Raw genomic sequence first — 71,839 nt, 5'->3', positions numbered from 1 at the left:
ATATGATTGCATAAACTTAAAGTAGAATCCCAATAGGATTGGAGATCAAATTCTCATAGAATTTGTACTACTTGTAAGGCCAGGAGGTAAACATACAATTCGCATAACCTGAGCCCTTGTTTCTCCCTCTACTGTCTCCTCTCTCTCACCCATTAATTAAATTCACAACAGGTTACAAATTTTAATTAAAATGTTTAAAAACGTTACTGTAGAATTAAATTATAATTCCTTCCAAATTTATGCTCTTTTTTTTTTTTTTACTTTATTTATCATTATCAATGCGTTTAATTTCCCATATTAAATTGTACAATGGTCTTGAACTATACAACTAGTTTAATTTTTGTTCCTGAATTTTAATAATAGTTGCTCTAGACCTCAAATTATGTCATGTGTTGCACCAATGACCTTTTTCGTTGACGCCACCAAGTTTTTCACTAAGTTGAGAGATAAAGAAGGAATTTCAATAAAAAAAAAAATTGAGATAAAATTGAATAAATTAGAATTCCCCACACAACTGTCAAATTGTAGGAAAATGTTTGATTAAATTTAAAGCACAACAATGAATAAAAGAAAATTTGAGAAGTCTATCTCTCATCTGACATCTTGGTGTAGTCCTACGTCTCATACCCTATCTTACCACAACAAGAAAAAGATTGTAGGTAGACCTTCATATTTGAAGCGCTTTCAGAATGCATTGCTTCCTTCACCACCGCGGAACTACAGCTCTTGTTTAATTTGGATTGGGAACCCAAGAGATGAGACATAAGAGAATTTGAGTTATCATTCCTATGTTATGGGGGGCTAGATACAGGAGATGTAAAGGCTTCCCAACTAAAGCTTCATTCGCTTCTCCAGCAAAAGAGTACTATCCCTCATCCCGAAGAATAAAAATAGAGGTCTGCCTTGGCATTTGACTTCCCAATGTAAGTAGGGGAACAACTTTATGCTTTCTATTTAGAAGAAATTCCAATGGCTCCCCGAGAGCTTTAAACAGTAATTCAAATTGTGATAGTGATCGTTGTGGTGCTAGTGTTGGTGATGGTGATGATGATGTTGGTGAGGGGATAGTGATGGTGGAGAAGATGGTGGTTGCAATGGTGGTCGCAGTGGTGAAGAAGTTGGTGGTGCAATAGATGGCAGTGGCAATTATGATGGGGGACACTATTGGTGGTGGCATTGACTTCGTAGGTGGTGGTGGAGGAGTCGGAAAAGGTAGATGATGTCATTTAGAAAAAAATCAATGAGTTTATCATATGAAATAAAAATATTTGTTAAAGTTTATACTATGCTTCTACTAAAACAGCTTTAAAAAGTAATTTAAATGCTGTTTTTTAACATGTGGTCAAATATCTTAATGGATAGGGTAATGAGTTTTCACTCATGCATCCCGATTCAAAACTCTCCCTCCTCTAAATTATTGTAATAATTTTAAATCCTCTCATCTCCTTTTAATAATAAAAGTTACTATCTTATTAAGCATCATATGTGAGATATTAGGGATGACAATGCAAACCGTTAAACCCAATAACTGTGGATAACTGTCCAAATAAGACGGATTTGGAGATGAAAATTATGGTATATTTTGGATAGGGGAAAACCCAAAAATATTATTCGGTTATGGTATTAACTATGGTTATATGAGTCTCCGATTTATATCTGTTCCCGAATCCGATATATAACAACTCATATATAATATAATATAGTATTGTGTTATAATATATATATATATATATATATATATATATATATATATATATATATATATATATATATATATTCTCTAAACTCATTACCTAGAGAATTACAAAAGTTGCATTTTGTGGAAAGTTTACAAGTTTTGAATCAAAACCAATGTGAATTCAATAGTGCTTATAGGAGAGATCAAAAAGATCATCCAACATCATCAGTGTCTTAAATTCAATGCTCTAATTTTGTTGTCACAAGTTTTAGAATTATTTCACAATTTGTCTTGTCTCTTTTTTTTTAGTGATTGTTGTTTTTGCTTTTATCATTCTTTTCTTTTTTTCATTGGACCACATTTGGCTTATCATCAACAATTCCCACATTTGGACCCATTTACCACATTTGGCTTATCATCAACAATTACAAAAGAACGTTGTTATGTTTTTTTATGATTGGACATAGATATTTAATGATCAAATTAGTATCTATTATATTATAATGCGTCAATTGAACGAATATATTATAGGTATTGGTGAAAATGGATATAACGGTTAATCGATGAATAATCCATTACCCGGTAAATGGTTATAAATAACCCTCGATGGTTAATTTCGCTGAGATATAATTAATTTTCATAATTTTAAAGATGAATATATCATTTTCGTTTTTAAACTGAACCGTCGCTATGAGATACCATCTCAAATGCCACGGATACTTCGAAAAAAAAGTTTATCGGGCAGAACAGAGAAAGCGTCATCCTTATACAAAAATAATAGTTAAGAAAATGCTGGCAACAAAACAAATCACGGATAGAGCTCCAAACGCGTCTGACTCCCATCAACTCTGCTCGCGGCTTAGGGTCGCCGATGGCGGCAGTAGCAGCCGCAGCTTCACCGTGCATCTTCTGCCAGATCGCCGGAAAATCCACCTCGACCACTCTCTTCCACACTGTCTGCTCTCTCTCTCTCTCTCTCTCCGCCCATTTATTTTTCCTTTCCACTTTAGTTTGGTTGCTCAGAAAGTTGACCTTTCAATTGGGTTTTATCCCCTTCCCATTTTCTCAGCAACCAAACGCTGCTTGTCGTAATTATCTTGATGCTGTAGTTCAGTAATTGGTCTACTGGTTTTTCCTGCAGGATGAAAAGGTCGTTGCTTTTCAAGACATCAACCCTGCTGCTGTAAGGTACTGATAGAATGTAATTTCCCAATTTTTATGCATGAATTTTACCATGTTAATTGAATTTTAAGTCGAATTCCAATCTAATCCTGTGTAGGCATTACTTGGTTATTCCTGTGGATCACATTCCAACTGTTAAGGATCTTCAGAGGAGACCTGAAGACTACTCTTTGGGTAATCTAATCTGAATTTGTTGGTATCTTTAGATCAAAATCATATCTGATTGAACCAATGTGTGACTTTTCTTGCTATTTCTTAATTTTTCGCCTTTTGTTGTTGATATGTTTCGTGCTTATGTTCTCCATTTTTTTCATTGTTATACAGTAAGTCACATGTTAGAAGTGGGGAAAACGCTAATACAACGAGATGCACCGCAATGCCATCAGTACAGGTATTGCCTTGCGATTTAAGTTTTTTCTTAGTATTATTTTCGGGTTTGTATTTGCGTGCACAAACAGATTGATCTTGAGAAGCTACTTCATGTAAATCTGTGCTAAGATTTGCTTCACGTCATTATGCTATCCCCAAAGAATTCAGAACAATCGGTTGGTTTAATAAAATCTTTATATGCTGTCTTAAACAGATTGCTTAATGCATAAATGAGCTGGTGAAGAATGTGACTTTTAATTAATTCTGTAATTTGGTGTATCCCTGACCAACTAGGCCGCTTTACGCCTTCTTTGGAAGAGGGTCTTTCTGTAAATGAGTTTGTGAGATTGCTTATGAATCCTTAAATGAATATACAACAATTAGACATTTAAACTTGAATTAGACCGGGCATGCACGCATCATTAATTGGAAATGATTGGATCAAAATAATAGGATTTCATGATTCAAACGATTTCAAATATGAAAGAGTTTTGATTATGATTTTAGACTTTCCTTTTGACAGATTTGGATTTCATCAGCCTCCATTCAACTCCGTTAACCATCTTCACCTACATTGTTTTGCACTACCCTACACACCCAGGCAAGCTATTTGGGGTTTTCATACTTGTTTTGTACCTCGGGGATTTCTCTTACATGATTATATCCTGCTAGTTCGTTGAACTGACATACCTAATAATACTTGAACAGATGGAAGTGTATAAAGTATTTGTCTGTGGGATCAATTGGATTTGTTGAAGCTGAAAAGCTGTTGGGCAAGATCAAGCCTTTGCCACCAGTTATTTCAAAAGTTTGATGCGTGTTGTGATTAGTAGTTGAAACTTGAACACGACTGCATTGGCTTTCCGTAATAAGCAAGTCAACTTTTTAACACAACTGAACAAAGGTATAGATTATCTTTCAGCATTCTGATGAATTATGTATTGTCGGTTGTTGTTATTCTTATAGTCTGCATTTCCTCAGTGATGCTTTTGTTTCAATTTTTGGGTGCTTTGTACAAATTACTCTACATGCTCATAAGAAATACTAAGATTTAGAAAGATCCAGCAGCAGCAATTTCTGGTGTATAAGCTTAGTTGGTAGTCTCCTTAGCAAACATCATACTGCATTTGCTTATCGGTTTTTAAGAGATAGGTCTTTGAGCGATAAGATCTCTACTTGGTGGGATAAACGAGCTCGTGAAGTTGAACATGGGCAGGGTTTGCCTGCATTTTTAGCTTAAAAACGCCGTTTTCGAAGCATTTCGTCAGACGCATTTCTTCAAACAGAACGTGTGAAAGCATAAGAGGAAAATCAAGACGTACAAGTTACAACCCTTCTCATATATTAACTAATAATTAAGAGAATCATTTGCAACTAATGCTCTCAAAGAAGTAGGCTACTTGAATGGATGAAAAACCTCTGTGTTGATTTGTAAATCTCAATTTTCTTTTTAGAGTTACAATGTGTGTTCTTCACAATGTGAAAATTTTAAGACTTATACTACTTTTAATTTCAATGGAAATTATTCGGAAATTAAATTCAGTAAGTATGGAACTACCCACCCTTTTGGTGTAATTTTAAATTGGTCCTAATAACCCTTTAAAACTTTTGAAATAACTAGCTAACGTTTTGAAAAATGGAAATTTGCTAATTCACCAATGTTAAGTGATGGCGTTAGCGTTAAGTAACGATTTCACTAACATTAAATTATAATGTGGAAAAATAATGAAACTGGTTATCACTAACATGTCATTTATGGAGTTCTGTATCCTCAAATAGATCCTTTTATCCAAGTTAAACTCTAAATTTGCTTTAGTTGAAAGCGGTTGGTTTAGGGATTAGAGCTTGATATATGATCTGAGAGTGAAAACCCATCGATCCTACTTCATGTCATAACTGACACTTGGTGACTAATCTAATTTATAAAAAGTAGGTAATTGTTTGGAATTTGAAAGGTTCAAGCGATCGTTTAGAATCATCCCTTTCCAAAGAAGGCAATTCCTTTAGCTTTCGACTCACTCATAAGTCTTGCTTATGATACCATGCTTTAAATTGCAGCACACCTAGAATCATTATCGGATCATCACCATGGCGTTGGCAGTCTCTTAAAACTCCCTTTTGCTTCTCGTTGCCCTCTTTATTTTATGGTACTCCTCTTAGGCATCATGACTACTGATTGTGGAGACGTTACTCGACCACGGGCCGTTAGATTATGACACAAATTCATCTTTTAGCTAGTCATATACTCATCTTAAGTTTTAGTTTTCAAATTAAATAAATCAAGCGTAATCGACAAACAAGATTTAACGGTGTGTGTCAAAGTTAAAAATGGTGTGTATTTGTCATTTACCATTTTCCACCTTGAACTTGAACATAATTTAAAAGTCAACCTCCGTTTCCTTTTTTTACAGTTTAAACTTTAAATTTAGTGAGTTATCTAATCTAATTCAATACCAGGCATCAAACATGGAGTTCACATCTTCTACATGTGGTTTTTCTGCATCTTTATCTCATTTGTTGACACTTAATCGTTCATTTAAACCTCATTTAATAGTGTTAACTCTTCAACTTATCTTCTCAATAAAAAAAAATTAAAAAAAACCAAAAATAAATTAGGGAACTTTAACGAAAAGCACCCGGTACTGTTCACTTTAACGAAAAATCACATTTTTACACTAAAAAGTCAATCCTGGTACTATTCATTTTACCCTTTATTTTGTCCTTATCATTAAAACTCAAAGTTTTCAAGCCTTTTTCATTAGTTTTCCTAATAAATTAAGCTAGAAAGACACGTGTCACTCAAATAAATAAAACACATAGAGATCACACAGGGTTTTTAGTGCAAAAAATTTAATCTCTCAAACGTGACCCAAATGTAGTCTTCATATAAGATAGGAACTCACAAGTCACAATTCAGTTTGGTAATGGTAATGTTAACGTTTTTATTCTAAGCATGAGTTTCTGTGCATTGACCATGACTTAGCATTGAATAACTAGTAAAAGCTTAATTAGCTGCCCTACTGGTTTGAAATCAAAAGAGTTTAATTAATTAATAAATTAATAAAGATGTTAAAGCAAAATAAGGAGGATGGATGGATGGAAAATAAAGCCGGCAGCCCATGAGCCAGCTTCTTCTCCTGAGAATTATATGCCTTTTGGGTCAAAGCCAATGCACGAAAATAAGGGCAGCCTAGAGCCACATGACAAATGCTGCCGACATTGTTCAATCTGTATCTCACCACAATTACCCACTATTTGCAAGTAGTCATTTACTAAAGTAGTAAAAAGGTATTGAGTCATTGCATGATGACATAAGTTCAAATCCCGTGATTAATTTAACATCTAATCTAATAAAATTTATCGTTTAACCAAAAAAAAAAAAAAAACAAACCCAATAGTTCTTTCTTTTGGTCACATTTTCCTTTCCATTGTATGGGAGAGTTTTCACTTTCTCTTCCAAAATATATTTTTGTTTGACAAAGAAAATTGGTTTCAATACATTTATTTTTTCAATCAAAAAGCAAACAATAAATAAGTGTGTAGAAAGACATGATCCATAACTTCCTATGTATATATTATTATTCAAAATTTCACCAAACTTCAATGTTCAAAAATTAATACACTTACCCCAACATCAATGAGTGCATTTTTGCTCACCACCATTTAGTGTGATGTATGCTCACCATCATATTTATCATCGTTAGATGAGTTTGAATTTTGAGATTTGTTCTTATCCATTACACGAATCTCGAAATTTAAATTCATCTAACGATGATAAATAGGGTGATGAGCATACACCATACTAAATGATGGTGAGCGTACACCATACTAAATGATGGTGAGTAAAAATGCTCACAAATCAATAGCTTCAAATTCCATAAAATTAAATCCAACATTCTTATCTTAGTTATTAGCCAATAAGAATATTAAACATTTAACATAAAACAATACAAAAATGAATATATGAGTGGTCAAAGTGGTGAATCTAGAAATCATACCTCATGGCTCATGTGGTTCTAGTATAGAAGTTAAAAACTTTTTTAAAACATAGACACGTGAGAAGGGAGCAAAAAGTTTCGAGTTCTACCAAAAAAAAGTTTTTAGAGTTAAATTGTTTCTATTGAGTTTTGTCAATGAGAGCATTTTGTCGAGCACTTGATAGACTTGTCGACATCTGTCGAGTGATGCTGCCAAAGCCTGTTGAACTTATTGAGACATGTTAAGTATAACCTAGCGACATTTGTAGAACAGTCATTACATTGAACGCTTAAACTTGGTGGTCACTATGAGGTCTTGTCCCATATTGCCATAGGGTACCCATAGGACCTCCCAAGCTATTTTCTCGTCTTCCGTAGAATTCAGGGACACAATTGGTCCCTTAAGGGTGCGTTTGGTACGTGGGACGGGACGGGACGGAACGGGACGAGGCGTTCCGTCCCGCGTTTGGTGCGCCAAAAATGGGTGGAACGGGCTGTTCCATGGGACATATTTTAGGTGTTTTTGCGTCCCACCTCCACCCCCTGGAACGAGTTTGTTCCACGTCTGTGGAACACAATGTTTTACCATTTAAAGACAAATATACCCCATGCATTTTTCAAAAATTACACCTTCGTTCCGTCCCGTCCCGTCCCGTCCCGTTCCGTCCCGTCTGCGTACCAAACGCACCCTAATGGATCCACCCCTAAGTGATCGGTACAATTAAGTCGTTTTACAAAAGCTCAAAACAAAATTGAACAAAATTATACAGTTGGGTCCATTTTGAACCGTTGGGCATTTTTGTTAATAAAAAATCAAATCATACTTTACCACTACGATTCGGATCAACAGATTTGGTCAGTTTGATTCACAGCCCTAGTCGTGACCTACCAGTGCGTCCACAATTACTTTACTTTTTAAAATCACAGGCATAATTTGAGTAGATCGTTTTTAGTCAACCTTTAACAAGTTGATCATATGAAGCATGAAAAAATCACACATGCATAAAAGGACCCTACGCGGGGGAAGCCGGGACCTTATAATATAACAACCTAATACAGACGACATTCTACTGTTACAAGAGCGGAGCTAGAAATTTTTTGTCAATCTTTATGAACAAAAACACTTTATAACGTATTTTTCACAATATCAATTAGCTTATGAAAATTTTCACAAGGCGAACCAAGAATTTTTCCCTACTAAACAAGTACATGTTAAAATTCAAACAAATAAAAAAAACTTGAAATATGTATGTACAAGAAGCGACGAGAAAAGTGATGTAAGGAAAAGAGATTGTGTAAATTGTATTATATAATTTTGTACAACTTTTTTTTAGCACCTTGATAGTTTTAGACTAAGTTGAGAGAGATGTCGGTCAAGCCACACAGTGAGCAACCTAATTTAGTATCAATTTTTCTATTTACGAGATTCGAACCTAAGACATCTCACTTACAAGTAAAGAAGAATATCACTAGTCCGTAGTATTTAGTGGCATAATTTTATATAATTAAACTAAAAGAATTATAATTAATTATATGGTGGATTACATTCAAAAATTATAAAAGTTAATGTAAAATTTTATGTTTCAACGAATTTAACACAAGTTGAAACTGAGAATTTTCACATAAATATCAAGTAAATAAAAACACTTCTAGATTGTAATATAAATTCTTATTTTTGTGCATTTTAAAAAGCGTATAAAAGCATCCATGGTACGAAGATTTAAACAAGTTCTAGTGTTCTGACTGATTCTTCGATAAGAATAGTAAGCATGGCAGCAGATGGCTGGCACCTCCCGCGCCCGGATACTTCGTTCGTTTCAAGGCAGATATTATTTTATTTTTAATTAAATTCACAAATTGAAAAAAGGGATTTTGGGATCTTCTCCAGTCACAATCAAACACATCCCCATCAGAAATGAGAAAAAAAAAATGTCATTAGGTTCTTCTTTCAAGGCTATTTTGGTCATTTGGAAAAAAAGTCTGCAGGTTGTTGGTTCAGAGAGCTCAGAAATCATTTGATCCTATGCTTCAAGCTAAAACAACCAGTTGAGAGAGAGAGAGGGAGCAAATGGGACAAACAAAACAATCAAACAAAGAATATCAACTTTTTAAATTTTATTTTTATTTTATATTTTATTAGATGGGACAATTTGCAAGAATTACTGGAAAACTGGACCTCAAGCAGAAGCAGCATAGCACATTGACAACCCAAGAACAACTAGAACAAAAGATTCGATCGTTCACGAGATTCTGCAATTTTACAGCAAGTATCGCATTTCGTTACGTCCTTCTCAAGTGCACTGGGGTAATACCTAAATACTTGAATTTTAGTATATAATAAAAGAAAAAAAGAACAATTCTAGTTTCTGTATTCTAGTCAACAACAATACATAGAACAAGTTGTTACTGCAGTTGGAACTTGACCAAACAGTTGTTGAACTTGAAAGTGCATAAACAAAAATGAATACGGTCAGAAATGAACAATACCAGTACCTAAAAAAAGAGCGAATCGATTGATCTACGAGTGAAAGTATTGAAAAAGTGTTTCAATCTTCACCATTTGATCTCAATGTTGCTCAAAATAATCGAATTTCTTTTACCTTTGGATCCGAGTTTTGATGGAAAAGTCTCTTACTTTTTACAGTTTTAGGCATCCGATAGCACGCTGAAATCATCATCTTCTTCCGGAGCAGGAAGGTTGAGATCTATGAAACCCTCTCTAACCTCAGTTTTTGCAGCCACTGATACAACCATTGATCTGGAAGAACCCGAAAGGTGAGATCTTTTGTGGCCGCCAAGAGCTTGACCGGAACCAAATATTTTGTAACAAAACGGGCACTCAAACAGCTTCTCACCACCTGCATTGTTGATTGCTTCCTCCTCGTTGCGAAAACAAATCTTTTTGTGTCCGCACATTGCTTGAAAAGATCGAAACAGTTTGTTGCATTTCTCACACCGGTTCTTCCCTCGAAGTTTCTTCAATTTGATCCCGTCCAACTTCTCAGCTACTTCTTGTTTACCCTGTTGTTCTTGAGCTTGAACCGATTGATCTGCTCGCTGATGATCATTTAATCTTACCATCCACACATCTCTTGACAGCATCATAAGGCACATAGCAACATCTTCTTCCGGAGAAGTATCGGAGACCGAGCTCACCGGTTCTGGCTCAGCCGCCGGAGGAGGAGACTCGGCCAAACGCGGCGGTGTTGAGATTGTCAACGTGGTTTTTTTCTTCATCTCCAAATTCTGGCTCTGCAGATTCTCTGTAACAACAACGAATGATCTCCGGTTCCGCTTGGATCGTCTTCGAGTTGGGTTTCTTGACTCGGTCTCACTCTCCCTGTCTTGAATCACCGACCCAGCATCAACAAAAGAAAACTCAGGATCTGCAAGCCGGAAACTCCTCTTTGGGTTCTCTCTCAGCCCATAAATCAAACCCTTTTCCTCTCCTTCTTCTTCTTGTAAATGCTGCTCTTCTTCTTCTGGTTCTTCGCCGGAGGAGGAAGACGAAGACGAGTCGGACTCAGTGAGTTGGTGGGTTTTGGGTGGAAGAGGAAAAGTTGCGAGGTGAGCCTTCATGTGACCACCCAATGCTCTGCCATTAGCAAACGCCCTAGAGCAAAGCTTGCATCTGTGCCTCTCCATTGGCACAGTACACAGCAGAGCAGAGCAAAGATCAGAGCTTTAAGGCCCTCCTCTCTCTCTCTCTTTCTCTCTCTATTTTCTCTCTCTAAAGCTATGGCCTTTGGAGAATGCTACTAGTATTCGAGAGAGATTGGGAACTTAAAAGGAGTAGGTGACAAGCATTCCTTCACCAAAAGACACACACAACCCAAAATTTTATACCATTTTTTTTTTAAACACATAACAAGGTATGAAAAAACAGTTGTGAAAATGTTAAAATAATCACAACAAATAATGATAATAATCTCATTAGTTTTTTAAGTGTGCCAAAAAACTTATAAAGTGTGATCATGAATGGAGAAAGGGGGACAAGTAACATGCAATCCTTACCCATTTCACTAGTAAACTTTTCTTTTTACCACTTTTTGGATTAGGCAATTAAACTCCTCCCATGCTTTTTTTCAAGGGTTTTATTTTTTCAAATTTTTTCTGTATCTATACATACATACATGCATATCTATAGCCTTTATCCAAAGAGATTTCCATTTGTTTTAAATGGGGACTAGTTGTGGACTCACTCCATATCGAACTTTAACGATCTGAACTGTCTATTTTTAAGTCTTCATTCATATATTATCCTTGCAAAAAAAATCAATTCAATCAGAACTATTTGTCCATGTGATAATCATGATGAAATTTAATGTCTTTTAAAACATAGTGTTCATCAAATTTTTAAACTCAATCAGATACCTCAAACATTTCCGATTTTGGCTAATATTTTGCAAAGATGATTTATGAAATAAAACTTGAAAAATAAACGATTTTGGATCGTTTAAGTATGATGTGAAGTGATTCCCACAACTAGTCCTCATTTTTATAAAAAAAAAATAGAGATCCTTTGTATAAAAGGATATATATATATATGTATGTATGTATGTATGTATGTGTATGTATGTACACATCTTGGAAGTGTGAGTGTTGTACTCATTGCAAGGCCATTATGGATTTGTTAGTTTCAAGACCAAATTGATTGTGTAACATGGTTTTAATTTAAAATTTATGGGCGGCCATTTTTGGTCATTTGCAATCTTTCTGGAAGCCACATTGCATGACTTAATCTGAACAATTCAATTTTATGGTATACCAAGTTTTCCTTTACTTGAAGACTTGAAATTTCCTTTTTGTCCATTCCTTTGTTCCTCTCCTGCTTCCTTTCTTTTCCATTTCTTAATGATTCCCACTTTTCTTTTTTCCTTTATTCTTCGAAGAGAAAAAAGATTTTATCTTTAAATTGTTTTATCACCGATAATCTATTTACACTAATCCAAAACGGAGTGAGGAAAGTTCAAACTCAGATGCATAACAAGAACACTGCTTTAACCAATGTGTTTGCAATTTAATTTGCTTGTTGATCATTGGTACATTTGCTTAACCCATATAATTCAAGCTTACCTTTCTTAGCATGTTATTGAGTTTATGCTGGATTGAACTTTTCTCACACATTTTACACAATTAGGACCGACAAGGGTGAGATTTAAGAGGCATAATAAGGGATCCTAAAGTGATGGCTTACCTTAATAAAGTTAAACAACAACAAAATAAAAAATAAAAAATAAAAAAAACAGTTGGGTTTGTTGGAACAATAGGCTCCAAGTGATAGGGATCATGTGCTACCAAGTTAAGAACAAGAATTTCTTCCTCTTTTGTATCTTATTAAGTAATTTGTCTTCATCGAATATGATCAACAACAACAAAATTGTCATGGTGGGAAATCGTTCATTTTTCGTCTTTTTTGGATAAATTCTAGTGTGGCCAGAAAAAAAAAATGGTAATTTACTTAAGCGATGAAAGGGAAAAATTGAACGTGATGTAGATCTTATGAAGGAGTGCGTTGAGAATTAGAATAAAATTGGAGCAGTGCATCAAGAATTAGAAGAAAAGACATAAATATGGCAACAAAGTCCAGGCATTATAAATTTGTGCTTTAGTGTTCGATTTGTGCTCAATGACCTGCCGTTTGGAATAGAACGCTATCAAGAATAGGAAGTAGTATTTGCCTTGATATATAGCGAGATTCTAATGTTCACTAAGCCCAAAACGAAACAAGTTTTGAGAATATTTTTGGTATTTTGCTAATATTTTGTATAATATTAAAATTTCTCGTGAGCTTATATAGTTGTGGAGAGTATAGATTCGTCATTTATGATGTTACACTTATTAACTTTTATTTATTCAATAAAGAACTTAGATTTTCTCATATTCTCCGGCGGTATCAATTTTCTTATGTTTCAAAGTTATTGCTTTATTTTATTTTATTTCTTTTTGTCACGCTGCTACAAAACATCTGACATCAAATAAAGAGATAAATACGTATAAAACCCTGAAAGCCATGGTCATTAATTTTAGATAGCACCATTGGGGCTATATGTACTTTTACTGGTATTTACTACGTTGTGACACTTATAGAAAAAATGGTAGTAAATTAATATCCATATTTAAGTGAGCACCAGCCAGCTCGAGCTTCTGTTACTTTTACCGGGGTAATCAGCGTCAACTGTTACATTACAAAACGCTTTAGCATGCCGTCCGGTGCTTTCTATGGTGGGTTACATCCACGCACCTGCCGCTTTGGTGCTTTTTTATTTTATTTTTTGGACCATAAGTTCATAACTATGGTGTATGTTAATTGAAAGAACACATGATAGATAATTAAGTGTATAATGAGCATACAGTAAAATTTAAGCTAGTGAGCAAAAACGGTCCCTATTTTTTTAATCATTTCTAATTTTTTTTCCTCAACGCATGTTTTTTTTTTTATTACAGTAATTAGATTGAATAAATTACAGAAAATTAAGAAACAAAATTTAAAAAGTGTGCAAAAGGGTAACACGTCAATAATTTGGAAACTTTAATTTTACTAACTTCAAGTGTTAATCAGAGTGCTAAAAATCGATGTTTCCATTTTCTTTAGGTATTTTATTAAAAAAAAGTAAAAAATTTAAGTTAAGTAAATAAAAATACCACTAAACTATAATATTTGTTAATGTTCGAATTTAAATTTTATACATGTGCGTTGTGCATGCAAACAGTTCATCGTAGAGGAAAAAAAAGGTTTCATATGCTTTTTTTTTTTGTTAATTAAAACTCTATTCAAATTTTAATAAATTCGAAGAAGATCATAAATTATTTCTAAGCACAAACTTCATTCACACGCCAATATGACTAAATACTCCAAGCCTTGACCTTTTCTTTGCCTTACTAATTAAATGGGAACGACTTTGGTCATGACTAGCCTCCAAATAATGGGCTATACTTTTCCACGGCAAGACCCATTGGGAGAATCGCACGTCATGAAAGTAACACGATGTTATTGCAAATCTTATTTAATTGTCAATTACTTTTACGTTGGATGTTCTAATTCTATTAGGTTACGGCGATGTTAAAAATTGTCACCAAGGAAAATAAGAATATTAGGATGCTAAGAAACACGGCTCTGATCACTTTGGTATGTTTTTATTTTACTATTGGGATATATTAGACTAAGAGATATATGAATTTCAATACTTTTTAATTAGGAAAAACTAATTGTGATTATTAACTGGATGATACTTTGATTGTGATCTTTCACATGTTTCTTTCTTCCTCTTCTTCTTGGCTGTTTAGCCTCCATAATATTATTTTATTCCTCTTCTGACTTCTATTGTATGTCACACAATCTCGTAGTTCAATGGCAAGAAATTTTATACCAAGCTATCCGAACTTTTTAATCCTTAAGTTCTGTGCTTTTGTTTTTTTACTAAAATTTAACGGTTAAAAAATTCCAAGTATCTAAAACCTGGAATACCATAAAAAATCCCAATCTATGCAAGCAGTTAAATATAAATAATACTACTAATAGAAAGTGAAAAACTGAGTACAAACAATAATAGTTTGCTTTTTGTTGTTGCAAGGTAGATCAGTTTATGGCACCAAACATGATGTGACTCGGGTTGGTTGATGAAGCAGTTTTTTATTGGGAGTTTTAACGAAAAGTTTGCGGTACTGTTCATTTTAACTAAAAACCATATTTTTACACTAAAAAGTCAATTCTGATACTATTCACTTTACCCTTTATTTTGTCCTTATCGTTAAAACTCATAGTTTTCAAACTCTTTTTATTAGTTTTTCTTTTTTTATTTGTATTTTGGTAGAAAATGGAAAAAATTATGACACACCACAATTTGTCTTGACATTTAATCCATCTTTATTCTAAGAGTAAATTGTAGCTATGGTCCCTGAACTTTACTCAAATTGGAGCAATGGTCCTTCAACTAAAAATCCATTACCATTGGTCCTTCAACTCATTAAAACGTGTAGCTATGGTCCCTCAACTAAAAATCCATTACCTTTGGTCCCTCAATTTTAATTCAACTGGAGAAATGATCCCTTAACTTTATCCAAATTGTAGCTATGGTCCTTCAAACATAACTCGTTTTGACAAAAAAATTTACGTAGTTGACAAAAATGACCATAATTACACACTTTGATGAGTTGAGGAACCCTAATTAAATAAATGGTTATTCCAACATAACATATTTTGACAAAATTTTGAAGAAATTAATGAAAAGGACTATAGCTACACATTTTGATAAGTTGAGGGACCAATGGTAATGGATTTTTAGTTGAGGGACCATTGCTCCAATTTGAGTAAAGTTCAGGGACCATTGCTACAATTTACTCTTATTCTAATGAGCAATCAAATTATAGCATGCAATTGACAAGTGTAGCTTGTCAAAGCCTATATGCGGGTAAGTTAGCGAGATTAAATTAGTAAACAAAATTTTGAAAACTAAATGATATAAAAGTTGATGATTGGATTATTACTTAAGCGTTGATAAACATGCTTATTTTCTATTGGTGACACATCGTTTAGTTTGCAAATTTTGTTTACAAATTTAGTATCCCTAGCATTACCCAAAACGTAAACTAAATGACATGGAAGTTGATGATTGAACTATTACTCACCGTTGATAAACATACTCATTTCCTATTAGGGACACATCATTTAATTTGTAAATTTTGTTTACGAATTTAGTCTTCCTAACATTGTCTAAAGCTTAAAAGGAATTGGACCGAGTCATTGTGATTGTCTATATGTTGTGGCCATTTCCACCAATTGCAGAATGAGCCAAAGCTACACACATAAAACACTATAATATTTCTATGGTGCTCTAAGTATATTCTCTTAACTTTTTAGTTGTTAGATCTTGAGTTTTATGTTTTGGATACGAAAGAATAGTGTTGTATTGATAATCAAGCATTATAATCCTTCAAACGAACACCGCGAATGAGATCCAGAAGTTCTTCAAAGCAAATGAATTCAAGTTCAAAGTACAAAGTCAACTTGACAAATCTATATGCCGCGACATTGACAAAGCTTTGGGCATGTGTAATGCGAAAAGTTGAAAGAGAACTCAAGTAAAATTTGGTGTCGTCCATTAATGGGCTTAGGATAGAACCATCTTGGTGGCTGCTGCTAACGGCTTGGACTTCTTGCAGAGAGTCACATTCAAGGAGAACTTGTTGGCTTGAAGCTCCACGGCTCCACAAGCACCTTCTCTAGCAGCCAGAAACTCGATCAAAGCTGGAGAGGGGATGTGATGTTGACGACAGATTAAATTACCAACAAGGTCCCCGTTACTATTTGGAATGACACCACCAACACATTTAGAATATCCGGTGAATAAAAATTCTAACTGTGTTGGTGGTGTCATTTGAGGCTAGTGGTTTTGACATGCATAACATAGCATTTTGGGGGACTTCGGATCCCTTTCCATCAAATCCACCTAGTCCTTCGGGCCGTTGGAATTTGATTCAACGGCTACAGTTATTATAACTTTTAAAGGGACCCTTATTTGTAGCAATTGGATCAAATTTCAACGGCTCATATCCTGAATTAGGTAGAAAGAGATCTAGAGAGGATCCCTTTCCCATTTTGGGTATTTTCTTTGGTAACTTCATGACAAGACTAGTGATTTTGACATTTATTTTTCAGACTAGAATTCTCTCCTCCCCTCTTTCTATCTCCTCCTCTCACATTCTCTATTTTGTCTTTCTCTTTCTATAAAAAAAATTAATATAAGATATTGACATGGCTTAACCATGACCGTTCAAATAGGAGGGGAGGGAAGAGGAGGGAAAAAAAGAGAAGAGAGAATCCTACTCCTTGTTTTCGCTCATGCAATTTAAAAAAAAGTATTAAAAAATAAAAATTCAATCTAGAACAAAAATGACCAGAAAATGAGTGCCAAAATCGTCAACCCAATCGCAAGAGGCTCAATCATAAAAATCAATCTTGTATTTTATTTTTCTTGTTATTGTGAAGGAGATTTTCAATAAATTAGAAGCTCAAACTGTGGTTAATCGGTTTTGAAATTTTAAAATATTCTGGACCTTGTGTCAACAAGTGATTCTTTCAATTTACTCCAAGAAGAACTGCTTCAAATGTGATTTAGAATATAGTTATAAGGAGCTTGAGTTGCATTACGACTGACTTGTCACTCTGTAAGTGGATATTCTCCCTCTTAGCTGCTTTGCGAGATTAGTGCCTAAAAGCATTCTTGGAATACTGAGAGTTTTTGTATGAATTAAGCCGCGCAATTCGTCCCATCCCCACCTTAGTCAGGCCGAATAGATTGACGGCCAAGAATACCTGCAAGTGTCAGCGAAGATATCGCAAGTCTTCCAAGGAGAAGGGAAACTCTTTATCGTCTATGTCAACAGATGGTTCGACCTTGAACCTTATACTTTGGCTTCTCGAATGTGTTGGATTATGGCTAGGATTACTAGATCTGAATTAATTCCCTTGGATCATTGCATCCAGTGGCGGATCCAGGAAATAATATTATGAGGGTCAGAAAGAATAGCGCGCAAATTTTTTTTACCATAAATAGCACGCATATCGCCATTTATTCGAGTCTTAGTAGGTCTAAAGTAATTTGGAAATACATATTGCACACATGTTAATGTATGCAAGGGGCAACGTATCTATGGACATTCACCAAGTCTTGGTAGGCCTGAAGTCAGTTGGAGGGCATGTATGAAGCCAACTCTAATCTTCAAAATGGCAGAATCCAAGGTATCCATGAACATTCACCGAAGTTTGGAAAGTCAGAACCCAAGGTATCCATGGACGTTCACTGAAGTTCAGCGGGTCAGCTGACCCCCCCCCCACCGGGGCGCCTCACCCCCTGCCCTCAATGTATCCACCATTGATTGCATCCTCGGCCGCATGACTGGTCAGAGCCAAATTGATACAGTCTTGACATTTTTAGGTAAACCATGAAGATCAACAACAACAACAACAACAAAGCCTTTTCCCACTAAGTGGGGTCGGCTATATGAATCCTAGAACGTCATTGCGCTCGGTTTTGTGTCATGTCCTCCGTTAGATCCAAGTACTCTAAGTCTTTTCTTAGAGTCTCTTCCAAAGTTTTCCTAGGTCTTCCTCTACCCCTTCGGCCCTGAACCTCTGTCCCGTAGTCACATCTTCGAACCGGAGCGTCAGTCGGCCTTCTTTGCACATGTCCAAATCACCGGAGCTGATTTTCTCTCATCTTTCCTACAATTTCGGCTACTCCTACTTTACCTCGGATATCCTCATTCCCAATCTTATCCTTTCTCGTGTGCCCACACATCCCACGAAGCATCCTCATCTCCGCTACACCCATTTTGTGTACGTGTTGATGCTTCACCGCCCAACATTCTGTGCCATACAACATCGCTGGCCTTATTGCCGTCCTATAAAATTTTCCCTTGAGCTTCAGTGGCCTACGACGGTCACACAACACGCCGGATGCACTCTTACACTTCATCCATCCAGCTCGTATTCTATGGTTGAGATCTCCATCTAATTCTCCGTTCTCTTGCAAGATAGATCCTAGGTAGCGAAAACGGTCGCTTTTTGTGATCTTCGCTAGATTGCTCCGGTCATTAGTGTGGATAAGTATATAAATGGATAGAGATAGGAAAGCAAACACAAGATGTACGTGGTTCACCCAGATTGGCTACGTCCACGGAATAGAAGAGTTCTCATTAATTGTGAAGGGTTTACACAAGTACATAGGTTCAAGCTCTCCTTTAGTGAGTACAAGTGAATGATTTAGTACAAATGACATTAGGAAATATTGTGGGAGAATGATCTCGTAATCACGAAACTTCTAAATATCGGAGTGTGGTGTCGTCTTGACTTGCCTTATCTGTCTCATAGGTAGATGTGGCATCTTCTCTGGAAGTACTCTTCCTCCATCCAGGGGTGGTATCTTTAACTGGTGGAGATGCACAAGGTAATGTATCAATTTCACTTGAAGCTTACTTGTAGTTTCAGGCTTGGTCAAGCGCGATACAAACCATGTAGTAGGAGTCCCCCAAGTTGCCGAGCTAGGGGGTCTGCTGAAAGAGGTGACAGACAAGGTAAGCAATCAGAGCTCCGACTGATTGTTCACCTTCTCCCCATCTTGCAGCAGCATGAAGGATAAAGAGAAGAAAAATAAGAAGAGATGATATGAGATACTTTTGCTTTTGAAGAAGTAACTTTCCACAGGCTTATTCTTGAACTGAGCTGGAGGGTTTTCTGGTTTCCTCCAGAATATAAGGCCGACTGAAGAATTTGAGGGTCAAAACAAGTCCATCAAATCTAGAGTACGTTCCACCCTGCTGATATGGGATACTTTTGCTTTTGACAGAGTAATGGATGTATCGGCACGTGTGCTGTTACGCTTGTCTCCACATGCTTCCTTGTATCCTTCGCACTTGCCCTATCTGTTCCTCAAGCAGATGTGGAATCTTCCCTGGAAACATAAGATGTTGAAGATGAGTACTCAAGAGCAATGTCATGTAAGTAATCAGGTAAGGGGTTCCAGGCAGTCAGTTCCTGGCTGGAAGCTTGATTCCAAGTGCTGACTGATTGCTCTCTTTCTCCTTGTCTTGCAGGTAAAAACAAGGCTAAAGGAAAAGACAGGGAAAAAGCATGATATGGGATACTCTTGCTTTTAACCCTGATGATATGAGATATTCTTGCTCTAGTATAGCTTGTTTGCAGAGGTATTATCGGGGGGAAAGAAAGCTGAATATTTCGAAAGGCTTCGTTGGGAGTGCCCTCTCAGATATGATGAAGGGTTGAGCATTTTTGCAGGTCTGCCTGTCCGTTGGGGATGGAGGTCGACATATATAGGAGTCTCCCTAACAAGTAGTAATGCTATTCCTTTACCCTGCTTGGTCATAGCACGGTAGTGGGAGCTGCTAGTTTCACATGTTTTAACTCTGTCAGAGCACTTTGAAAAAGTGGTCTGTGGTATCTGGCTCTCGAGATTCGGAGAACGATGCCTCTTCGATTTTTGAGAAAGCAATCATGTTGGGGGTCTGGCTCTCGAAGATTCGGGGAGCAGTGTCTCTTCGATTTTTGAGAAAGTAATCATGTTGGGAGTCTGGCTCTCGAGATTCGGAGGGCGGCGCCTCTTCGATTTTGGAGCAAGCAATCTTGTTGGGAGTGTTTTCTCGAATGTGAGTAAAGGTTGGGCATGTTTGCTAGTCTACCTTGCCATGAAGCACAGAGGTTGACACATAGGGACTTTCCAATTATCCAGCAATGGTACTGTTCCTTTACCCTCTCTTCGATTTTTAAGAAAGTAGTCATGTTGGGAGTCTGGCTCTCGAGATTTGGAGGACGGTGCCTCTTCGATTTTGGAGCAAGCAATCTTATTGGGAGTGTTTTCTCGAATGTGAGTAAAGGTTGGGCATGTTTGCTAGTCTACCTTGCCACGAAGCACAGAGGTTGACACATAGGGACTTTCCAATTATCCAGCAATGGTACTGTTCCTTTACCCTCTCTTCGATTTTTAAGAAAGTAGTCATGTTGGAAGTCTGGCTCTCGAGATTCGGAGGACGGTGCCTCTTCGATTTTGGAGCAAGCAATCTTATTGGGAGTGTTTTCTCGAATGTGAGTAAAGGTTGGGCATGTTTGCTAGTCTACCTTGCCACGAAGCACAGAGGTTAACACACAGGGACTTTCCAATTATCCAGCAGTGGTACTGTTCCTTTACCCTTGTGGGTAATAATATGGTAGCTAGACCTTCAAAATTTATGGGTCTAAACTTTGTTAATGCTGTTTCTTTGCTATTCTTTTACCCTTCTTGGTCAGAGCGATGTAGTGGGAGCTGCAAGCTTCACGTGCTCAACTTTGGCAGAGAACTTTGGCAAAGTTATATGTGGTACCCATGAGCTATTGTTGCGTGTGGGAAGTGGGTGATTGAACAGTAAGATTCATGTGTTTTCTACTTCCCCAGAAGTCTTCGACAGAATGCCCATAATTTCCGCAAAGCTGAGTGTGCGTGTGACAAGTGCTGACAAGGCTGGAAAAGTAGGTGCCTCTTCGATTTCTGAGATCGGCCCTCGTGGTCTCTAGGGAGCCCAGCTTTTGAGAAAGCGAGCGCCTCTTCGATTTCTGAGATCGGCCTTCTTGGTCTTTGAGCAGCCCAACTTTTGAGAAAGCAAACGCCTCTTCGATTTCTAAGATCAACCCTCGTGATCTCTAAACAGCCCAGCTTTTGAGAAAGCAAACGCCTCTTCGATTTCTGAGCAGGCGCCTCTTCGATTTCTGAAGCTCCGTCGAGTGCAGATTTTTATAGGGGCTGGCATTAAGTTCCAAAGCACACTTGAATCTCCACCAGTAGAAGCTTCATTCTTGCACTTCTAAGATCTTGATTTGTCCGACCTCTTCTCTCTTCAACACCTTTGAAAATGTCTGGCCCCTCCGACCGTCGTTTTGACTTGAACCTTGTTGAAGAGGCAGCCCCGCCTTCTCCAGACAACATATGGCGCCCATCCTTCGTCTCCCCTACTAGTCCTCTTACCGTTGGGGATTCCGTGATGAAGAATGATATGACCGCTGCGGTGGTGGCCAGGAACCTTCTCACTCCCAAAGATAACAGACTACTTTCCAAACGGTCTGATGAGTTAGCTGTTAAGGATTCGCTGGCTCTCAGTGTTCAGTGTGCAGGTTCTGTGTCTAATATGGCCCAACGCCTATTTGCGCGAACCCGCCAAGTTGAATCATTGGCGGCTGAAGTGATGAGTCTCAAACAGGAGATTAGAGGGCTCAAGCATGAGAATAAACAGTTGCACCGGCTCGCACATGACTATGCTACAAACATGAAGAGGAAGCTTGACCAGATGAAGGAAACTGATGGTCAGGTTTTACTTGATCATCAGAGATTTGTGGGTTTGTTCCAAAGGCATTTATTGCCTTCGTCTTCTGGGGCTGTACCGCGTAATGAAGCTCCGAATGATCAACCTCTGATGCCTCCTCCTTCTAGGGTTCTGTCCAGTACTGAGGCTCCAAATGATCCCCCTCCGGTGCCTTCTCTTTCTGGGGCTGTACCGACTGCTGAGACTTCTCCTAAGCAACCTTTGTGAAGGCTCCCTCTTGTGTGTTTATTTTGACTCATGTATATGTACATATTTGTAGCTTATCGGGGATATCAATAAATAAGCTTTCCTTCATTTCAACGAATTGTGTTAAATACACCAAAGCCTTCTTCGCTAAGTTCTTTGAATTTTCTTTTGTTGAAGCTTGTATGTTGAAGCTTTCTGAGTGGAGCATGTAGGTTGGGGTAGTGTTCCCTTAATTTCCCGAGTGAGGAAAACTTCTCGGTTGGAGACTTGGAAAATCCAAGTCACTGAGTGGGATCGGCTATATGAATCTTAGAACGCCATTGTGCTCGATCCTGTGTCATGTCCTTCGTTAGATCCAAGTACTCTAAGTCTTTTCTTAGAGTCTCTTCCAAAGTTTTCCTAGGTCTTCCTCTACCCCTTCGGCCCTGAACCTCTGTCCCATAGTCGCATCTTCTAATCAGAGCGTCAGTAGGCCTTCTTTGCACATGTCCAAACCACCGTAACCGATTTTCTCTCATCTTTCCTTCAATTTCGGCTACTCCTACTTTACCCCGGATATCCTCATTCCTAATCTTATCCTTTCTCGTGTGCCCACACATCCAACGAAGCATCCTCATCTCCGCTACACCCATTTTGTGTACGTGTTGATGTTTCACCGCCCAACATTCTGTGCCATACAGCATCGCCGGCCTTATTGCCGTCCTATAAAATTTTCCCTTGAGCTTCAGTGGCATACGGCGGTCACACAACACGCCGGATGCACTCTTCCACTTCATCCATCCAGCTTGTATTCTATGGTTGAGATCTCCATCTAATTCTCCGTTCTTTTGCAAGATAGATCCTAGGTAACGAAAACGGTCGCTCTTTGGTATTTCTTGATCTCCGATCCTCACCCCTAACTCGTTTTGGCCTCCATTTGCACTGAACTTGCACTCCATATATTCTGTCTTTGATCGGCTTAGGCGAAGACCTTTAGATTCCAACACTTCTCTCCAAAGGTTAAGCTTTGCATTTACCCCTTCCTGAGTTTCATCTATCAACACTATATCGTCTGCGAAAAGCATACACCAAGGAATATCATCTTGAATATGTCCTGTTAACTCATCCATTACCAACGCAAAAAGGTAAGGACTTAAGGATGAGCCTTGATGTAATCCTACAGTTATGGGAAAGCTTTCGGTTTGTCCTTCATGAGTTCTTACGGCAGTCTTTGCTCCTTCATACATATCCTTTATAGCTTGGATATATGCTACTCGTACTCCTTTCTTCTCTAAAATCATCCAAAGAATGTCTCTTGGGACCCTATCATACGCTTTTTCCAAATCTATAAAGACCATGTGTAAATCCTTTTTCCCATCTCTATATCTTTCCATCAATCTTCGTAAGAGATAGATTGCCTCCATGGTTGAGCGCCCTGGCATGAACCCAAATTGGTTGTCCGAAACCCGTGTCTCTTGCCTCAATCTATGCTCAATGACTCTCTCCCACAGCTTCATTGTATGACTCATTAGCTTAATACCCCTATAGTTCATGCAATTTTGTACGTCGCCCTTATTCTTGTAGATAGGCACCAAAGTGCTCGTTCGCCACTCATTTGGCATCTTCTTCGTTTTCAAAATCCTATTGAAAAGGTCAGTGAGCCATGTTATACCTGTCTCTCCCAAAAGTTTCCACACTTCGATTGGTATATTGTCTGGGCCTATTGCTTTTTTATGCTTCATCTTCTTCAAAGCTACAACCACTTCTTCCTTCCGGATTCGACGATAAAAAGAGTAGTTTCTACACTCTTCTGAGTTACTCAACTCCCCTAAAGAAGCACTCATTTCATGTCCTTCATTGAAAAGATTATGAAAATAACCTCTCCATCTGTCTTTAACCGCGTTCTCTGTAGCAAGAACTTTTCCATCCTCATCCTTGATGCACCTCACTTGGTTTAGGTCCCTTGTCTTCTTTTCCCTTGCTCTAGATAGTTTATAGATATCCAACTCTCCTTCTTTGGTATCTAGTCGTTTATACATATCGTCGTAAGCCGCTAACTTAGCTTCTCTGACAGCTTTCTTCGCCTCTTGCTTCGCTTTTCTATACCTTTCACCATTTTCATCGGTCCTCTCCTTGTATAAGGCTTTACAACATTCCTTCTTAGCCTTCACCTTTGTTTGTACCTCCTCATTCCACCACCAAGATTCCTTTTGGTGTGGGGCAAAGCCCTTGGACTCTCCTAATACCTCTTTTGCTACTTTTCGGATACAACTAGCCATGGAATCCCACATTTGGCTAGCTTCCCCCTCTCTATCCCACACACATTGGGTGATTACCTTCTCTTTGAAAATGACTTGTTTTTCTTCTTTTAGATTCCACCATCTAGTCCTTGGGCACTTCCAAGTCTTGTTCTTTTGTCTTACTCTTTTGATATGTACATCCATCACCAACAAGCGATGTTGATTAGCCACGCTCTCTCCTGGTATAACTTTGCAATCCTTACAAGTTATACGATCCCCTTTCCTCATTTGAAGAAAATCTATTTGTGTTTTTGACGACCCACTCTTGTAGGTGATCACATGTTCTTCTCTCTTCTTAAAGAAGGTGTTGGCTAAGAAGAGATCATATGCCATTGCAAAATCCAAGATAGCTTCCCCATCCTCGTTTCTCTCCCCAAAACCATGGCCACCATGAAAACCTCCATAGTTGCCTGTCTCCCTGCCCACGTGTCCATTTAAATCTCCTCCTATAAATAACTTCTCCGTCTGAGCAATTCCTTGCACCAAGTCTCCAAGATCTTCCCAAAATTTCTCCTTCGAACTCGTATCCAACCCTACTTGAGGTGCGTACGCACTAATCACATTGATAAGTTCTTGTCCTATTACAATCTTGATTGCCATGATTCTATCTCCTACCCTCTTGACATCTACAACATCTTGTACCAAGGTCTTGTCCACGATGATGCCAACACCGTTTCTCGTTCTATTTGTGCCCGAATACCAAAGTTTAAACCCTGAGTTTTCTAGATCCTTTGCCTTACTACCAACCCACTTAGTTTCTTGTAGGCACATAATATTTATCCTTCTCCTCACCATAACTTCCACTACTTCCATAGATTTTCCCGTTAAGGTTCCTATATTCCACGTTCCTAAACGCATTTTGATCTCTTGAACTCTACCCTTCTGTCCTAGCTTCTTCACCCTCCCCCGTCTAATAGGATCAAAGTACTTCTTTTGTGTGTCCCGGGTAAAGTTGATAGGAGCATATGCTCCCAAACAACTTTGAGTGGAGTCGTTCGAAAAGAAGTTTCTATGGCCCCCTTGCTCATTTAACACTGCATCCGGGTGCCGATGGAGATACAGCGACCCTTGCTCACTTATCACTGTGCTCGGGCCACACAGCGCGCCACTTACGGGTGACGCCCTAGCTTTAGCGCGATTTTGTTCTGGATTCATTTTCATAAGGATTCGACGTGATCATCATAAAACCCATGACTTTCAAAGCCTAGTATATGGTGAACCAATAAACTCTTTAACAACATTAAAGAGTAGTAAAGATTTAGAGTTTCTTTACCCTTGAAGCTCATCCTTGTTTACACAAGGGATTCACTCAAGTGGAGGGCCTTCAAGTCACCTCCTAGCTCCTTGGATATTGCTTGTGATTTCCTTCTCCTTTTGTGCTCCTTTGGACTTTGAGAATGTAAGGAAATGATCTCCAAAAACACCAAAGATTTGGTGTCTCTAAGTCTCCACACCAAGGGTTAAGTGTGAAGATGAAATGGATGACTTAGGGAAGAAGAGATTGCTAGATTAATCTCCCTAAGTGGCCGGCCTCTTTAGAGAAATAGAGAGAAAGTGTTTCACCTCATTTCACCAAGAAAAACCCTAATGAGAAATAAAGCTATAAAGTTCCTTTTATACTTCATTTCAAGTGAGTGGCAAACTTGTAATTAATCCAAGCTTGCCCATTCACCTTAATGGCCGGCCATATTAATGTTATTGGGCTATTTGCCCATTTTGTTTTAGTTGTCATACAACTTAAACATAATGGGCCTTTTGGACCAAAACGCTTTTGGGCCCCGAAACCCAAAACCAACATATAAGCCCAATACGAACCTTTCGTAAAATTAATTAACTAATTAATTAATCTTGACCATTCTTCAATTAAACCATTTAATTGCATATCTATTTCATTTAATTTCTTCACTATCACCCTTACTCGGTGTACGATCCATTAGGTTCCAATTAGCGAGGTAGTGGGTGATTGTTACTCTTAACGATCGATTGTGAATTGAAACCACATTTCAATTCTCCCTTTTATGATTAGTGTTGCCTAATCATTAGGGCTTCCACAAACCATGAATGACACCTAGCAGTATGTCATGGTTACCCAAGCTAAGTAGAATTGGTTGGAGAACCTATCCAGTTACAACTACAATGCAATACGGTCATTCTCTAATACAATACTCTTAATCACATTGTTTGAATGATAGTTTGTTTCATGTCTACTATCCAATGCGATACTTCTCTGTATGATTCCTTTGAATATGATTTGGAACAAACTTCCTAAGTCATATTCATTTGCTTTGGCCAAAGACTTTAGAATCATATCTTAGAGTATTCTCCTTCCACCATGGAAGGTTAGAGATCCCTTGTTGTGCATTCATATGCCTACACGACTAGATAGCTTGACCCCAACAATGCCGTGGACACTCCGATGGAATGCCGTTGACATGATCAAAGATCAAGGACCTAACCATTAGACATCTATGATGCCTCAGGTCAAATGACTACTTTGCATATTGCAACTTTCGAGTTCTTACATGCCATGTATGTTCGAACTCTCTTTTGATCGTTGTTCAATGTACTCGATTACTCTTTCGAGCACCTATGTGTTTGTCTTAGTGTCCAACACCAAATGACTTGAGACTAGTCATACTCATGCTTGAGTCAACATAACACATACTAGCCTTAGCGGATTGTCAATGCCCAATCGGCAATCCTATGGCTAGGAACGTTTTAGGAATGAACATAAGAGAATGGTCTCGATAATCTAACTCACTTAGATCACTTGTCTCTTAGATCAAATACATCCCTAGGATTCCCTTATTGCTTAAACACATGATACAATAAATAGTGATTAACAATAAGCTTTGCCCTTCATTAAACATATAAAAGTTTAATACATTAAGTATTCCAAAAAGCTATTACATCAAATGAGTGGCTTTGTGGGCATACTTCTAACAAAAACTACTTCATGTATTACAGTGTTTCACCAATAAATGAAGGGTGCTTGTTACACTGAACTTTGATCAAGGGCTCCTATAGGGTAGGGAAAGTGGAGGAAGAGCCTTTCAAGCGTCCTTGGTGAAACGTTCGATCTGTGCTTTCATTTAGCCTGATTGAAGCAGTAACATTATCTGTTTCTCAGATTCCTCTACCTCGGTCTCTCTAGTCAAAGTTGAAGTCTTCTTCCCTTCGGCTATCTCGGGAAGAATTGTAGGGACTTGTTCCACCAAATCTAATTCCATATTGTCTTTCGGCTGCCAAACTTGAGATACATTTCTTTAAGCATTGGCTACCTTATTGCAAAGGTGATCCATGAGTCCATTACGTTGTTACCGGCGTTTTTGTGACTTGGACCTTGCAATGTATGCACCGACAAGAACATTGTATTCATACCTTCATGTATCTTCGGTGGCTTGAATGTCCTCTATGGAGTTGATGCGCTCGTGTCCTAGGGGTGGAAAAAAAAAACCTCGAAAATCCCGAACCGTCCCGAAATTGAATTGAAAAACGTCCGAATCGAACATCTCGACACGTTCGGTACCTGAAATCGAAACAATCCCAAAATGTTAGGTATGGGATTCTCTCTCCTCTTTGTAATAATTCATGAATCCCAATCCAAATTGATATTTTATATATATTTCTTTATGGTTTTTTATATTAGCACCCCATAAAATGTTGAATGTACCCCACATTAAAATTTAATATTAATGACTAATTTACTCTACTATGTAATGACAATTTTGACCTTATTAGGTTTAAAAAATAATAAAAAATTTATAAATACACCCCAAAATAATAAAAAAATTATAAATACACCCCAAATCACTTTTAACATATTATTTATCTATTTCAACTATCAAAACCCCTCCCATTCTCCATTGTTGAATAAAACCCTAAGCAATGAAACTACAAACATGTTGATTGAGAAAAATAATTTTTGACGAATGGAACACGAAATCGGTGTTTCGAAAGCTTTGAAATCAGTATTATTGTTATTGAAAAATGTTCAAATGAACCTAAACATTTTTTGAAATCATTCGGCAAACTAACGTTCAGATAGTTTGAAATCATTCGGCAAAATAAAAAATGAGTGTTATAAGATTTGAGAAATGTGGGGGTGTGTAGAAAATATAAGGTGTATATTAAGAATGTGGGGTGTGAGGGTATTATGGGGAAGGAAGTGAGGTGTATTAAGATAATTTTTAATTGAAAAAGTAAATGTGGGGTATATTAAGTATGTGGGGTTTATTCAACAATTTGTGGGGTGCTAATATAATAAGCCTTCTTTATTTCTTTTTAATTTTTAATTTACCAATTACTTGGACCGTTGGATGCTTGGATTGGTTGAGATATAATCTTAACCATCCATTGCAAATTAGGTTGGAGCCCAGACATCCTCCTCTCTCATTCACTCTCTATCTCTCTAGGCTTTAACACTCCGCGACACTCTCCTCAAATCCGCTCATCTCTCTTGAATCCTCCTTCATCCACTTTGATTCGACTCCAGCCAACCATTGAGCCACAAGAAAACCACACACATTCAAACACACACTAAAGGTAAATATTTTGTAGGGTATTCTTTCTTTTTTGGGAGTTTTAATGGAAAGCCCGCGATACTGTTCACTTTAACAAAAAACCACATTTTTACACTAAAAATCAAACCTAATACTATTCACTTTACCTTTTATTTTGTCCTTATCATTAAAACTCAAAATTTTCAGCCATTTTCATTAGTTTTTCTTTGTTTTTTTTGGAAAACGTGATTTAGGATTTTCCTAAAACGAATGGGCTGGAGGTTTTCTGGGTTTCTGGGTTTGGGCATGTTTGCTTACATTCAAAAAACCTAGTGAGGGTTTGAAGAGTGGAGAGAGAAGACTCTGTTTTTCTTGCAGTTTGGAGATTCAAGTTGCAAAGAATTGCAGTTATAGAAGGGATGTTTTTTGTGGCGCCACCAGTAGCACCGTCACAATTGGTTATGATTCTTGGGGCTAAAAAATAGGGTCTTGGGTTACAGAAGCTTGGAGATTAAATGACTAATGAGGCTAATTAATTTGGACATCATGAAACTTAAAAATTGTAATGTGTAGTTGTAATCTAAGCTATCACAAACAGGTGGGCATCTTTTATTCTTTCCAAAATCCAAAAAAAATAAAAAAGCCCAACAATTTGAGCTTCAACTGCAAAAAAGAATAAAATAAAATAAAATTGGGCCTCAATCCCGAACCGGCCCAAAATCCCTAAAAACTTTTGGGCATCCCGAAATTGAGGAATCCCAAAAAATTGGATCGGTTTTCGGGTTGTTGAATTCCATCCCAAAAATTATTAGTTTGGAATTTGGGCTTTGGGTTTCAGTTCGGGATACCGACCCGAACCAGCCCTACGTGTCACCCCCTTGGAATTCAACGAAATATTCATCATAAAATCCCTTGTCAAAGTCAAGCCGTCTGATCTTCAAGCGGCGACCCTAATTTGCAAAATAGTAAACACTCCTGACGGGCTTTGCGCTAAACCTTGATTAGACGGCTCAGATGTTTTGAGATTCTAAGATGACCTGGAAGAATGAGACAAACTAGATGAGCGATTAGCTTTCAGCTTTGTGAGGTTAACTTCTGACTTACATCGACTACACAATACTACCAGTTCAAGTAGGAGGTAACAGAAATCCTTACAACCAAACCAACCAACCATTAGTGTGAAATATTCAATCAAAATTAACAAGAAAACGCAATTTTAGAACAAGTTCACAAAACCCCTTTTGCATGGATCACAACGAGATGAGAGAGAAATGTTGTCTCTCTCTCACCATTCAACGACGCTGGAAACGTTAAGGCCCATGTGGAGGAATATGACTATCATAGTATCCTAGTATTAAGTGGCAAAAGAAAATAATCGAAGAAAAAAAACATAAGGCAAAGGGCTACAGGGTGTGTTTTAGCCGTTAAGGTTTGATTATTCTAACTGTTTAGATTTTCTTTTAGTTTCAACCGTTTATTCCATATACCACTCATGAAGTCATGATAAGTATTATTGAAGAAAGATTGCTAAAGTGTACGTAAATTGTATTTTTTTATAATATATATAATGACATATTTACACTAAGGAATAAGAGAATAAAGTTGTTACGAGTTTGTTATTTCTGAATAGGAACCTAAGATCTCTTAATTATAAGTAAAAATAAGTACACTAAATCGTAGTATTAAGTGACATTTATATCTATATTAAAGTGTGTAACTATTTGGGCTCATTCCCCATTTTTTCTATTGTCAATTTCTTGTTTTATATTTGGTTATGGCAATCACATTTCTTTATCTGAACCGAGTAAGATGGAGTTTTATTTTTTCAAGAGGAGTTTTGAATAAAATGATATATATATATATATATATATATATGTAATTTGGTTCAAATTCATCATTTAAGAGAATCAAATTTAAAACCTCTCACTTAATATTACTAGTCTATATTGCTAAGTGGTAGCAATGAAACTAAGTTATGGATTAAGACAAATAAAGATGAAGTACTCGTTATGTGCTAAGCGATTAGTTATTAATCCTATCTTTAATTCTTTTGAAGTCTTTTGAAGTTTTTCCTTGCCATGAGTAAAAGAACATGAAAAAGTTGTAGTCAGCAGCTCAGGTCTTCTCGAGGGTTGAATTACACGTGGAATGAAAGTGGGCATCGCCAATATCATGAGGGCACTTTATCTCTCTTTTGTGAATTATTTCTCAATTTCTTAATAATCCTTATGGAAATACTAGTAATGTTCCTACCATTGATGATAGAGTTGTGCCTCACGGTGACAAATTTTCAAATATAATTAAAAAATTATAATTATGTTTATTTTTTAGTTTAAAATTCAAATTCACATTTTACAAAAAGTAATGCTAGGTAGACCAATTTTTTAGACCAAATTTGCAAATCATATCCATATGATGTGTTACCAACAGAAAATAAGCACATTAATCTACACTTAAGTAATAATTCAATCACCGGATTATATGGTTTTCCAAACTTGGTCTCCCTAGTATTACCAACAACTTTTTTTTATGATTTTATAGGACTTACTTGATTTTTAATTACATCTTGGAGAATGATTGATTTCAATGGGTTAGTAGGTTGGTTTTGTTATTGGAATTGCAGGTCTCAATACGTATTTTGTTCGTATATCGTATCCTCATAGTCCTTTCGAAATATTTATACGAGGCACTCACAACAGGACTAACCATTCGAGATTGGATCAAATGAGCAGAGGATATGACACATGTCACTTATATGGTAGTGAGATGGGCTTGCGCCATATGTGGGCATCATGCCTTGCCTCCCAAGGCATTGCTGAGATGGCAAATAACAGAAAACGAACTAACTGTATTACTATCTTAACCAACCTCACCCAATCCTAATCACCAAAATCGCCTCACGACAGAATGTTGATGATTCTGCTAATTAACGAAGTCTAGGGGCAAAAGTTGAAACTTCTCTTACTATATAAGTAAATAAAAGCAGAGCAGTACACACCCACACATTCTCATGCATCGTCGTCTTCCTCCCAAAGCCTCAACCTTTCACAAGAATTAGTATTGCAGAAACCCTACATTCATCAACTCCATCAAACCCCATTTCCCCGAAATCCAAGTAACCCACTTTCGTTCTTCAAGATTTCATCTTTGTTGTCTCCAATGGCGACTTCTTCGACTTCTTCCTCCCACCAAGATAACCCACAAAAGGTCCAATTCCCGTTGGACTCCGCCGCGTACAAAGACCTCCAAGAAATCGGCTCTGGCGACAAGGCCGTCGTCGTCTACAAGGCCGTCTGCGTCCCCATGAACTCTGCAATCGTCGCAATCAAGTCCGTTGACCTCAATCAATCCACGGCCGATTTCGAAAGCAAGCTACGCGATACCAAGACTCTGTCTCTTTCCCACCACAACATTCTCAGCGACCATTGCTCCTTCACCACCGCCGACCGCCGTCTCTGGGTGGTTATGCCGTTCATGGCCTTCGGCTCTCTAATCTCCTCCTCTGCTTTCCCGGAAGGATTACCAGAGCCCTGCGTTGCTGCTGTCCTGGAAGAGACGCTAAACGCCATGTCCTATCTCCATAGTCAGGAACAAGTCCACGGCGACATCAAACCCGGAAACATCTTGGTTGACTCTGATGGGTCTGTTAAGCTCGCCAATTTCGGGGTCTCTGCTTCTTTCTACGGCGCCGATCATTCAACTGGGACAAACGACACTTCTGCAACGCCGTATTGGGTGGCGCCCAACGGAGGTGGATGCAAGGCGGATATCTGGGCATTTGGGATCACGGCTCTGGAATTGGCTCTCGGCGGCCCTCCCGTGTCTGACCTGCCGCCGTTTTTAGAGTCTCAGATTCTGAAGGTCAAGAACAGGTTCCCGTTTTCCGATTACAAAAACATCATCAAAGATTTCAAGAACAAGAAGTACTCAGCGGATTTCAAGGACATGGTGCGTTCTTGCCTTGATCTGGACCCGGAAAAGAGGCCGGCGGCGGAGACGCTGCTGAAGCACTCGTTTTTCCACAACTACAGTGGCAAGGATTTTCTGGTGGGGACTGTGCTTCCGCATTTGGAGAGCGTTGAGGAGAGGTTCAAGAAAAGAAACAGGGGTTTGGGTGACTTGTTGGGCAAGGAAAAATATGAACTAAGGGCTGAGAATATGGGGTTTAGCGGATGGAATTTCAATGAGGACGACTTTGTTTTCAACCCGGTTTTTTCCACTGAGTCGTCTTCTACTTCCAGCTCTGAGTCTTCTGGCGGCGGCAAATCCCCGCTGTCAATATTTGCAACGAGGTTGGCAAAGCATTTAGAGATTGTGGTGATGATTATTGATCTGTTGAAGGGAGCAGTTGAGGTGAGCACACAGGATCAAGTAGAGATTCAGAGGCTGAAGGGTGAGTTGGAGATCAAGAAGGAAGATATTTTGCAGTTCCAGGATAACTTGGAGAGGTTTGTTTTGGACCTGGCTATTCCAGCTGCGTCGTCTTCTACTTCCAGCCTTCCGGCTGAGTCTTCCAACCGCGGCAATGCACGGCTGGTGGAATTGCAGGAAATTGCAAGAAATTTGGACCAGCAGATGGAGAATGTGCAGAGCATTATTGGTCAGTTGGGACAATCAGAAGAGGTTCAGCTGCTGAAGAGTGAGTTGGAGTCTGAGTACGACAGATGTGTGAACTTTCAGGTAGAGTTGGAGGTGATCATGCAAAAGTTGTACACTGATGAAAGTGATTAGTAAGATTTTTACAGGAAACTGCATTTGCAAGAGAGTTTGCTTTTTGAAAAAAATGGTGAACCTTTGGGATACTTTTTCATGGTTAGGAGAGAGAACTGAGTTTTAGAGCATTAATATTCAAGTGTTCAGATTCTGATTACATAATTTGGGATTTGTCATTTGTAAAGAAGCGAAGAATTAATGATCATTTGATGTTGGATTGATGGTTACTGTAATTTTCTTCCCATACTCTTTTGCTAACATTGAGAGAGAGAGAGAGATTGATTTTATTCAGAATGTGGAAACTCATAATGATTACACTAGGAATAATATACAAAATGAGTTGATACAAATTTTAGCGCTTCAGAAGGGGTGGGCGGGTGTAACCAACTAGTTAAGAGCATGTACCTCTAGAACAAAAGTCTTAAGTTCAATTTATTCCCTCCCCTACGATCGTTTGTATAAAATGAAAAACTCTGATAGTACAAAATCATTGAAACTTGTCATATATGGTTCTCCATACGATTTGATAAAAAAAGCTCCCCATATGCAAGCCATCAAGAATCATAGAGCCAACTTCCGAAATTTGAGACGTGCTTTGTCATAGTTTTTTCTTTTTGGTCCAAACCATGACGAGGGAGAAGCCCATCAAAGACATGATCAGAGTCTGCAGATCACAGTAAAAATAGTGAAGATTAAGTGACATGATTTAATTGGTATAAAAAGAAAACAAAATTGGTATATAAGCCCAGATATTGACTCACAGATATTGCCGGTGGCACTCCAGCAAGCGGATCTTGGAAAAATCTATTTGCAACGGCAAGGGCCAGAAGACTGCTTTGCATTCCTGCAATGAGTTAGTTCAAAATTGGACATAATACTCCCACCATCCATACAGGTTAGTTTTGTTGCTTTGGAAACAAGTAATAATTTTGAGCCTCTACCAATTTAAGTGCTTCTGTTCAGTAACAATATGGGCAGTAATATATACATTTATGAATTTTTGCAAAAATTCAATCGATACTAAAAGAGAAAAACGCCTTAAAACACTGCTTGATTTGTTTAATTTCACTTGTGCCATGTTTCACACGTGTTGGTCATCTTGCTCCCTTCTTTTTGTTTTCACTCTTCCGGACCCTTCTGGTTTATTTTAACCCAGAAATCGATTGGCGATTTCAATTCCGCTTCGTGAGATCTGTTCGATCTTTGCTTCCTCATCTGTTCAATCTCCTCGCCGGGCCATCGTGCTCCCAATTTAGCCTTTGACAGGTAATTAAATCTCACTTCTTCTCAACTACCCAAAAGCCAAATATTTGAATTTTTTTTGTTTTTGTTTTTGTTTTTTTTTGTTTTTTTGTGCTTTGTAACTTCTTTGTTGAAATTTGGTGGTGAATTCGGTGGTTCATGTAATCATCTTTAATAATTTCTAATCAGATTACAGAAAATTAAAACACACCTGTAAATTTGGGGAAGACAGGAGTGAAACAACTGGAATTTTGGGAAGCACTGTGCTTCTGGTTTTCATCGGGCAGAAGGAAGACGAAGTGGGAGAGGAAGAGAGGGAAAATATTTAAGTTTTTTTTTTTTAAAAATTTTGTTATTGTTTTTTTAGAGGAAATTTAGAGAGTCCGGAGGCCATTGCATATCCCAATTCCCATAAACCTGCAGAACCAGAAAAAATAATGCATGGGCGTGAAAGTTCTTTAGTCATAGAAACGAGGGAGGAGAGAAAGCTTTAAGCGGAAGCAGCACTTTGTAATCTGAATGAATGTCTTAATCCAAAATAGGAATAGAGGTGTTGTTTGTTCATTACCGTGCATTATATGAAAAAAAGGCCTTAATCCAAAATTGACAGATTTGTAGTCACTCATTACTCCATGTTTATGCAGTATACTGCATCTTTTCAAAGGCTTGATGGACATCACCTTTGTTACATATTCAAGGGGCTATTTTGGCATTATCAACCCCATTCAATGTTGATCAGAGATGTTTTGTAACCCGCGGCATCGCGCGGGTTTAGCTGCTTGTTTTACCTAAATTAGTAGAGGTGTGTGCCATTGTCACAGTGTTTTTTTCCGCAATGTCATATCTAACTGCGCATATAAGCCACTTAGGAAGAAGGAATTACAATAACAATAGGTAAAAAGCTCAAGGAGCTACAACGTTAAAGCACTTATCCTCCCACACCTAAAGTAAACCACATTCTTAAATGGTTACTGGATTTAGTTCCTTTAAATAGACACTTTGTTGGCCAACAGAAGATAGAAAAAGTAGACACCTTCCTTGACAATTCACTTCGTGACAATCAGTCTCATTTTCGAACAGAGGTCTTGATGATGATCAACATCTAACAATGTTTAAAATCACGATGACTGCTAGCATTAATCGCTCACCCATACAAGCTAACATAATTGTGGAACCAACGAGTTCTAACTGGATTCTGCTTCTTGTTCATGTATCTTCTTTTGGTGAGCTGTTTTTCAAAGTACCTAGTTTTAAGAATCACACAAACCTGACAAGTAGGCCTTGGAACCAAAACTTGGTATGTAAGCCAACTTGATAAAAGGTCGTACCCAGTGCACAAGGCTTCCGCTTTACGCAGGGTCTGGGAGAGGTGAATGTCAGCTAGCCTTACCTCCAACTTGATCAAGCCAAATAATTCAGCACTCATTTCCTCAACTGGTTCGGTTAGGAGAACACCAAGCAAAGTTCTGACAGGAATTATATTTCAGCTAGAGTGTAATTTTACTTACAATGCTCAATTTAACATTCATTGTCGATCATATTTATCGTGTCGCATATCCATCTAATTAATAATAATTAACAAGCCATGTAATCGTATTTTGAACATTGCATATTGTGACTAACGGTAATTCTGCACAACGATTGTTTGTCATGAGCACGGTCGTATTCTAGAAAGTTCTTTGGCAAACGTGATTTAGGGTTTTCCTAAAACGAATGGGCTGGGGGTTTTCTGGGTTTCTGGGTTTGGGAATGTTTGCTTACATTCAAAAAACCCAGTGAGGATTTGAAGAGTGGAGAGAGAAGACTCTGTTTTTCTTGCAGTTTGGAGATTCAAGTTGCAAAGAATTGCAGTTATAGAAGGGATGTTTTTTGTGGCGCCACCAGTAGCACCGTCACAATTGGTTATGATTCTTGGGGCTAAAAAATAGGGTCTTGGGTTACAGAAGCTTGGAGATTAAATGACTAATGAGGCTAATTAATTTGGACTTCATGAAACTTAAAAATTGTAATGTGTAGTTGTAATCTAAGCTATCACAAACAGGTGGGCATCTTTTATTCTTTCCAAAATCCAAAAAAATAAAAAAGCCCAACAATTTGAGCTTCAACTGCAAAAAAGAATAAAATAAAATAAAATTGGGCCTCAATCCCGAACCGGCCCAAAATCCCTAAAAACTTTCGGGCATCCCGAAATTGAGGAATCCCAAAAAATTGGATCGGTTTTTGGGTTGTTGAATTCCATCCCAAAAATTATTAGTTTGGAATTTGGGCTTTGGGTTTCAGTCCGGGATACCGACCCGAACCAGCCGTACGTGTCACCCACTTGGAATTCAACGAAATATTCATCATAAAATCCCTTGTCAAAGTCAAGCCGTCTGATCTTCAAGCGGCGACCCTAATTTGCAAAACAGTAAACACTCCTGACGGTCTTTGTGCTAAACCTTGATTAGACGGCTTAGATGTTTTGAGATTTTAAGATGACCTGGAAGAATGAGACAGACTAGATGAGCGATTAGCTTTCAGCTTTGTGAGGTTAACTTCTGACTTACATCGACTGCAAAATACTACCAGTTCAAGTAGGAGGTAACAGAAATCCTTACAACCAAACCAACCAACCATTAGTGTGAAATATTCAATCAAAATTAACAAGAAAACGCAATTTTAGAACAAGTTCACAAAACCCCATTTGCATGGATCACAACGAGATGAGAGAGAAATGTTGTCTCTCTCTCACCATTCAACGACGCTGGAAACGTTAAGGCCCATGTGGAGGAATATGACTATCATAGTATCCTAGTATTAAGTGGCAAAAGAAAATAATCGAAGAAAAAAAACACAAGGCAAAGGGCTACAGGGTGTGTTTTAGCCGTTAAGGTTTGATTATTCTAACTGTTAAGATTTTCTTTTAGTTTCAACCGTTTATTCCATATACCACTCATGAAGTCATGATAAGTATTATTGAAGAAAGATTGCTAAAGTGTACGTAAATTGTATTTTTTTATAATATATATAATGACATATTTACACTAAGGAATAACAGAATAAAGTTGTTACGAGTTTGTTATTTTTGAATAGGAACCTAAGATCTCTTAATTATAAGTAAAAATAAGTACACTAAATCGTAGTATTAAGTGGCATTTATATCTATATTAAAGTGTGTAACTATTTGGGCTCATTCCCCATTTTTTCTATTGTCAATTTCTTGTTTTATATTTGGTTATGGCAATCACATTTCTTTATCTGAACCGAGTAAGATGGAGTTTTATTTTTTCAAGAGGAGTTTTGAATAAAATGATATATATATATATATATGTATGTAATTTGGTTCAAATTCATCATTTAAGAGAATCAAATTTAAGACCTCTCACTTAATATTACTAGTCTATATTGCTACGTGGTAGCAATGAAACTAAGTTATGGATTAAGACAAATAAAGATGAAGTACTCGTTATGTGCTAAGCGATTAGTTATTAATCCTATCTTTAATTCTTTTGAAGTTTTTCCTTGCCATGAGTAAAAGAGCATGAAAAAGTTGTAGTCAGCAGCTCAGGTCTACTCGAGGGTTGAATTGCACGTGGAATGAAAGTGGGCCTCGCCAATATCATGAGGGCACTTTATCTCTCTTTTGTGAATTATTTCTCAATTTCTTAATAATCCTTATGGAAATACTAGTAATGTTCCTACCATTGATGATAGAGTTGTGCCTCACAGTGACAAATTTTCAAATATAATTAAAAAATTATAATTATGTTTATTTTTCAGTTTAAAATTCAAATTCACATTTTACAAAAAGTAATACTAGGTAGACCAATTTTTTAGACCAAATTTGCAAATCATATCCATATGATGTGTTACCAACAGAAAATAAGCACGTTAATCTGCACTTAAGTAATAATTCAATCACCGCATTATATGGTTTTCCAAACTTGGTCTCCCTAGTATTACCAACAACTTTTTTTTATGATTTTATAGGACTTACTTGATTTTTAATTACATCTTGGAGAATGATTGATTTCAATGGGTTAGTAGGTTGGTTTTGTTATTGGAATTGCAGGTCTCAATACGTATTTTGTTCGTATATCGTATCCTCATAGTCCTTTCGAAATATTTATACGAGGCACTCACAACAGGACTAACCATTCGAGATTGGATCAAATGAGCAGAGGATATGACACATGTCACTTATATGGTAGTGAGATGGGCTTGCGCCATATGTGGGCATCATGCCTTGCCTCCCAAGGCATTGCTGAGATGGCAAATAACTGAAAACGAACTAACTGTATTACTATCTTAACCAACCTCACCCAATCCTAATCACCAAAATCGCCTAACGACAGAATGTTGATGATTCTGCTAATTAACGACGTCTAGGGGCAAAAGTTGAAACTTCTCTTACTATATAAGTAAATAAAAGCAGAGCAGTACACACCCACACATTCTCATGCATCGTCGTCTTCCTCCCAAAGCCTCAACCTTTCACAAGAATTAGTATTGCAGAAACCCTAGATTCATCAACTCCATCAAACCCCATTTCCCCGAAATCCAAGTAACCCACTTTCGTTCTTCAAGATTTCATCTTTGTTGTCTCCAATGGCGACTTCTTCGACTTCTTCCTCCCACCAAGATAACCCACAAAAGGTCCAATTCCCGTTGGACTCCGCCGCGTACAAAGACCTCCAAGAAATCGGCTCTGGCGACAAGGCCGTCGTCGTCTACAAGGCCGTCTGCGTCCCCATGAACTCTGCAATCGTCGCAATCAAGTCCGTTGACCTCAATCAATCCGCGGCCGATTTCGAAAGCAAGCTACGCGATACCAAGACTCTGTCTCTTTCCCACCACAACATTCTCAGCGACCATTGCTCCTTCACCACCGCCGACCGCCGTCTCTGGGTGGTTATGCCGTTCATGGCCTTCGGCTCTCTAATCTCCTCCTCTGCTTTCCCGGAAGGATTACCAGAGCCCTGCGTTGCTGCTGTCCTGGAAGAGACGCTAAACGCCATGTCCTATCTCCATAGTCAGGAACAAGTCCACGGCAACATCAAACCCGGAAACATCTTGGTTGACTCTGATGGGTCTGTTAAGCTCGCCAATTTCGGGGTCTCTGCTTCTTTCTACGGCGCCGATCATTCAACTGGGACAAACGACACTTCTGCAACGCCGTATTGGGTGGCGCCCAACGGAGGTGGATGCAAGGCGGATATCTGGGCATTTGGGATCACGGCTCTGGAATTGGCTCTCGGCGGCCCTCCCGTGTCTGACCTGCCGCCGTTTTTAGAGTCTCAGATTCTGAAGGTCAAGAACAGGTTCCCGTTTTCCGATTACAAAAACATCATCAAAGATTTCAAGAACAAGAAGTACTCAGCGGATTTCAAGGACTTGGTGCGTTCTTGCCTTGATCGGGACCCGGAAAAGAGGCCTGCGGCGGAGACGCTGCTGAAGCACTCGTTTTTCCACAACTACAGTGGCAAGGATTTTCTGGTGGGGACTGTGCTTCCGCATTTGGAGAGCGTTGAGGAGAGGTTCAAGAAAAGAAACAGGGGTTTGGGTGACTTGTTGGGCAAGGAAAAATATGAACTAAGGGCTGAGAATATGGGGTTTAGCGGATGGAATTTCAATGAGAACGACTTTGTTTTCAACCCGGTTTTTTCCACTGAGTCGTCTTCTACTTCCAGCTCCGAGTCTTCTGGCGGAGGCAAATCCCCGCTGTCAATATTTGCAACGAGGTTGGCAAAGCATTTAGAGATTGTGGTGATGATTATTGATCTGTTGAAGGGAGCAGTTGAGGTGAGCACACAGGATCAAGTAGAGATTCAGAGGCTGAAGGGTGAGTTGGAGATCAAGAAGGAAGATATTTTGCAGTTTCAGGATAACTTGGAGAGGTTTGTTTTGGACCTGGTTATTCCAGCTTCCTCGTCTTCTACTTCCAGCTTTCCGGCTGAGTCTTCCAACCGCGGCAATGCACGGCTGGTGGAATTGCAGGAAATTGCAAGAAATTTGGCCGAGCAGATGGAGAATGTGCAGAGCATTATTGGTCAGTTGGGACAAGCAGAAGAGATTCAGCTGCTGAAGAGTGAGTTGGAGTCTGAGTACGACAGATGTGTGAACTTTCAGGTAGAGTTGGAGGTGATCATGCAAAAGTTGTACACTGATGAAAGTGATTAGAAAGATTTTTCCAGGAAACTGCATTTGCAGAGAGTTTGCTGTTTGAAAAAATGGTGAACCTTTGGGATACTTTTTCATGGTTAGGAGAAAGAACTGAGTTTTACAGCATTAATATTCAAGTGTTCAGATTCTGATTACATAATTTGGGATTTGTCATTTGTAAAGAAGCGAACAATTAATGATCATTTGATTTTGGATTGATGGTTGCTGTAATTTTCTTCCCATACGCTTTTACTAACATTGAGAGAGAGAGAGAGAGAGAGAGAGGGAGATTGATTTTATTCAGAATGTGGAAACTCATAATGATTACACTAGGAATAATATACAAAATGAGTTGATACAAATTTTAGCGCTTCAGAAGGGGTGGGCGGGTGTAATCAACTAGTTAAGAGCATTTACCTCTAGAACAAAAGTCCTAAGTTCAATTTATTCCCTCCCCTACGATCGTTTGTATAAAATGAAAAACTCTGATAGTACAAAATCATTGAAACTTGTCATATATGTTTCTCCATAAGATTTGATAAAAAAAGCTACCCATATGCAAGCCATCAAGAATCATAGAGCCAACTTCCGAAATTTGAGACGTGCTTTGTCATAGTCCTTTCTTTTTGGTCCAAACCATGACGAGGGAGAAGCCCATCAAAGACATGATCAGAGTCTGCAGATCACAGTTAAAATAGTGAAGATTAAGTGACATGATTTAATTGGTATAAAAAGAAAACACAATTGGTATATAAGCCCAGATATTGACTCACAGATATTGCCGGTGGCACTCCAACAAGCGGATCTTGGAAAAATCTATTTGCGGCAAGGGCCAGAAGACTGCTTTGCATTCCTGCAATGAGCAACAAAACGGTTAGTTCAAAATTGGACATAATACTCCCACCATCCATACAGGTTAGTTTTGTTGCTTTCGAAACAAGTAATAATTTTGAGCCTCTACCAATTTAAGTGCTTCTGATCAGTAACAATATGGGCAGTAATATATACATTTATGAATTTTTGCAAAAGTTTTACCTAAATTAGTAGAGGTGTGTGCCATTGTCACATTTTTTTTCCGCAATGTCATATCTAACTGCGCATATAAGCCAGTTCGGAAGAATGAATTACAATAACAATAGGTAAAAGCTCAAGGAGCTACAACGTTAAAGCACTTATCCTCCCACACCTAAAGTAAACCACATTCTTAAATGGTTACTGGATTTAGTTCCTTTAAATAGACACTTTGTTGGCCAACAGAAGATAGAAAAAGTAGACACCTTCCTTGACAATTCACTTCGTGACAATCAGTCTCATTTTCGAACAGAGGTCATGATGATGATCAACATCTAACAATGTTTAAAATCACGATGACTGCTAGCATTAATCGCTCACCCATACAAGCTAACATAATTGTAGAACCGATAAGTTCTAATTGGATTCTGCTTCTTGTTCATGTATCTTCTTTTGGTGAGCTGTTTTTCCAAGTACCTAGTTTTAAGAATCACAAAAACCTGACAAGTAGGCCTTGGAACCAAAACTTGGTATGTAAGCCAACTTGATCAAGCCAAATAATTCAGCACTCATTTCCTCAACTGGTTAGGTTAGGAGAACACCAAGCAAAGTTCTCACTGGAATTATATTTCAGCTAGAGTGTAATTTTACTTACAATGCTCAATTTAACATTCATTGTCGATCATATTTATCGTGTCGCATATCCATCTAATTAATAATAATTAACAAGCCATGTAATCGTATTTTGAACCTTGCATATTGTGACTAACGGTAATTCTGCACAACGATTGTTTGTCACGAGCGCGGTCGTATTCTAGAAAGTTCTTTGGCAAAGAAAGCACATCAAAAATATTTTAAAGAAGAATTGTAGTAGTTAATATGAATTATAATATATATGGTTTTACAACATCATATACAATATTGATCCCTCCATAGCAGCCTAGACTTGGTTTTGTGTATAATGTTTTACCACATCTAAACACCCCAAACCCAAAGTAGTTTTTTGGTTAAGTATATTAGACCCAATAACTCAAAAATGATTTAACAGTGTGGTCGAAGTGTTAATTAGAAACTCCTCCAAGAAGAATGTCTGCCAAATGAGTCCTTTTTGGGTTCAACTTGTAGTTAGAAATTTTATGAGCCTTCCCAAATATATAAGAAAAAGAAAGCCCTAGGAATTAAAACTCTCAGTTGCCCAAATCCTTACTCTTCCCAAGCGCCATCTCTATAAAGTAAAATATCACAAGTGGTATTTGTAGCCCCTTCATCATTCTGCAAAAACAGTTAAAAATGCAGGGAACACTTACTGTTCAATGTTGAGCATTAACTATTAAGCAAATTTATAACAATTTTACTGAATTTTTCGGTCACGCATAGCTTGTTCCATCACGTTGTGTTGTCACATTAACACTAGTACTATGCATCAAAATCATTCACATTACTTACAGGCGATTAGTCTGTAGCCCGTAGAACGATGCCTTCAAATTCTGTTTATCCCTATCTGTCTAAACTGAAACCAAAACCTATCTATACACAAACAAATGATATCAACTTAACAGAGGCTTCTCTGCATCAAACTCACTTTCTAAGTCACCCACATCTAAGTAGCCTTCCTTCCCCTTTGCCCATAGGAAGAAGTAGAGCCCAGTAAACATGAGGCACATACCGGCAAAGCTGCATTATTGAGACCAAAGCAACAAATTAATACAAAAAGAGAAAAAAGAGAAAAAGAGAAAAACTATTTCAGTACTAGATAACTAAAGTACCTTCCAACGCTAATGGCATCTCCCAATGTGATAACTGAGAGAACAACCGAGCAAACCGTTCCGATGGGGCTAAACATGGAAACCAAAACCGGCCCTCTTTTCTTCATTGCCCATCCGTTGAAGCTCACAGATGCTCCGCTTACTACACCTCCCTGTGTATATTTGATTAAAAGAGCGGTGTCATATATACTAAGCCCTTGGGACTAGCCCGAGTGATGGTGGGTGGAGAAAGTGACTAGGGTTATGATTGATTATACGTTCAACGCATACCAAAGTATCGAGAGAGAGAGAGGCGTACTTACCAGTAGAGAGAAGCCAATCAATTGTTTTGCACTCACAAGTGGCCAACCAGTTTCTATTTTATGATCTTGAATAATTTGTACAGCCGCAGTTAGAAACGCCCCTATCAAAGATGTTATGGCGCACAAGGACATAGGTGCAGGAAAATCACCCAATGTTGTAGCCTGTCAAACATCATAAAAAATGCTAATCCATAAAAAACAAAAGAAAAATATATTAAACAATGATAATCTTCTGTTCTTGGCAAATGTTTATGTTGTCCGATCTCACGTATCATCGAATTCAGATTCACAGTCAGATAACAATTAAAGTTAACAATTATATTAATACTAGTTGTATGTTCACCTGCAAGACAATATTGCTGGACAAAACAAACACAGCAGCAAGGAGATACAAGCAACCAATAATCTTTTGCTTATCAAAGAGTGATTCAGGAGAAAGAGCTCGAAACTGGGGCTGTGCTTCTGCTTCGGTAGGACTGGCAGTGCTTTGCATTACGCTCATTGTGATAGCTCCTACCACGCACAGAATTGTGCCTAGAATCTTCATTTTGCTGTATAGGCAACTAATTTTCACTCTCTCCAATCTGCATAACCATTATAAATATTATTATATTAGTATTTGTTTAATTCAACAATTTCCGTACATGAGATTTGTTATGATCTCTTCCAACAAAGTCGAGACTAAAATGTCCAAATGATTATCCCCATACATTATGTTAACTATTCTAATAGTTTGCCACTTCCTTCTCTTCATCATCTTCTTTACTTGAGAAAAAAAGAAAGAAAAAAATGAGATCAAATACCTAACAGTACACGCGATGGCGAAAATAAACCCAGGAGCAAGGTTTGGCATGGCTGCTGCCATTGCTGGTGAAGTCAACTGGATCCCCTTTAGAAATAATGTCTGGAACAAAGTTACCCTGCAAAACAAGAAAAAAGGAAAATAACTTTACTACCACTTTTTCTTTCATAATTTTCTCTGTTTATTTTTTAAATTAGAGGAGGAAAAGGACAAGTAAGTGTAAAAACAATTTAAATTTAAAGAATCTGTATTTCAGTTGAAAAGTTAATTTATATTGACTCAGAACCAAAACAATCATCATTAAGGATCCGTTTTAAAAACTAAAAATTAAAAACTTGTTTGGTTGTTGCTTTAAGTACCAAAATTAAGCCAAATTCAGAAAACCCAAGTAAGTAGTTCTTTTTATTTTATTTTTTATCATAACATCTGAATTTCATTCCCAAATCAAGGATAGATTACAACTTTGTGATATAAACAAAGAAAAACTAAAAATAAAAATAAAATAGTTATTCAACGTGCCCAATTTTAAGGGGAATTTTCACCTTCTAATTTCCTACGGAAAAAATTATTGTGTACAATCAATAGAATTCATAGTATGGATTTAGGTACACGCACAAAATTAGGAAAATCTATCTAGAATTCGTGTTTGCACACCTCTTTAAAATTTAAAATGTTCATCCCACGTTTTAGGAAAACACTTCTCCCACTCTCACACGAACACCTTAAATCCTCACGCACATAGTGTGAGCTTCATTTAGTTTAATTTAACAAAACTACTCTCCTATTCTTTCTGTTTTTCTAAACCCTTAAATTTCAGCGTTTGCAAAGGGAAATTTGCATATAAACATCATCTCACCTATTAGGGGTGTGTGCAAATACACCCAAACTAAAAATCTTGTCAATTTACCACACAAACTCATTTTTAGTGTGAATTTTACCACCTCCATTAGTTTTTGCTAAAAATTTAGTTAAAATGTGTCATCTGCAGCACATGTAATATATTTTTATAATGGTACCTTTGCCACTTAAAACCTATAGACGAACAAGTGTATAAATTCCATTGAACAAAGCTCGTGGGACATATATTCCTTCTCCTCGAGAACAAATTGTAGTTAACGAAATACTTACCCCAAGTTGTCTAAGAGTCTTAGAGTAATAAGCATGAAAAATGATCACTTGCATAACAAATAATTAGTTTTGACAAAATTTCAAATGAAAAATAAAAGAGGCGGTAAATTAACACTATAAATATAATTTTGGTGGTAAATTAGCAGGATTTTTAATTTGGATGACAATGCATGTGCTCTTTCACCAATAACTATGTCAAGATAAGTATTGTATAGGATTAAAAGCATGTACAGCAATTTCCAGCCCAAGTTTTAAGAATGAATCAAATGAAATATAATAGAAGTAAAACCTTAAAAAAAGGCATTGAGTTCGGTGAAATTGAAGAACACTAGTTAGATTGCATCTTCCAAATTTAGGAAGAGTGATCTTTCACTTCCCACATTATCAGGGTAAAAAAAGCCAACCCAGAATAAAAAAAAAAAAAAAAAAAAGTGAATATATTAAAAATGTTTCCGCGAATTTGAATCGCATTACCCATTTTCCCACCCTTAGACCATCTCCAACCCTTGGAGATGGTTTGTGGGGATTTTAAAGCTTATATTTTAAGTTTTATCCCATGGGTTGGAGATGGTCTTAGAATAGATAATATCGTTTGTTCCAACAAAAAAAAAAAAAAAATTCCAGAAACCTTCAAGGGAATTATGCAAATTATAATAACTAGTTAGAAACAAAAGATTTTAGAAATTCATACCCTCCAAAGGCGATCAAAAGCAACTGTATCAAGAACTTCAAGCTGATTTTCTTCGGCCATGTGTGCCTGCAAACACAAATTCATCTATCATCAAACACCAAAATCTACTGAAACCCAAATTAGATTCTGTCGGCTATAATTGTTTAAATTTCGAAATTAAATAAAAACAATTACTTCTGAATTGACGAGAGAGAAATGCATACGTACGTACCTTTCAAAATAAGCGGCAATGGGGGAGAGGACGATGAAAGTGGACAAGGTAGAGAAGATAACAATGGTGAGAGGGTCAAGCCCCAAAGACATGACATAGCTTAGCAACACAGCATTCCCAGCATACACAAATTGCACCCCTACCAACCCCCCTATTATCGCAACATCTTCAATCACCTCCCTATTCATCCTGAATAATATTTCCTCCATATTTTCCGTGCAACTTTTCCTTCTCACCAGAAAAAAAAATTCAAATTAAAACCCTAAAACAAATATTGTATTTCTCGCTGCTGCTTCTTCTTGTGTCATGATCTTCTCTCCTGGTTCTCCATGTTTTGGGTTTTTGTTTTGGTTTCGTTTGCTGTTTGGTTTTTCTGTCCTTGCAGTTTTGTTTGGTTACGTTTTCTCATCAATCGTGTTCAGCTAACGTTCATGGGGGTTGAGGCAGTTTTCTAAATTTTATTCTCCACCAACCAGTCTTCTCTCCTGGCCTTTCGGGTGAAAGCGGATCTCTCTCTTGTCCTCTTTTAGTACATAAAAAGTTAAGCGCTTCCCCTTTTCGAACTCTCTTTGTTTTTATCTCATTAGTTTTGATAAGTTTGGATTTGAGTTGCTAAATTCTCTCTGAAAATCGACAATTGCTTTCCACATTGCACCCACCACGTTAATAGATCATAATAATCAAACGGGAAAAAAGTAGTTGGGCCACTAAATTTGATGGTTGTCAACCTCTATGTCCCATCTGTCTTTTTTCTTTGTTTGCAGGTAAGTGGTTTTAATAAAGAAACTAGCTTATGTCCACACACTTTTTACGTGTGGGTAATTTTTTATTTTTGTTTTTAAAAAAAAAAAATATATAATTAGAATCGATGGTTTTTTGTTCAAAAAAATAAGAAGAAGAGAGAGGGAGAGAAAAAGAGAACGTGGAAACGAGGGATGAGTTTTTTTTTTTTTTTTTTAATACATCGATAATTTTATATGGGGAGTTCAACTAAGTCACACAATAAGCAACTTAATTTGGTATCAATATTTTTATTTTATTACGATCATATGTAGGTGATTTTTTTTTTATTTTTTGGAGAGAAGTACGATATTTATTAGAGTAAGGAAAATACGTACATCAATATGACGATGGGGTGCACCATGGGTCTCGATGTCCCGGATAATGAATGTTAATGCACAAAACCGGAGGTCTTGGAATAACCTAAATCCGACCATGAATCTGCTTGAAATGTAAATAACACAAGATGTATCGTGGTTCATCTCAAGGTTTGGGCTACGTCCACACTGATTATTGTATTTCTCTGTTTGTGAGGGAGAGAGATGGAGGGAGCTTCTAAGGGTGAGAGAGCCCTTCCATGGCCTAAAGAAATTGGCCTCTTCTAATTGTGAGGGTGATGAGTCCTTTTATAGAATAAGGGCTCCTGACTTATTACATATTTGCCCCTTCCTTTATTACATAATGACATTTAAGTCCCATGAGTATTTGTACAAGATCTAAATACGGAGGCCCTAAATATGGTATAAACAGTAGTCCCCCAAGTCTTCAGTTAAGAGAGTTTTTTGGTTGGAGACTTTGAAATTCAGTCCATGTGTGGGCCGAAGTAACTAGATGTTGTCTTGAACTGATGCTCGATATGAGGTGGTGTTTAATCTGAAATGATGCTCAACTAGAAGTAGCACATGTTGTGAGGTTGCTCTGCTTGTGGCTTATGTTGCCTTGGTTGGCTCGGCTTGTGGCGTTTGAAGGTGAGGGAGTCCCTTTTATAGAATAGGGGCTCGCTCCTCTTTACAAAAATGATGGGTTAGAGTTGGTGCTTGAGGCGAGGCGGTTGCTCAACTGACGATAATGCTCTCTAATGAAGGTAAGGGAGTCCCTTTTATAAAATAAAGGCTCGCTCTTCAGTACATAAATAATGGGCTAAGTCTCCCAAGTATTTTTTCATGAGGCCCAATATATGGTACATAATGTAGTCTCCCAAGTCTTCGGTCAATAAAGTCTGTTGGCTGGAAACTTCAAATTGAATCTGTGTATGGGTCGAAGTAGCGGTTGTTCGGAGGCGGTATTTGTATACCCTGCACTTGAGCTTTGCAGGTGAAGCTTTGCAAGTGAAGCTTTGCAAGTGAAGCTTTGAAGCTGGAGCTCTGTAAATGAAGCTTTTGAAGCTAGAGCTTTTGTAAATGAAGCTTTTGAAGCTAGAGCTCTGTAGATGAAGCTTTTGAAGTAAGAGCTCTTGTAAATGAAGCTTTTGAAACTAGAGCTCTGTAAATGAAGCTTTTGAAGCTAGAGCTTTTGTAAATGAAGCTTTTGAAGCTGATTGACATAAGTGATGCTCATGAATGTTTATGTTGATTGATATGAGTGATGCTCATGGATGTTGACATGAGTAATGCTCATGGATGTTGACATGAGTGATGCTCATGAATGTTTATGTATGATTGATATAAGTAATGCTCATAAATGTTTATGTATGATTGACATAAGTAATGCTCATTTATAATTTGGGAGTACTGGACGTACTTTTGATCACCTGGTTGGTGGTAATAGCGGCAGGTTGTCGAATAATTTTGGAGTACTGGGCGTACTTTTGATTACTTGGTTGGTGGTAATAGTGGTAGGTTGCCGAATAATTGTGGAGTACTGGGCGTACTTTTGATCACCTGGTTGGTGGTAATAGCGGCAGATTGTCGAATAATTGTGGAGTACTGGGCGTACTTTTGATTGCTTGCTTGGAGCTATTTTGGGCTTATGGGCATTCGCCCTCTACACAACATTCCAACCCATTTATTTTGGGCTTTGCCGTTTTTTTTAATTACCCTATGATGGGGTTTATACAGATGTTTCCAAAAGATAAGAAAAATAAATTACATCATACATCTGTAAAAAAAAAAAAAAGTAAATGACATCATTCTGGTGGGGTGTTTATTCCTTGCTTTTGCAGATTTGCGTGCCTGTTATCCATTGCTTTTCTGTGGGTCGTCGACAAACTGAAGAAAACACCAACTTGCTTCAGCTTTCAACCAAAGAAAGCATAATTCTTTCTTTTCTCTTTTCCTTTTTGCTTTCCACTGCGTTTGCTTTGCTTTTGCTTTCCCATGTGCTCTCGCAGACAATGGGTTGAGAGAACACTATTGTAAGGCTATCTTTTGCTTTTCTTGATCTCTCTCATGCCTCCACAGTGTGGTAGCTGAAAGCTTGTCCCTCCTCTGTCCACTGACTATGTCGACATTCATAAAATAAAGCCAATTCCATTTGAGCAAAAAATAACCCCACCGACACCTGTCTCTGGTAGCCAGAGGTTGGTACAGGGTGTATTGTAGCAGAACCCACCTGTTTGATTTCCTCAAAACGGTGGAACATTACCGACTGCCAAAACTGTTGACTCCAGTCGGTGGTTACTGCCATTCACAGCTGCTTCATCCACGCGTCCTTGCTAATTTCCTGCCTGTGATTCACCATCTAACAACTCCTCAATTTCAGTGTCATGCTTTAGTCGGTGGTCATTGCCACTTAAAACTCCTTCCTCCACATGCCTTGTATGATGACGAATTTGCTGCTCACCATGCAACATCACATCATTTTTTGCCATGCTGAAAATTGTTATCATCATACCCCTTATCTTCTTCCACTTGACTTGGAAGTTCAACCACTATTGCTATAGTTGATGTTGGCTTAGTCTTGAAAACAGAGCAACACTCAGGTCTGGGCGGACCAGAGCTTCAACGAGGGAAGTGAGGCAATAAACCTGGCAGCAAAGACGCATCAGGGTGAGCATCATTGCACCATAGCTTTGAAGTGATGAAGAGCTGGTCTCTGGAATCAACAAGGCCAAGTTCGAGAGCTTCCTTAATGGCTTTGCCCAGAGTCTGCTCAGAGCCATATATCGAAGCCGTATCAAAATGCCTGTAGCTGAGCTTGATGGCCTCAACCATTACCATTTTCAACGTGTCAGGCTGTAAGTTGTCGTTTGCCGTGCCGAAGGCGAGCACGGGCATGCTCTTGGGGCCGGCGGAGGAGTCGAACACCACTTCCAGGATTTTGGTTACTGCTGCCATCTTTGAAAACTCGAGTATTGAATTGAAGTTTGCTTGTTTTATACGGGATATGGGAAAAACACAGTGGAAATGATCTCTCTCTCCTGGTCCTAACAGAAATCAGAAAATGAAAGCTAGCGCAAATTCACGGCAGAGGTGAAAAAAATGAAAGAGAACCGATACAGATTTTCGTGTCGTTTCCCACAGACGGCGCCAAATGTTGATGCACAAAATCGAAAGTCTTGGAACAACGTAAATCTGACCGTGAATCTGCATGAAATGTAAATAACACAAGATGTATCGTGGTTCACCTCAAGGTTTGGGCTACGTCCACACTGATTATTGTATTTTTCTGTTTGTGAGGGAGAGAGATGGAGAGAGCTTCTAAGGGTGAGAGAGCCCTTCCATGGCCTAAGAAATTGGCTTCTCCTAATTGTGAGGGTGAGAAGTCCTTTTATAGAATAAGGGCTCCTCACTTATTACATATTTGCCCATTCCTTTATTACATAATTACATTTAAGTCCCATGAGTATTTGTACGAGATCTAAATACGGAGGCCCTAAATATGGTATAAATAGTAGTCCCACAAGTCTTTAGTCAAGAGAGTCTTTTGGCTGGAGACTTTAAAATTCAGTCCATGTGTGGGCCGAAGTAACTAGATGTTGTCTTGAACTGATGCTCGATATGAGGCGATGCTCAATCTGAAATGATGCTCAACTGGAAGTAGCACATGTTGCGAGGTTGCTCTGCTTGTGGCTTATGTTGCCTTGGTTGGCTCGGCTTGTGGCGTTTGAAGGTGTGAGAGTCCCTTTTATAGAATAAGGGCTTGCTCATCTTTACAAAAATGATGGGTTAGAGTTGGTGCTCGCGGCGAGGTGGTTGCTCAGCTGGCGGTGATGCTATCTAATGAAGGTAAGGGAGTCCCTTTTATAAAATAAGGGCTCGCTCTTCAGTACATAAATAATGGGCTAAGTTCCCCAAGTATTTTTTCATGAGGCCCAGTTGAGGCCCAATATATGGTACATGATGTAGTCCCCCAAGTCTTCGGTTAATAAAGTCTGTTGGCTAGAGACTTCAAATTGAATCCGTGTATGGGCCGAAGTAGCGGTTGTTCGGAGTGATATGAGCATATTTATGCGACTTAGTTAGCTTGTTCTTGTGCATTTACGTTGTGTTTTCTTGGTTAAGTTAGTCTTTTAAGCCATTTTCGTGTGTTTTCAGGTTTTAAGGACAAAGTATGCAAAGAAGTGCATTTTGGAGCCTTTTGGAGCAAAAGTGAGCTTGGATTGAATAGCACATGCTTGGAACAAAAGGAATGGATGAAATTGAAGATTTGAAGATTTAAGGAGTCCTAATTGACGACGAATTCCTAATCAACGAAAGATTCCTAGTTGAAGATGGATTCCTAGAAGAATGAAGATTCCTACTCAAACATGGTTTCCTACTTGAAGTAGGAAAGTTAAGCTTAAAGTTTCCTATTTTGGGTTGATCTTTCCTAAACCTAGATGGCCTTAAGTTCCAGCAACATCGAAGGTTTCCTAAGCATTTTTTGACACAAAGAAAGGTTCTAGAACACTTCCCTATCCTTGTCGTTCATCTCCTTGGGTTTGTGGGTTTCTAGAAGCCCTATCCCTTCATTTCCTATCCTTGTTGCACAAGAAAACCAATCCCTTTCAGATTTAGGACCTTTGCCAAACCTAAGCCCTTCTAGAAACCTTTTTCCTTGCCTTGCAAGGCATTCTAGAAGCCCAATCTCTTTCCTACATATCTGCCGCACCTTTTAAGCCTTTTCCCCTTTGAATTCTAATTGTTTGGGCCCTAATCCTTATTTTCTGCCAAGTCCAAGGCCTAATCTGATTTCCCTAAGGTTTTATGTCCCTATATATATTCATATTAACTCTATGCCGCAACACACACCTCCCATATTCACAATTCATGCCAGAAACCCTTTTTCCCTCTTTGTTGCAGCCATCCCTCACCATTCTCCATAGTTTCTGACCTAAAACAACCCCTGCCGCACCATACACTTATCCTAGCCTTAACCCCATCCTTCTACACCATTCATAACCCCCAAAGCCTGTCCCTAGACCTTGTGCAGCAACAAGGAGGAATGAGGAAAGTTCGTGGACGTGCTTGCTGTTTAGTTTGGAGCGTTGGAGCGTCTAGGTGTTTTCTTTCTTTTGTTTTCAATGAATAAATATGTTTATCTTTGCTTTGCGATTATGAGGAACTAAACCCTTTTTGGCTAGGGGGAGATTCAAAGCCATGAACATGCTTGCAATATGAATTTATTACCTTTGGTTGTATTTCATAAATTGTGAATTCAATTTGTTTAACTGTTTGATTGATAACTTATTCATGTTTTTTTATTAAGGATGCATACTTAGTTTGCATGCATGAATATGATGCTAGAATATAAGGGAGTTTCACCTAATAGTTACAAACATATATTCACAAATAGTGAAGGTCGCTTATAAATGATTGCGTTAAATGAATTCTTGGCAAGAGTTTCATGCTCATCATAGTTACAATTGCCTCGTCAATACTTATAGTTTTCTTGATGCTTAATGATCTTTGATTGTGTCTCTATTGTGCAATTCACGTAGGGAACTTTTAGAGAATGTTTTGAATTGTTGTATGCAATCATCCAATTCAATAACTTAAGGAGAACTTGAAGGTTAATTTAAGTGGACCTAATTAACCTGAGGTGTTGAGTTTCATAGTTTGTTGAAAGAACAACTGAAAATTGGTTTATGTGCAAGTGTGTCATGTGTGGAGAAGAACCCTCTAGCTAGCCCATCATCCACCTTATTCCCCAGATTCGTCCAAAATCTATTTTAGTTTACAATTTGTTTGTTTTGTTTTCAAATTCGTCAAAATCAAATCCCCATTTACTTTGAAGTGTTAGATTAGTTAAAATCTGTTTTGAGTTGTGTTGTTAAGTGTCTTGAGTCAAGCTAAAACCTAATTTCGTCCAAATAACTCCCTAGAGTCAGTTTAGTGTCTATTTCATTGTTTTGTGCTGTTTTGAGTCTTTCTAGTTAGTTTTGAGTCTTGTGAGTTTATATTGAGTCTTTTTTAATCTAGTTTAGGGTTTTAAACTTAGTTTTATGTTTTTTAGTCAGTTTCAAGTGTTTTAGCAATCTCTACTAATCCCCGGTTTAGAACCATCCCTACTTGCATCTCTACTACAATTGTCAACAAGAGGGTTTAATTTGTGTGTTAACTTTTATCACATTACGGAGGCGGTATTTGTATACCCTGCACTTGAGCTTTGTAGGTGAAACTTTGCAAGTGAAGCTTTGAAGCTGGAGCTCTGTAAATGAAGCTTTTGAAGCTAGAGCTTTTGTAAATGAAGCTTTTGAAGCTAGAGCTCTGTAGATGAAGCTTTTGAAGCTAGAGCTTTTGTAAATGAAGTTTTTGAAGCTAGAGCTGTTGTAAATGAAGCTTTTGAAGCTAATTGACATGAGTGATGCTCATGAATGTTTATGTTGATTGATATGAGTGATGCTTATGGATGTTGACATGAGTGATACTTATGAAGTGATGCTCATGAATGTTTATGTATGATTGATATGAGTAATGCTCATGAATGTTTATGTATGATTGACATGAGTAATGCTCATGTATAATTTGGGAGTACTGGATGTACTTTTGATCACCTGGTTGGTGGTAATAGCGGCAGGTTGCCGAATAATTTTGGAGTACTAGACGTACTTTTGATCACCTGGTTGGTGGTAATAGTGGCAGGTTGCCGAATAATTGTGGAGTACTGGGCGTACTTTTGATCACCTGGTTGGTGGTAATAGCGGCAGGTTGTCGAATAATTGTGGAGTACTGGACGTATTTTTGATAGCCTACTTGGAGCTATTTTGGGCGCATGGGCCTTCGCCCCCTACACAACATTCCAGCCCATTTACTTTGGTCTTTGCACTTTTTTTTTATTACCCTCTGATGGAGTTTATACAGATGTTTTCGAAAGATAAGAAAAATAAATTACATCATACATTTATCAAAAAAAAAAAAGTGAATCACATCATTCTGGTGGGGGGTTTATTCCTTGCTTTTGTAGATTTGCGTGCCTGCTATCCATAGCTTTTCTGTGGGTGGTCGACAAACTGAAGAAAACACCAACTTGCTTCAGCTTTCAACCAAAGAAAGCATAATTCTTTCTTTTCTCTTTTCCTTTTTGCTTTCCATTACGTTTGCTTTGCTTTTGCTTTCCCATGTGCTCTCGCAGATAATGGGTTGAGAAAACATTGTTGTAAGGCTATCTTTTGCTTTTCTTGATCTCTCCCATGCCTCCACAGTGTGGTACCTGAAAGCTTGTCCCTCGTCTGTCTACTGACCATGTCGACTTTCATAAAATAGAGCCAATTCCATTTGAGCAGAAAATAACCCCACCGACACCTGTCTCTGGTGGCCAAAGGTTGGTACACGGTGTATTGTAGCAGAACCCATCTGTTTGATTTCCTCAAAACGGTGGAACATTACCGACTGCCAAAACTGTTGACTCCAGTCGGTGGTTACTGCCATTCACAGCTGCTTCATCCATGCGTCCTTGCTAATTTCCTGCCTGCGATTCACCGTCTAACAACACCTTAATTTCAGTGTCATGCTTCAGTCGGTGGTCATTGCCACTTAAAACTCTTTCCTCCACGTGCCTTGTATGATGACGAATTTGCTGCTCACCATGCAACAGCACATCATTTTTTGCCATGTTGAAAATTGCTAGCATCATAGCCCTCATCTTCTTCCACTTGACTTGGAAGTTCAACCATTATTGCTACAGTTGGTGTTGGCTCATTCTTGAAAATAGAGCAACACTCAGGTCTTGGCGGACCAAAGCTTCAACGAGGGAAGTGAGGCAATAAACCCAGCATCAAAGACGCATCAGGGTGAGCATCATTGCACCATAGCTTTGAAATGATGAAGAGCTGGTCTTTGGAATCAACAAGGCCAAGTTCGAGAGCTTCCTTAATGGCTTCGCCCAGAGTCTGCTCGGAGCTATATATCGAAGCCGTATCAAAATGCCTGTAGCTGAGCTTGATGGCCTCAACCACTGCCATTTTCAACGTGTTAGGCTGTTTGTTGTCGTATGCCGTGCCGAAGGTGAGCACGGGCATGCTCTTGGGGCCGGCGGAGGAGTCAAGCACCACTTCCTGGATTTGGGTTGCTGTTGCCATCTTTGAAAACTCAAGTATTGAATTAAAGTTTGCTTGTTTTATACGGGATATGGGAAAAACACAGTGGAAAGGATCTCTCTCTCCTGGTCCAGACAGAAATCAAAAAATGAAAGCTGGCGCAGATTCGCGGCGGAGGTGAAAAAAATGAAAGAGAACCGACACAGCTTTTCGTGTCGTTTCCCACAGACGGCGCCAAATGTTGATGCACAAAACTGGAAGTCTTGAAACAACGTAAATCCAACTGTGAATCTGCATGAAATGTAAATAACACAAGATGTATCGTGGTTCACCTCAAGGTTTGGGCTACGTCCACACTGATTATTGTATTTCTCTGTTTGTGAGGGAGAGAGATGGAGGAAGCTTCTGAGGGTGAGAGAGCCCTTCCATGGCCTAAGAAATTGACCTCTCCTAATTGTTAGGGTGAAGAGTCCTTTTATAGAATAAGGGCTCCTCACTTATTACATATTTTCCCCTTCCTTTATTACATAATTACATTTAAGTCCCCTGAGTATTTGTACGAGATCTAAATACGGAGGCCCTAAATATGGTATAAACAATGAACAATATAACCATCCTCCAAACATTACAAAAAACAATAACTAATTAAGAAACATCCTCGATTAGAGTATCTTGAAGTAAAATTGGTGGGTGTACACACCAGACCATCTCAGCCACACATCCAAGTCCAAAAATTAATTAAGATTGTATGTAGGTGTTTGGACCCGATTTTACAGAATCAGTTCGGTGTTCATGCATAGTTGTCTTGGAGTTTAAGTACATCAACAAATAGATTTTTATCCAACAAGATTGTAGTTAGGTTCCATCTTGTCATATGGCCTTCATGCATAGTTGCGGCTGAATATATCAGCATGGGGTTTGATTATAGTAGTTGGATGCATGGTCTTTATGCATGCATAGGTAACCTGCAGGTGGGATAAGTTCGAGTAGCAAATTGGTAGGTGTTTGTAATGTGTGAGGCATATGGGCATTGAGAAAAACAAGGTGATTGTTTTGGATGTGAAAAGAACCGTGTGTGACTATCCAACAAATTCAATGATGGGATAAAGTAAAGTCAAAGTTGGAATAGAAGAGGATTAAGTGCAATTGAACCCTATGTGGTCATTGTTTTATTTTTCAGAATATTCCATTACACGTCTTTAGGTGCAATTGAAATCCTCTGCTTATCGTTCAGGCCGTGCCAAGCAAGTACATCAGCCCTATAAATACATAGGCAGTGACAACGAAAAGAGCCCCTCCAATTCAACACACAAATTGCCCTGCACAACCTCTCTCAACAACCTTGAGATTTTTTTTATTTTCTTTTTCTGCCAACACATCTTCAGTTTGGACAAACAACATTGTGAAGGCAACCGGTGATACCTTTAGTTTGGATAAACAACACTATCGCCGTAGAACCAGCCGACCACGGAACACCTTTAGTTTGGATAAACAGCATTGCGTCGAGGTCGACTAGTTATCTATCCTAACTCGGTTGAGAAATACTTTCGGGTCTTTATTGGCAGAGGTCATCTCATTAGCCTTTTCGACGAGGTCCTTACAGACTATTAGGGCTCGGCACATTGAACGCCGAGTTGTTTTATGATTGGATTCTCACAAGTAAGCTTTAGAGTTCGGCATTCTGACGGCCGAACTACATTTACCATCAAGACATATATTTGTTTTGAGTATCTGTGCCCTTATACCCTGGTGTCGATTCGACGTGCTTATACACTTATGAATATAATCACCGTGACCAAATCTGACGCCGACTATTTGTGAACTTCGTAGAACTAGCAGCCTTGTCTTTAGGCTCTAGAACTTGAAGGCCAAGATTGTTCCTTCCTCGACAGCAATCGTAAGATCAAGAAGTCAGCAGTGCACCAACGCAACATCAACATATTTTACTCTTCGACTGAGCTAGGCCGACGAGTTGGCAAACCCCACATCAACCGAATGACGTAGTTAGCTCACTAGTTACTCAGCATGCCCGTGGGACACAGTGCTAAAACTACAAAGTTCACATGATATATCAAGATCACAATCAGGATGAGATTCGGCGCCTATTCAAGGAAATTGTCGAGCAACAAAAATGACTTGGCCGGATCATTGAAGCACATGAAGAAAGGCATAAATATTTCTCTCAAATGATAAAGGTGAAGGTTCATCACAGCTTACAAGATCAATAGTTAAATGAGGATAGAGCTCGATTTGATGAGTGGCTCAATAAGAAAACGCCTTTTGGGTTCAAATCAATTCCATTTGAAGAATAGTTGGATCAAAAGACCAGGGGACAATTTTTCACTCTGGCCACAATCAACATTTGGCCTAAGAAGATTGTCGAGACGGCCGAAGAAGAACCTAGGCCACCTGTATTTTTGGTCGAGACTGAAATTATGGTAGGCCTAGAAGCAAAAGTTCAAGTTTCTGAGCCACAAATCGACTTAGAAAATGATTTGTCAGAGGAGTGCTTCAATGATGAACAAGGCCGAGATATAGGCCTAGCCGAAAAAACCACGCCAATCGATATGATTATTGGTGATAAAGCCGATATGGAGAAATCTCATTTGGCTAAGTTGTTCGAGTTAAAAGCCGAAATTGGCAAAATTATTATGCCTGGGGGCCATAATAATTGTTCAACACATTCGGCAACTGAAAGTGGAAAATATTTCGCTAAGTCAAAAATATTTGGAGAAAATTCTTTATTCAGCCTAGAGCGAAATCAATTTGAAAAATTTTGATATAAAAAGATCTCGGCTTGGAATAAAGCATCGTTGGCCTCCTCCTGATTATAGTTCAGCCACTTTTATTTCCATTTGCTACTAAAAAAAATCATAATAAGAATAAATTATTTTCTTAAACATTCAGCTGCCCAACCGATGCTTAAGAAAATAAATGGGGCACATGTGGTACATTTCGATGGTTCAAATTATTTCGCCGAGAATGAGTGAATTATATAGAGCTACTTGGTGAAGCCTGATACTCAGTGCAGAAAAGAAGGAAAAGGAGGAATCATGATTTTGCTTCTCAGTTTATCAGAACATCATTGGTAAAGGAAAGGCATGGGGTATTGGGTGATAGGCCATCATATGCTTAATCTTGGCAATCAGTAAAGGTTGCCATTTGGTGGACTTTAAATGCCTGGCGTTCAAAAAGACCTTTTTACTAGTCTTGCTGAGACTATTTTTGTAGCGTGAGAAAAGGCAATCCAAATTGAAGATCAGTTCTCAGTCGTGTAGCTTGGCAGTGATCCGTGGTCCTGGTTCACGTATGGTTTTTTTTTCTAACAATGACCGAGAATCGAGTGGTCTTGAAAGAGATTTGCAGTTGGTGGAGAACTTATATATTATATATGCCACTTAGCATGGCCGAGGAGATTTGGCCGAACAAAATAAAATAAAAAAACGTTTGAGGCCAGTTTTTGGAGTTCGTCCCCCTGAAGGCTTGTTTGAAGATGGAAGAGACATATTGATGAAGACTTTCATTTTGGGTGTTCCCCAAACATATTGATGGAGACTTTTATTTTGGGTGTCCCCCAAATTTCTTCAAAGTAGGTAGTACTTCAACCTATGGACATGTGGCATGAGGAATCATGACTTGCTTTAAGGTACAAGGCAAGTGAGGAATCATGGTTTGCTTTACTGTCATGTCAGAATGCAATTGGGAAGACAAAAATTTTTTTGTTTAGGCCGAGCTTGGCCGACTCATCGAAATATATTTTCCAAGTTATGTAACCAAGTCTATGGATTTAAACTTTTGAAGGCAAAGGAACTGGAGAAAAATGTGGGCCTCATTTGCCAGGCCACAACGGAAACAACAAATTTGGGTCAATGTCAACTGAATCTAGGTTTTATTGTCCTCCACCATATGGCTCAGCATTAATTATTAAGTATTACAATCACTCGGCTCGGACCCCACAATGCGAATATGTATAAGTTGTTGGAAATGTGCCTTAAAACCAATCATATGATGATACTTTACGGACATTTCACATGTTAAACTAATATAGTTTAATATAAAGGCAAAGATTATTGTTTGAAGTCGTCTCATACAAATGTTATACGCTTAAACGATAAGTCCAAGGAATATGTAATTGGGAGAATGCGATCTAAAAAAGTTAGATTCATGAGACCATTCTCTTTCGTATACATATCCTAAACGTTCCTGATCATAGGATTGCCAATTGGGCATTGATAGTCCGTTAAGATCAGTACGTGTTATGTCTTCTCTTAGGGAGAGTGATTGGTCTCGAGTCATTGGTGTGCCTGACACCAAGACAAGCATGTAGGTGCTCAATAGAGAATGAGTCCACTGAACACGATCAACAAGGAGTTCTTATACTCATGTCACATGAGAACTCATGGTTGGGATGCAAAGTAGTCCTTTGACCTGAGGCATCATAGTTGTCTTGTGGTTAGGTCCTTGATCTTTGACTATGTCAAAGTCACTTCGTCAAAGGGTGTCCATGACATAGTTGGGGTTAAGCCACTTAGCCATGGAGGCAAGTGAATGCGCAACAAGGGATCTCTAACCTTCAAACTGTTTGAGGGAGAATACTCTATGATATGATTAAGAATCTTTGGCCAGAGTATGAATGAGATTTAGGAAGTCGTTCCAAATCACATTCAAGGTAATCATATAAGTAAATGAATCACATTGGATAGTAGACATGAATAAACTATCAAACCAAACAATGTGGTCAAGAGTATTGTATTAGAGAAATACTGTATTGCATTGTAATCCTAAACTGAATAGGTTCTCTACCTGTTCTGATTAGCTTGGGTAACCATGACATACTGCTAGGTGTCACTCATGGTTTGTGGAAGCCCTAAACATGTATAATCACTAAAGGGAGAATTGAAAGTAAGTTTCAATTCACAATCGATTTGAAAAAGTTTTAATCGCCCACTGCCTCGCTAAAAGGAACCTAATGGATCATACACCGTGTAAGGTAGAGATTGAAGAAACAACAGAGATGAGTAAGGATAATTAAATGGTTTAATTATTTATGGCTAGGATTAATTAATATGTTAATTAATCAAACGAATAAGTTCATTATAGACCTTGGGTTAGTTTTGGGCCGCAATGCCTAATGGGATTTGAATGTCAAGCCCATTAACTCAAGTTGTATGACAACTTGAAACCAAAAAGGGGTTAAAAGCCCAATGAACCCTTAATGGCTGGCCATATAGAGAGGGGTAGTGAACTTGCCTTAATTGCAAGTTTGCCACTCCATTGTGAGGTGGTATAAAGGCAACTTTATAGCCATTTCATCCTTACGGTTTCTTTTGGAGAAAAGATGAGAACATAAGCTCCCTTTTCTCTCTAAGAGGCCGGTCACCCTAGAGGATTTTAGCTAGCAATCTTACTTCCTCTATGTCACTCATCTCTTCTTCAAGTCCTACCTTGGTGTGGAGACTTAGAGGTTCTCAACTTTGGGAACTTGGAGAATCCTTTCATCCATCCTCATCCAAGAAATCCATGGAGCTAAGAAGCAAGGAATGAAGGCCCTCTCCTTGGGTGATTAGCCTTTGCTTATGCAAAGAGGAATCAACAAAGGTATAAAATTTCTCAACTCACTTTGTTCTTGAGTTGAGTCTTGGTTCACATAACTACTAGGCTTTGAATTTCATGGGTAATGTTTTGTTTTTTGAGTGCATACAAGCATGATTCCGCCTTTAAATGTTAATTTCATGCCATAGATGTTGCTCAAATGAACATGTTTTTCACAAAATTTCCTTCATAAGCCAACTTTTACCGAGCTCGACGAGCATGAGCTGGTGCTCAGCAGTAAAATCATGGGTCTTTTCCATAGCATGGTATCTACAATAAAAGGCTATCTAAATGGGGATTTGTATCTTGTTGGACCTCACCTCAAATTATTATCAAAGGAATGGAATTTTAGAAATTAGTTTGCCGAAAACATTTTTCGGCGGTGGCTTCTCAGTAGTTATCAGCTGTATGTTTTTCTTGGTCATTCGGCGGGGTTACAAGTTTTAAGGCCATCTAGTCAAAGTCGAGGAAAACTTTGATATGCGTTGACGAATAATTTCCTTGACCATTCGGCTTAAGAGCCAAAGCTCAAGAAAACTGGGGGGCAATGTTTGGACCCGATTTTATAGAATCAGTTCGGCGTTAGATGGACGAAATAGTTGGATCACTCCTAGGATAAAGATGTTTGGACCCGATTTTACAGAATCAGTTCGGTGGTGGATGGACAAAATATTTGGATCACTCCTAGGATAAAGATGTTTTTATTTCACGATAATTATTCTGATTAAAGATATCCATATATTATCCATCAGAATAGTTATCTTGGAGTTTAAGTGCATCAACAAATAGATTTTATCCAACAAGATTATAGTTGGATTCTGTTGATACACAAAATCAGTGAGGACTTTGGTACAACAGAAAGTGTTAAGTTTGTGACCTTCGCTAGATTGCTCCGGTCACTAGTGTGGATAAGTATGTAAATGGATAGAGACAGGGAAGCAAACGCAAGATGTATGTGGTTCACCCAGATTGGCTACGTCCACGGAGTAAAGGAGTTCTCATTAATTGTGAAGGGTTTACACAAGTACATAGGTTCAAGCTCTTCTTTAGTGAGTACTAGTGAATGATTTAGTACAAATGACGTTTAGAAATATTGTGAAAGAATGATCTCTATTTATAGAAGAGAGTTTCTAGCTTTGTTCTGACATTGACACGTCTTGTGTTGTTGATGCGAAATAGATAAGCACACAAATTAAACCCTCTTTTTGTCAAATTGTAGCAAAGATGTAAGTAGGGATCGTTCTAAACCGGGGATTAGGAGGGATTGCTAAACACTTGGAAACTGACTTAAAAACTCAAAAACAAAGTTTAAAACACTAAACTAGACTCAAAGAATGCAAAACTAAAGGTTAAAACACTTAAACAAACCTAAAACTCAAAACAGCAACCTAATGACTCAAAACTGCCTAAAAACCACTTTCTGGGCAGTTTTGAGAACCTAACAAGAACTTGGACGAATTTGAGTGAAAACTTGAATCAAAACACTTAGAAACACAAATCAAAACACTTTCTAACTAATCTAAGACTTCAAAATAAAGGGGGATTTGTTTTGGACGAAAATTGAAAACAAAACAGAAACTTAAAACTAAACAGATTGTAAAACGTTTTTGGATGAAAAGGATGGATAAAAGGCTAGTTAGGAGGTTCTTCTCCACACATGTCACACTTGCAAACGAAACGATTTTCAGTTGTTCTTCCAATAAATTATAAATACTCAACGCCCCAAATTAACCGTGAATTGCACTAATTAACCCTCAGTTTCTCCACAAGTTATTAAGTTGGATGATTGCATACGACAACCCAAAACATTCCCTACAAGTTCCCTACATGAATTGCATAATAGAGATACAAGCAAGAATCATTAAGTTCTATGAAAAACATAAGCATTGACGAAGCATTCGTTACTATGAATTGCATGAAACTTATGCCAAGAATTCATTCAACGCGATCGTTTTCAAGCGACCTTCACTACTTGTGATTATAAGATTGTAACTATTAGGTGAAACTCCCTCATAATCTAGCATCATATTCATGCATGAAAACTAAGCGTGCACTCTCAATCAACATACACAAATAAGTTATCAATCAAATAGATGAACGAATTGAATCCACAACTTATGAAATAACAACTGAATGTAATCAAATCATATTGCAAGCATGTACATGGTTTCGAATCACCCCCTAACTAAGAGGGGTTTAGTTCCTCATACTCGCAAAGCAAAGATACATAAATTTAGAAATTAAAACCCAAAGAAAGAAAACACCTAGAAGGCTCCAACTTGGCAGCAAGATCATCAATGATTTTCCTTTCCTCCTTGCTGCGGCAGAGAAGTTTAGAACAGGTTTTGGGTGGTATTTAGGGTGTAGAATGGATGGGGAATGGTAGGGAAAGGTTTAGGGTTGATGGGGGTACGGCTAGGGATGATTTTTGGGCAGAATTTTGGGACTTTGGTGATGGGAAGGTGCGGCAGAATGCAAGGGCAGATTTCTGGCGTGAATGATTGTGTATGAGAGGTGGTGATCTGATCTAGGGGTTATAATGAGTATATATAGGCATCCAAAACCCTAGGGTAATCAGATTAGGGTTTCTAGAAGCCCAAATCCACCAGAAATTAGGTTAAAACAATCAGATTTTTAGTGGGAATAAGGCCTAAGGTGCGGCTAGGGTTAGGGTTTAGAGATGGGCCTATGGTGCGGCAATGTCCAAGAATGTAAGGATGGGTCATCTAGAATCCCAAAGCCAAGAATAGAAACTCTCACAAATGGAAACCTCCAAGAATAGAAACTTCCAACTTTAGAAACTTTGGGTTCTAATTCTGAATTCTTTGTTCTTCACTTTCATTTCTTCATTTCTTAAGCTCCCTTTGACCTTCAACTCGTCCATTCCTTGTGCTCCATAAGTAAAAACGCCATTTTAGCTCAATTATGCTCCATTTTGCACTTCCTTGCATACTTTGTCTCTAAAACCTGAAAACACATAAAACTAGCTTAAAAGACTACGTTAACTAAGAAAACACCATGGAAATGCATAAGAACTAGCTAACTAAGGCGCATAAATATGCTCCTATCAAATTCCCCCACACTTAGCTTTTGCTAGTCCTCGAGCAAAACAAACAAAAGAAAGGAAACAAAACGAAACAAATTAACCAAAACAAACCTAAACCTTCCAACGTTTGCCTCAGGGATTTCCAATGCACATGACATGTTAAAGATTGTTATCCCCACCGATTTGAGTCGTCTTTACACAAGCACGTACTTAATTAAAGCCACTACTTACTAGTTCACAAGTAATCAATTAAAACAATGCTTTGAATGTAGTAACATGCCTTAGAGAATTCCCTCAATTCCTTACAAGATATACACTCTATTTTCACTCAGATTTTCTAACTACACACCCTACACTAGTCATATGTGAGAAGATTGATGTAGATATGAAAACGAATGCTCACATATATGTATCACAAAGAACGCAATTTCTAGAGTTAAGAAGCATGTTTAGATATGATCTCAGGAATGGAATGCTACTACTTAGATGCGAGAACCAGTGACACCATATGCTCATACCAAATTCAAACTCCACAAATTGAAATACACAACACTCAAGATAGAAGTTAAGGGTTGTAACGGGGCTTGGGGTTTTGGTTAACAAAGAAAGGGTAGGGAAAACAAACGTTCTTCAAGCGATAGTAAGCAAAGTAATGAAATTGAGACTTCAAATTCACTTAGAGTGCAGAAGTTAACTTTAACACACAAGGGGGAGACTTAAACAACTCCTTAGGGCCGAATTCATTGTTTTGGACCCTCACTTCAACAAACAATACTTTGGAACTCTTTTTCTCAACTTTTCAACTCTTTTTTTTTTTTTCAAAACTTTTCATACTTTTTTCTTCAATTTTTTCTTTTTCCACGAAATTTTTTTTTTTTCTTTTTTTTCTTTTCTTTCCACACGTGCCTATGGCACACAAAATCACAAAAGAAATACTTCCCCCACACTTGTTTTCTGCCAACATAAATCAAAAGGAATTCAATTTGAATCATGCTTTACTATGCTTTAAGAACAAGGTATGGATGGTCCTAATCTAGGCTAGGTGAGGAGAACATGGGTTAACAAATAACGAAGGCTAACAAGGCCCAATGGGGTTAAAAACCTACAAAACATAATGACATAGGGCACACGGCTTTTTGGCTAAGGTAGTGGTCACTACACAACTTCATCTTGAATGTGTGTTATGCAAATCAATAACATGCTTTGAATGAAATGCGCATGAGTTCTAGCATTTGGAACTAAATGATGAAACGCCTTCTAAGTAGCAACCAAGCAAAGAATAATGAGATCATGCAACGACTTTAGAAAACAAAGAATGCACAGATTTTAACTCTCCAAATAAACGTTTAGGCTCAAGTCTCACAAGGTTGTAGCGTTAGTTTGAGTTCCTTCCTTCAAGCATGTTACAAAAACTGATTTTTTTCTTTTATGATTGCATGTGAATTCATAAGTTATAACCACAACTAAGCATAACAAAGAGTAAATCAAACTTTCATCCATGTTAATCACTCTCTTTAACAGCCATGTAATTACAAACCGAATCCTCATCATTGTGTTGGAAGGTACCCTAAGACACAAACAAACACACAAAAACAACTCTTTTTGGGTTTTTAAAACAAATTTTTCAAATTTTTATGTGATTTTCGGATTTTTACTTCAAAACACACTAAAACACACCAAAACTGCTCAAAAACACTTAAAAACAGCAAGGAACAAGTCTCCAAGTTAAGGGTGATAAAATCCCACGAATTTGCATTTAAATCACTTAGTTACCCCCCCACACTTAAATCAAACATTGTCCTCAATGTTTCAAGCATAAAATCACACTAAACAAAAAGAAACACACAAACAGCAACTAAAACAACTAAATAGGCAGATTCGAAATAAATAACAAAGTGAAGAGTTTAGGAACACAAATCTGGAATTGAAGTAATTCCTTGGTCTTCCTTTGTTGAATTGCATGGGTTGCCTCCCAAGTAGCGCTTTCCTTAACGTCGTACAGCCGGACGAAAAACACAATCATGCCCCATTGGAGCCCACGGCATGGAGTGGGATCTCCTCCACAACCTGCCCCACAAAGTTCTTGTACATTGCATCCTTGAACGGAAATGGATAGTGATGTTTGTTGATGGGTGCGTTGTGTTGCCTAAGGTTCATCTTCATGCGCCCACCATCGGAGATTTGCTTGGGTGCCTGCACCAAAGAAGGAAACCACCTATCAACTTTAATGGGAATTGGATTTGGACTAGGTGCCTTACCTTGGTGTTGTGATGAAGTGGCAGCAACATGAATTTTTTTTCTCATGGTGTTCTCGGCCACATTGGGTATCTTAAGGGCAGTGGCCGTGGGGTCCTTATGCTCTACTCCAATTCCCTCGTCTTGCATGGCTCTTGATGCAACCTTTGTGTTAGAGGTTGAATGGTCTGTCCCTATCTTTTCTATTGTATCCATAACACAACAAGAACGAACAACGTTAGGAGTCTCAATGGATTCAGAAATTTTAAAACAAATCATATCACCACCAAATGCCATAGTTACTTCTCCTTTGGCTACATCAATCTTGGTTTGAGCCGTTTTCATGAAATGTCGTCCAAGGAGAATGGGCAATGAAGGAGCATGATCTGATTCATCCATCTCAAGAACATAGAAATCCGCCGGAAAGATCAAATGATTAACCTGCACCAAAACATCTTCCACAACTCCCTTTGGATATGCATTAGATCTATCGGCCAATTGTATGATTACACCATCATTTTTTAACTTGCCTAGGTTCATAGATGCATAAATTGAATATGGCATAACATTTATGGATGCACCTATGTCTAACATGGCAGATTTGAACCTAGTATTACCAATGACACAAGGAATGGTGAAACTACCCGGATCTTTGCATTTAGGAGGTAGTTTACGTTGTATCATGGCAGACACATTCTCACTTACCTGTACCACTTCTTTCTCCCGAAAACGTTTCTTTGTTGTACAAAGCTTCTTCAAACACTTGGCGTACTTCGGGATTTGCTTGATTGCATCCAAGAGAGGTATGTTAACTTGAACCTTCCTAAATGTCTCTAGAACATCTTTTTCCTCCTCTTCATTCTTGAATTGCAAAAATCTGCTAGGAAAGGGCACATTGGGTGGAATAATGTTAGAATTAACCAAACTTGGACTCATCTTACCTAGGGTGGACGGATTGGATGGCTTAGGGGCCATGGGTGCTTGCGGCAAAGGTGGTGCTACCTTTGCCGTGAGTGGACTTGGTGTCTCCTCTTCAGATTTCAACGTTTCATCCTCTTTGGGACCTGATTTTGGTGGTGTAGGACCTGCCCCAACTTCTTTTCCACTCCTTAGCATGATTGCATTGGCAGTTTCAAAACCTCCTTTTGGATTCGCAATGGTTGAACTAGGAAGCTTTCCTTGTTCTCTAAACTGCCCAACAAACTCCGCAATCTGCCCAATTTGCTTCTCCAATTGATCTACCCTAATGTTCGTGCTTTGCATTGCTTGGGTTTGCTTTTCCTGTCCATGAGTCAACTTGGTTAGTATCTTAAGAAGTGCATCATTGTCTAGGGACGTACCTGAAGCATTTGGGTCAGATTGTGGTTGGTTTTGATTGGGTGTGTACGGCTTGGTGAAGAACCCCGGGGGTTGTTGCCTAAAGCCTCCTTGGTTTTGAGGTTGTTGGGGCTCCCTCCACTTGAAATTTGGGTGGTCTCTCCAACCGGGATTATATGTGTTTGAATATGGATCGTTCCTTGGTTGGTTGTGACCTTGAAACCCAATTGCATGGGCGCTTTCCCATCCACCATTTTCAATCAACTGTGGACACTTTTCAGAGACATGTCCTTGGATGGAACATACGCCACATACAATTGGTCCTTGCATCTTCATGCCCTCGGCCATCTGAGACACAAGAGAAGTAAGATTAGCCAATTGTGAATGAAGATCGGAAGTTGTACTTACCTCATGTACTTGGTGCCGTGGGGGTCCCCTTTGGCCTACTCCCTCATATTGTTGAGCGTTCAACGCTCGATTAGAGATCAAGATCTTGGCAGCCATGGGTGTTTTGTCCACCAATGCTCCCCCCGCCGAAGCATCAAGCATTTGACGTTCTAGAGGTAGGAGACCCTCGTAGAAATATTGCAAAAGCAACTCTTCCTTCATCTGATGTTGTGGACAAGAAGCAACAAGTGATTTAAATCGTTCATAATATGTAGGAAAATACTCACCTTCTTCTTGCTGAATTCCGCTTATCTTTTTGCGTAGGAGGATGATGCGAGAAGTTGGAAAGAACTTCTCCAAGAACGCTCTCTTCATACTCTCCCAAGAAGTGACAGTGCCGGGAGCTAACTCGTATAACCAATCCTTGGCTTTATCCATCAAAGAGAATGGAAAAGCCTTCATCTTCAAGATACATCCGTCAACATTGACGGGAGTCATACTAGAGCAAACCACTTCAAATTCTTTCAAATGTTTGTTAGGATCTTCCATGGACAAGCCATGGTATTTAGGAAAATGATGAAGCAAACTTGACTTTAATTCAAACTCGTCCGTCTTACCTTGGGCAGCCGTGGGGTATTGGATGCACAAAGGTGCGGCATTATCCAAACCTGAGGCGGAAAGCTCTTTGAGTGTACGGTTGTCCACCGCCATGCCTTGGACTTCTTCAAATATCCCTGCCGTGACCTCCTCCTCTTCTTGTACGTTTTCTTCAAGGTCAGATTCGGAATTGGGTGGATGGTGTTCTTGTTGGTTTCTAGCTCTTCTCAATTTCCTCTCAAAGTCGTCGTCAAAATCCAAGATGTTCGCACGAATCGTTTGAGAGCTTCTAGTCATACACTAGTACCTAAGAAACAAGAAACAAAATTAGATCAGAAACTTAAACAAAATCAGAAACAAAGTGAAATAAAAGAAACAAAAACAATCCAAGGGATTAGCAAATTTGCTAATCCCCGGCAACGGCGCCAAAAATTTGATGCGAAATAGATAAGCACACAAATTAAACCCTCTTTTTGTCAAATTGTAGCAAAGATGTAAGTAGGGATCGTTCTAAACCGGGGATTATGAGGGATTGCTAAACACTTGGAAACTGACTTAAAAACTCAAAAACAAAGTTTAAAACACTAAACTAGACTCAAAGAATGCAAAACTAAAGGTTAAAACACTTAAACAAACCTAAAACTCAAAACAGCAACCTAATGACTCAAAACTGCCTAAAAACCACTTTCTGGGCAGTTTTGAGAACCTAACAAGAACTTGGACGAATTTGAGTGAAAACTTGAATCAAAACACTTAGAAACACAAATCAAAACACTTTCTAACTAATCTAAGACTTCAAAATAAAGGGGGATTTGTTTTGGACGAAAATTGAAAACAAAACAGAAACTTAAAACTAAACAGATTGTAAAACGTTTTTGGATGAAAAGGATGGATAAAAGGCTAGTTAGGAGGTTCTTCTCCACACATGTCACACTTGCAAACGAAACGATTTTCAGTTGTTCTTCCAATAAATTATAAATACTCAACGCCCCAAATTAACCGTGAATTGCACTAATTAACCCTCAGTTTCTCCACAAGTTATTAAGTTGGATGATTGCATACGACAACCCAAAACATTCCCTACAAGTTCCCTACATGAATTGCATAATAGAGATACAAGCAAGAATCATTAAGTTCTATGAAAAACATAAGCATTGACGAAGCATTCGTTACTATGAATTGCATGAAACTTATGCCAAGAATTCATTCAACGCGATCGTTTTCAAGCGACCTTCACTACTTGTGATTATAAGATTGTAACTATTAGGTGAAACTCCCTCATAATCTAGCATCATATTCATGCATGAAAACTAAGCGTGCACTCTCAATCAACATACACAAATAAGTTATCAATCAAATAGATGAACGAATTGAATCCACAACTTATGAAATAACAACTGAATGTAATCAAATCATATTGCAAGCATGTACATGGTTTCGAATCACCCCCTAACTAAGAGGGGTTTAGTTCCTCATACTCGCAAAGCAAAGATACATAAATTTAGAAATTAAAACCCAAAGAAAGAAAACACCTAGAAGGCTCCAACTTGGCAGCAAGATCATCAATGATTTTCCTTTCCTCCTTGCTGCGGCAGAGAAGTTTAGAACAGGTTTTGGGTGGTATTTAGGGTGTAGAATGGATGGGGAATGGTAGGGAAAGGTTTAGGGTTGATAGGGGTACGGCTAGGGATGATTTTTGGGCAGAATTTTGGGACTTTGGTGATGGGAAGGTGCGGCAGAATGCAAGGGCAGATTTCTGGCGTGAATGATTGTGTATGAGAGGTGGTGATCTGATCTAGGGGTTATAATGAGTATATATAGGCATCCAAAACCCTAGGGTAATCAGATTAGGGTTTCTAGAAGCCCAAATCCACCAGAAATTAGGTTAAAACAATCAGATTTTTAGTGGGAATAAGGCCTAAGGTGCGGCTAGGGTTAGGGTTTAGAGATGGGCCTATGGTGCGGCAATGTCCAAGAATGTAAGGATGGGTCATCTAGAATCCCAAAGCCAAGAATAGAAACTCTCACAAATGGAAACCTCCAAGAATAGAAACTTCCAACTTTAGAAACTTTGGGTTCTAATTCTGAATTCTTTGTTCTTCACTTTCATTTCTTCATTTCTTAAGCTCCCTTTGACCTTCAACTCGTCCATTCCTTGTGCTCCATAAGTAAAAACGCCATTTTAGCTCAATTATGCTCCATTTTGCACTTCCTTGCATACTTTGTCTCTAAAACCTGAAAACACATAAAACTAGCTTAAAAGACTACGTTAACTAAGAAAACACCATGGAAATGCATAAGAACTAGCTAACTAAGGCGCATAAATATGCTCCTATCAGTTGTGATTGGCTTCTGATGTCGACACGTGTCGCACTGTCATTGGCCTCCTGGTTTGAGGGAAACTCTTCTGGATCCTTGATGGTATAACGTTGACCGGTG

At 38.3% G+C, this 71,839-nt stretch overlaps 5 protein-coding genes and 1 long non-coding RNA gene across 7 annotated transcripts; 4 read left to right on the top strand and 2 right to left on the bottom strand.

The window, feature by feature from the left end:
* The first annotated feature begins 2,368 nt into the window (after nt 1-2,368).
* On the top strand, nt 2,369-4,303 carry LOC103433011 (bifunctional adenosine 5'-phosphosulfate phosphorylase/adenylylsulfatase HINT4). Of its 2 annotated transcripts, XM_008371235.4 has the most exons (6): nt 2,369-2,633; nt 2,820-2,866; nt 2,958-3,034; nt 3,185-3,251; nt 3,753-3,830; nt 3,938-4,303. In XM_008371235.4, the coding sequence occupies exons 1-6, from the start codon at nt 2,550-2,552 to the stop codon at nt 4,041-4,043; spliced, it is 459 nt and encodes a 152-aa protein (XP_008369457.1). In that variant the 5' UTR covers nt 2,369-2,549; the 3' UTR covers nt 4,044-4,303. The 2 variants fall into 2 exon arrangements, with proteins under 2 accessions (XP_008369457.1, XP_008369458.1); XM_008371236.4 differs by lacking the exon at nt 3,753-3,830 and having other exon boundaries at nt 2,423-2,633.
* Nucleotides 4,304-9,515: 5,212 nt separating this feature from the next.
* LOC103433010 (zinc finger protein ZAT1) lies at nt 9,516-11,017 on the bottom strand. Its single transcript, XM_008371234.4, has one exon. It carries the CDS (start codon nt 10,849-10,851, stop codon nt 9,853-9,855), a length of 999 nt encoding a protein of 332 aa, XP_008369456.1. The 5' UTR covers nt 10,852-11,017; the 3' UTR covers nt 9,516-9,852.
* A 20,972-nt stretch (nt 11,018-31,989) lies between these two features.
* On the top strand, nt 31,990-33,981 carry LOC114824551 (serine/threonine-protein kinase BLUS1-like). The gene has a single exon (XM_070820465.1). It carries the CDS (start codon nt 32,201-32,203, stop codon nt 33,770-33,772), a length of 1,572 nt encoding a protein of 523 aa, XP_070676566.1. The 5' UTR covers nt 31,990-32,200; the 3' UTR covers nt 33,773-33,981.
* Nucleotides 33,982-34,911: 930 nt separating this feature from the next.
* LOC139195138 (uncharacterized) lies at nt 34,912-35,599 on the top strand. Its single transcript, XR_011579772.1, has 2 exons — nt 34,912-35,020; nt 35,186-35,599. It is a non-coding gene; the product is annotated as an uncharacterized lncRNA (long non-coding RNA).
* Nucleotides 35,600-39,372: 3,773 nt separating this feature from the next.
* Nucleotides 39,373-41,356, top strand: LOC103433051 (serine/threonine-protein kinase BLUS1-like). The gene has a single exon (XM_070820325.1). The coding sequence runs from the start codon at nt 39,584-39,586 to the stop codon at nt 41,153-41,155; it is 1,572 nt and encodes a 523-aa protein (XP_070676426.1). The 5' UTR covers nt 39,373-39,583; the 3' UTR covers nt 41,156-41,356.
* Nucleotides 41,357-43,478: 2,122 nt separating this feature from the next.
* On the bottom strand, nt 43,479-47,597 carry LOC103433009 (WAT1-related protein At5g47470). Its single transcript, XM_008371233.4, has 7 exons — nt 47,049-47,597; nt 46,838-46,903; nt 45,020-45,136; nt 44,560-44,800; nt 44,217-44,378; nt 43,915-44,066; nt 43,479-43,822 (listed from the first exon to the last, which is right to left on the bottom strand). Exons 1-7 carry the CDS (start codon nt 47,255-47,257, stop codon nt 43,696-43,698), a joined length of 1,074 nt encoding a protein of 357 aa, XP_008369455.3. The 5' UTR covers nt 47,258-47,597; the 3' UTR covers nt 43,479-43,695.
* Nucleotides 47,598-71,839: the final 24,242 nt, after the last annotated feature.

This window comes from Malus domestica, chromosome 04 (genome assembly GCF_042453785.1).
Source record: "Malus domestica chromosome 04, GDT2T_hap1".
Classification (NCBI taxonomy): domain Eukaryota; kingdom Viridiplantae; phylum Streptophyta; class Magnoliopsida; order Rosales; family Rosaceae; genus Malus; species Malus domestica.
The sequence above is the reverse complement of the archived record's forward strand: the minus strand, read 5'-3'. Positions and strand labels throughout refer to the sequence as shown.

Excerpts from the sequence above, each read along its gene's own strand:
- LOC103433011 (XM_008371235.4), top strand. The coding sequence starts at position 2,550 with ATGGCGGCAGTAGCAGCCGCAGCTTCACCGTGCATCTTCTGCCAGATC. Across the intron at positions 2,634-2,819 it reads CGACCACTCTCTTCCACACT|GATGAAAAGGTCGTTGCTTT; the intron begins GTCTGCTCTCTC and ends TTTTTCCTGCAG. Across the intron at positions 3,831-3,937 it reads GCACTACCCTACACACCCAG|ATGGAAGTGTATAAAGTATT; the intron begins GCAAGCTATTTG and ends ATACTTGAACAG.
- LOC103433010 (XM_008371234.4), bottom strand. The coding sequence starts at position 10,851 with ATGGAGAGGCACAGATGCAAGCTTTGCTCTAGGGCGTTTGCTAATGGC.
- LOC114824551 (XM_070820465.1), top strand. The coding sequence starts at position 32,201 with ATGGCGACTTCTTCGACTTCTTCCTCCCACCAAGATAACCCACAAAAG.
- LOC103433051 (XM_070820325.1), top strand. The coding sequence starts at position 39,584 with ATGGCGACTTCTTCGACTTCTTCCTCCCACCAAGATAACCCACAAAAG.
- LOC103433009 (XM_008371233.4), bottom strand. The coding sequence starts at position 47,257 with ATGGAGGAAATATTATTCAGGATGAATAGGGAGGTGATTGAAGATGTT. Across the intron at positions 46,904-47,048 it reads ATTGCCGCTTATTTTGAAAG|GCACACATGGCCGAAGAAAA; the intron begins GTACGTACGTAT and ends TTGTGTTTGCAG. Across the intron at positions 44,801-45,019 it reads GCCATCGCGTGTACTGTTAG|ATTGGAGAGAGTGAAAATTA; the intron begins GTATTTGATCTC and ends ATGGTTATGCAG.